The 55,633-nt window shown below is 53.1% G+C and overlaps 1 protein-coding gene across 1 annotated transcript; it reads right to left on the reverse strand.

Moving 5' to 3' along the window:
• Positions 1–14,715: 14,715 nt before the first annotated feature.
• DAB2IP (DAB2 interacting protein) lies at positions 14,716–44,253 on the reverse strand (the record flags this gene model as incomplete). Its single annotated transcript, XM_072132400.1, has 8 exons — positions 44,075–44,253; positions 43,567–43,665; positions 42,740–43,294; positions 32,266–32,410; positions 16,405–16,549; positions 16,100–16,336; positions 14,977–15,175; positions 14,716–14,897 (listed from the first exon to the last, which is right to left on the reverse strand). Coding segments are annotated over exons 1-8 (1,706 nt in total), but the record flags the coding sequence as incomplete, so codon positions are not given.
• Positions 44,254–55,633: the final 11,380 nt, after the last annotated feature.

Raw genomic sequence — 55,633 nt, forward strand, 5'->3', positions numbered from 1 at the left:
TCCAGCGGGGGGCGCTCTATAACCCAGTGTAATACACAGGGGGTCACATCTGTACATCACATCCAGCGGGGGGCGCTCTATACCCAGTGTAATACACAGGGGTCACATCTGTACAGCCACATCCAGCGGGGGGCGCTCTATACCCAGTGTAATACACAGAGGGTCACATCTGTACATCACATCCAGCGGGGGGCGCTCTATACCCAGTGTAATACACAGGGGTCACATCTGTACAGCACATCCAGCGGGGGGCGCTCTATACCCAGTGTAATACACAGAGGGTCACATCTGTACAGCACATCCAGCGGGGGGCGCTCTATACCCAGTGTAATACACAGGGGTCAACATCTGTACAGCACATCCAGCGGGGGGCGCTCTATACCCAGTGTAATACACAGGGGTCACATCTGTACATCACATCCAGCGGGGGGCGCTCTATACCCAGTGTAATACACAGGGGTCACATCTGTACATCACATCCAGCGGGGGGCGCTCTATACCCAGTGTAATACACAGGGGTCACATCTGTACAGCACATCCAGCGGGGGGCGCTCTATACCCAGTGTAATACACAGGGGGTCACATCTGTACAGCACATCCAGCGGGGGGCGCTCTATACCCAGTGTAATACACAGGGGTCACATCTGTACATCACATCCAGCGGGGGGCGCTCTATACCCAGTGTAATACACGGGGTCACATCTGTACAGCACATCCAGCGGGGGGCGCTCTATACCCAGTGTAATACACAGGGGTCACATCTGTACAGCCATCCAGCGGGGGCGCTCTATACCCAGTGTAATACACAGGGTCACATCTGTACATCACATCCAGCGGGGGGCGCTCTATACCCAGTGTAATACACAGGGGGTCACATCTGTACAGCACATCCAGCGGGGGGCGCTCTATACCCAGTGTAATACACAGGGGGTCACATCTGTACAGCACATCCAGCGGGGGGCGCTCTATACCCAGTGTAATACACAGGGGTCACATCTGTACAGCCCATCCAGCGGGGGGCGCTCTATACCCAGTGTAATACACAGGGGTCACATCTGTACAGCACATCCAGCGGGGGGCGCTCTATACCCAGTGTAATACACAGAGGGTCACATCTGTACAGCACATCCAGCGGGGGGCGCTCTATACCCAGTGTAATACACAGGGGGTCACATCTGTACAGCACATCCAGCGGGGGGCGCTCTATACCCAGTGTAATACACAGGGGGTCACATCTGTACATCACATCCAGCGGGGGGCGCTCTATACCCAGTGTAATACACAGAGGTCACATCTGTACAGCCCATCCAGCGGGGGGCGCTCTATACCCAGTGTAATACACAGGGGTCACATCTGTACATCACATCCAGCGGGGGGCGCTCTATACCCAGTGTAATACACAGGGGTCACATCTGTACATGCACATCCAGCGGGGGGCGCTCTATACCCAGTGTAATACACAGAGGGTCACATCTGTACAGCACATCCAGCGGGGGGCGCTCTATACCCAGTGTAATACACAGGGGTCACATCTGTACAGCACATCCAGCGGGGGGCGCTCTATACCCAGTGTAATACACAGGGGTCACATCTGTACATCACATCCAGCGGGGGGCGCTCTATACCCAGTGTAATACACAGGGGTCACATCTGTACAGCACATCCAGCGGGGGGCGCTCTATACCCAGTGTAATACACGGGGGTCACATCTGTACATCACATCCAGCGGGGGGCGCTCTATACCCAGTGTAATACACGGGGGTCACATCTGTACATCACATCCAGCGGGGGGCGCTCTATACCCAGTGTAATACACGGGGGTCACATCTGTACAGCACATCCAGCGGGGGGCGCTCTATACCCAGTGTAATACACAGGGTCACATCTGTACATCACATCCAGCGGGGGGCGCTCTATACCCAGTGTAATACACGGGGGTCACATCTGTACATCACATCCAGCGGGGGTCGCTCTATACCCAGTGTAATACACAGGGGTCACATCTGTACAGCCCATCCAGCGGGGGGCGCTCTATACCCAGTGTAATACACAGGGGTCACATCTGTACATCACATCCAGCGGGGGGCGCTCTATACCCAGTGTAATACACAGGGGTCACATCTGTACAGCCCATCCAGCGGGGGGCGCTCTATACCCAGTGTAATACACAGGGGTCACATCTGACATCCCATCCAGCGGGGGGCGCTCTATACCCAGTGTAATACACAGGGGAAATATCACACGTGATCTGTACAGCACATCCAGCGGGGGGCGCTCTATACCCAGTGTAATACACGGGGGTCACATCTGTACATCACATCCAGCGGGGGGCGCTCTATACCCAGTGTAATACACAGGGGTCACATCTGTACATCACATCCAGCGGGGGGCGCTCTATACCCAGTGTAATACACAGGGGTCACATCTGTACATCACATCCAGCGGGGGGCGCTCTATACCCAGTGTAATACACAGGGGTCACATCTGTACATCACATCCAGCGGGGGGCGCTCTATACCCAGTGTAATACACAGGGGTCACATCTGTACATCACATCCAGCGGGGGGCGCTCTATACCCAGTGTAATACACAGAGGTCACATCTGTACATCACATCCAGCGGGGGGCGCTCTATACCCAGTGTAATACACAGGGGTCACATCTGTACATCACATCCAGCGGGGGGCGCTCTATACCCAGTGTAATACACAGGGGTCACATCTGTACATCACATCCAGCGGGGGGCGCTCTATACCCAGTGTAATACACAGGGGTCACATCTGTACAGCCCATCCAGCGGGGGGCGCTCTATACCCAGTGTAATACACAGGGTCACATCTGTACAGCACATCCAGCGGGGGGCGCTCTATACCCAGTGTAATACACAGGGGTCACATCTGTACATCACATCCAGCGGGGGGCGCTCTATACCCAGTGTAATACACGGGGGTCACATCTGTACATCACATCCAGCGGGGGGCGCTCTATACCCAGTGTAATACACGGGGTCACATCTGTACAGCCCATCCAGCGGGGGGCGCTCTATACCCAGTGTAATACACGGGGGTCACATCTGTACAGCCCATCCAGCGGGGGGCGCTCTATACCCAGTGTAATACACAGGGGTCACATCTGTACATCACATCCAGCGGGGGGCGCTCTATACCCAGTGTAATACACAGGGGTCACATCTGTACAGCACATCCAGCGGGGGGCGCTCTATACCCAGTGTAATACACAGGGGTCACATCTGTACAGCCCATCCAGCGGGGGGCGCTCTATACCCAGTGTAATACACAGGGGTCACATCTGTACATCACATCCAGCGGGGGGCGCTCTATACCCAGTGTAATACACAGGGGTCACATCTGTACATCACATCCAGCGGGGGGCGCTCTATACCCAGTGTAATACACAGGGGTCACATCTGTACATCACATCCAGCGGGGGGCGCTCTATACCCAGTGTAATACACAGGGGTCACATCTGTACAGCCCATCCAGCGGGGGGCGCTCTATACCCAGTGTAATACACAGGGGTCACATCTGTACATCACATCCAGCGGGGGCGCTCTATACCCAGTGTAATACACAGAGGTCACATCTGTACAGCACATCCAGCGGGGGGCGCTCTATACCCAGTGTAATACACAGGGGTCACATCTGTACATCACATCCAGCGGGGGGCGCTCTATACCCAGTGTAATACACAGGGGTCACATCTGTACATCACATCCAGCGGGGGGCGCTCTATACCCCAGTGTAATACACAGGGGTCACATCTGTACAGCACATCCAGCGGGGGGCGCTCTATACCCAGTGTAATACACAGGGGTCACATCTGTACAGCCCATCCAGCGGGGGGCGCTCTATACCCAGTGTAATACACAGGGGTCACATCTGTACATCACATCCAGCGGGGGGCGCTCTATACCCAGTGTAATACACAGGAGGTCACATCTGTACATCACATCCAGCGGGGGGCGCTCTATACCCAGTGTAATACACAGGGGTCACATCTGTACATCACATCCAGCGGGGGGCGCTCTATACCCAGTGTAATACACAGGGGTCACATCTGTACATCACATCCAGCGGGGGGCGCTCTATACCCAGTGTAATACACAGGGGGTCACATCTGTACATCACATCCAGCGGGGGGCGCTCTATACCCAGTGTAATACACAGGGGTCACATCTGTACATCACATCCAGCGGGGGGCGCTCTATACCCAGTGTAATACACAGGGGTCACATCTGTACAGCCCATCCAGCGGGGGCTCTCTATACAGCCGTACGGGGGTCACATCTGTACATCACATCCAGCGGGGGGCGCTCTATACCCAGTGTAATACACAGGGGTCACATCTGTACAGCCATCCAGCGGGGGGCGCTCTATACCCAGTGTAATACACAGGGGTCACATCTGTACAGCACATCCAGCGGGGGGCGCTCTATACCCAGTGTAATACACAGGGGTCACATCTGTACAGCACATCCAGCGGGGGGCGCTCTATACCCAGTGTAATACACAGGGGGTCACATCTGTACAGCACATCCAGCGGGGGCGCTCTATACCCAGTGTAATACACAGGGGTCACATCTGTACAGCACATCCAGCGGGGGGCGCTCTATACCCAGTGTAATACACAGAGGTCACATCTGTACATCACATCCAGCGGGGGGCGCTCTATACCCAGTGTAATACACAGGGGTCACATCTGTACATCACATCCAGCGGGGGGCGCTCTATACCCAGTGTAATACACAGGGGTCACATCTGTACATCACATCCAGCGGGGGGCGCTCTATACCCAGTGTAATACACGGGGGTCACATCTGTACAGCCCATCCAGCGGGGGGCGCTCTATACCCAGTGTAATACACAGGGGTCACATCTGTACATCACATCCAGCGGGGGGCGCTCTATACCCAGTGTAATACACAGGGGTCACATCTGTACAGCACATCCAGCGGGGGCGCTCTATACCCAGTGTAATACACAGGAGGTCACATCTGTACATCACATCCAGCGGGGGGCGCTCTATACCCAGTGTAATACACGGGGTCACATCTGTACATCACATCCAGCGGGGGGCGCTCTATACCCAGTGTAATACACAGGGGTCACATCTGTACATCACATCCAGCGGGGGCGCTCTATACCCAGTGTAATACACAGGGGTCACATCTGTACAGCACATCCAGCGGGGGGCGCTCTATACCCAGTGTAATACACAGGGGTCACATCTGTACAGCACATCCAGCGGGGGCGCTCTATACCCAGTGTAATACACAGGGGTCACATCTGTACATCACATCCAGCGGGGGGCGCTCTATACCCAGTGTAATACACGGGGGTCACATCTGTACATCACATCCAGCGGGGGGCGCTCTATACCCAGTGTAATACACAGGGGTCACATCTGTACAGCCCATCCAGCGGGGGGCGCTCTATACCCAGTGTAATACACAGGGGTCACATCTGTACAGCCCATCCAGCGGGGGGCGCTCTATACCCAGTGTAATACACAGGGGTCACATCTGTACATCACATCCAGCGGGGGGCGCTCTATACCCAGTGTAATACACAGGGGTCACATCTGTACATCACATCCAGCGGGGGGCGCTCTATACCCAGTGTAATACACGGGGGTCACATCTGTACATCACATCCAGCGGGGGGCGCTCTATACCCAGTGTAATACACAGGGGTCACATCTGTACATCACATCCAGCGGGGGGCGCTCTATACCCAGTGTAATACACGGGGTCACATCTGTACAGCCCATCCAGCGGGGGGCGCTCTATACCCAGTGTAATACACAGGGGTCACATCTGTACAGCACATCCAGCGGGGGGCGCTCTATACCCAGTGTAATACACAGGGGTCACATCTGTACATCACATCCAGCGGGGGGCGCTCTATACCCAGTGTAATACACAGGGGTCACATCTGTACAGCACATCCAGCGGGGGGCGCTCTATACCCAGTGTAATACACAGGGGTCACATCTGTACAGCACATCCAGCGGGGGGCGCTCTATACCCAGTGTAATACACAGGGGTCACATCTGTACAGCACATCCAGCGGGGGGCGCTCTATACCCAGTGTAATACACAGGGGTCACATCTGTACATCACATCCAGCGGGGGGCGCTCTATACCCAGTGTAATACACGAGGGTCACATCTGTACAGCACATCCAGCGGGGGGCGCTCTATACCCAGTGTAATACACAGGGGTCACATCTGTACATCACATCCAGCGGGGGGCGCTCTATACCCAGTGTAATACACAGAGGTCACATCTGTACAGCACATCCAGCGGGGGGCGCTCTATACCCAGTGTAATACACAGGGGTCACATCTGTACATCACATCCAGCGGGGGGCGCTCTATACCCAGTGTAATACACGGGGGTCACATCTGTACAGCCCATCCAGCGGGGGGCGCTCTATACCCAGTGTAATACACAGGGGTCACATCTGTACAGCACATCCAGCGGGGGGCGCTCTATACCCAGTGTAATACACGGGGGTCACATCTGTACAGCCCATCCAGCGGGGGGCGCTCTATACCCAGTGTAATACACAGGGGTCACATCTGTACATCACATCCAGCGGGGGGCGCTCTATACCCAGTGTAATACACAGGGGTCACATCTGTACAGCACATCCAGCGGGGGGCGCTCTATACCCAGTGTAATACACAGGGGTCACATCTGTACATCACATCCAGCGGGGGGCGCTCTATACCCAGTGTAATACACAGGGGGTCACATCTGTACAGCCCATCCAGCGGGGGGCGCTCTATACCCAGTGTAATACACCAGGGGTCACATCTGTACAGCACATCCAGCGGGGGGCGCTCTATACCCAGTGTAATACACAGGGGTCACATCTGTACATCACATCCAGCGGGGGGCGCTCTATACCCAGTGTAATACACAGGGGTCACATCTGTACAGCACATCCAGCGGGGGGCGCTCTATACCCAGTGTAATACACAGGGGTCACATCTGTACAGCACATCCAGCGGGGGGCGCTCTATACCCAGTGTAATACACAGGGGTCACATCTGTACAGCACATCCAGCGGGGGGCGCTCTATACCCAGTGTAATACACAGGGGTCACATCTGTACAGCCCATCCAGCGGGGGGCGCTCTATACCCAGTGTAATACACAGGGGTCACATCTGTACAGCACATCCAGCGGGGGGCGCTCTATACCCAGTGTAATACACAGGGGGTCACATCTGTACATCACATCCAGCGGGGGGCGCTCTATACCCAGTGTAATACACAGGGGTCACATCTGTACATCACATCCAGCGGGGGGCGCTCTATACCCAGTGTAATACACAGGGGTCACATCTGTACAGCCCATCCAGCGGGGGGCGCTCTATACCCAGTGTAATACACGGGGGTCACATCTGTACAGCCCATCCAGCGGGGGGCGCTCTATACCCAGTGTAATACACAGGGGTCACATCTGTACAGCACATCCAGCGGGGGGCGCTCTATACCCAGTGTAATACACGGGGGTCACATCTGTACATCACATCCAGCGGGGGGCGCTCTATACCCAGTGTAATACACAGGGGTCACATCTGTACATCACATCCAGCGGGGGGCGCTCTATACCCAGTGTAATACACAGGGGTCACATCTGTACATGCACATCCAGCGGGGGGCGCTCTATACCCAGTGTAATACACAGGGGTCACATCTGTACAGCCCATCCAGCGGGGGGCGCTCTATACCCAGTGTAATACACAGGGGTCACATCTGTACATCACATCCAGCGGGGGGCGCTCTATACCCAGTGTAATACACAGAGGTCACATCTGTACAGCACATCCAGCGGGGGGCGCTCTATACCCAGTGTAATACACAGGGGTCACATCTGTACATCACATCCAGCGGGGGGCGCTCTATACCCAGTGTAATACACAGGGGGTCACATCTGTACATCACATCCAGCGGGGGGCGCTCTATACCCAGTGTAATACACAGGGGTCACATCTGTACAGCCCATCCAGCGGGGGGCGCTCTATACCCAGTGTAATACACGGGGGTCACATCTGTACATCACATCCAGCGGGGGGCGCTCTATACCCAGTGTAATACACAGGGGGTCACATCTGTACATCACATCCAGCGGGGGGCGCTCTATACCCAGTGTAATACACAGGGGTCACATCTGTACAGCACATCCAGCGGGGGGCGCTCTATACCCAGTGTAATACACAGGGGTCACATCTGTACAGCACATCCAGCGGGGGGCGCTCTATACCCAGTGTAATACACAGGGGTCACATCTGTACAGCCCATCCAGCGGGGGGCGCTCTATACCCAGTGTAATACACAGAGGTCACATCTGTACAGCACATCCAGCGGGGGGCGCTCTATACCCAGTGTAATACACAGGGGTCACATCTGTACAGCACATCCAGCGGGGGGCGCTCTATACCCAGTGTAATACACAGGGGTCACATCTGTACATCACATCCAGCGGGGGGCGCTCTATACCCAGTGTAATACACAGGGGTCACATCTGTACATCACATCCAGCGGGGGGCGCTCTATACCCAGTGTAATACACAGGGGTCACATCTGTACAGCCCATCCAGCGGGGGGCGCTCTATACCCAGTGTAATACACAGGGGTCACATCTGTACAGCCCATCCAGCGGGGGGCGCTCTATACCCAGTGTAATACACGGGGGTCACATCTGTACAGCCCATCCAGCGGGGGGCGCTCTATACCCAGTGTAATACACAGGGGTCACATCTGTACAGCCCATCCAGCGGGGGGCGCTCTATACCCAGTGTAATACACAGGGGTCACATCTGTACAGCACATCCAGCGGGGGGCGCTCTATACCCAGTGTAATACACAGGGGTCACATCTGTACAGCCCATCCAGCGGGGGGCGCTCTATACCCAGTGTAATACACAGGGGTCACATCTGTACAGCACATCCAGCGGGGGGCGCTCTATACCCAGTGTAATACACGGGGGTCACATCTGTACATCACATCCAGCGGGGGGCGCTCTATACCCAGTGTAATACACGGGGGTCACATCTGTACAGCACATCCAGCAGGGGGCGCTCTATACCCAGTGTAATACACAGGGGTCACATCTGTACAGCCCATCCAGCGGGGGGCGCTCTATACCCAGTGTAATACACAGAGGTCACATCTGTACAGCCCATCCAGCGGGGGGCGCTCTATACCCAGTGTAATACACAGGGGTCACATCTGTACAGCCCATCCAGCGGGGGGCGCTCTATACCCAGTGTAATACACAGGGGTCACATCTGTACAGCCCATCCAGCGGGGGGCGCTCTATACCCAGTGTAATACACGGGGGTCACATCTGTACATCACATCCAGCGGGGGGCGCTCTATACCCAGTGTAATACACGGGGGTCACATCTGTACAGCACATCCAGCGGGGGGCGCTCTATACCCAGTGTAATACACAGAGGTCACATCTGTACAGCCCATCCAGCGGGGGGCGCTCTATACCCAGTGTAATACACAGAGGTCACATCTGTACAGCACATCCAGCGGGGGGCGCTCTATACCCAGTGTAATACACGGGGGTCACATCTGTACAGCACATCCAGCGGGGGGCGCTCTATACCCAGTGTAATACACAGGGGTCACATCTGTACAGCACATCCAGCGGGGGGCGCTCTATACCCAGTGTAATACACAGGGGTCACATCTGTACAGCACATCCAGCGGGGGGCGCTCTATACCCAGTGTAATACACGGGGGTCACATCTGTACAGCACATCCAGCGGGGGGCGCTCTATACCCAGTGTAATACACGGGGGTCACATCTGTACATCACATCCAGCGGGGGGCGCTCTATACCCAGTGTAATACACAGGGGTCACATCTGTACAGCACATCCAGCGGGGGGCGCTCTATACCCAGTGTAATACACAGGGGTCACATCTGTACAGCCCATCCAGCGGGGGGCGCTCTATACCCAGTGTAATACACAGAGGTCACATCTGTACATCACATCCAGCGGGGGGCGCTCTATACCCAGTGTAATACACAGAGGTCACATCTGTACATCACATCCAGCGGGGGGCGCTCTATACCCAGTGTAATACACGGGGGTCACATCTGTACAGCCCATCCAGCGGGGGGCGCTCTATACCCAGTGTAATACACAGGGGTCACATCTGTACAGCCCATCCAGCGGGGGGCGCTCTATACCCAGTGTAATACACAGAGGTCACATCTGTACAGCCCATCCAGCGGGGGGCGCTCTATACCCAGTGTAATACACAGGGGTCACATCTGTACAGCACATCCAGCAGGGGGCGCTCTATACCCAGTGTAATACACAGAGGTCACATCTGTACAGCCCATCCAGCGGGGGGCGCTCTATACCCAGTGTAATACACAGGGGTCACATCTGTACAGCCCATCCAGCGGGGGGCGCTCTATACCCAGTGTAATACACAGAGGTCACATCTGTACAGCCCATCCAGCGGGGGGCGCTCTATACCCAGTGTAATACACAGGGGTCACATCTGTACAGCCCATCCAGCGGGGGGCGCTCTATACCCAGTGTAATACACGGGGGTCACATCTGTACAGCACATCCAGCAGGGGGCGCTCTATACCCAGTGTAATACACAGGGGTCACATCTGTACAGCACATCCAGCGGGGGGCGCTCTATACCCAGTGTAATACACAGAGGTCACATCTGTACATCACATCCAGCGGGGGGCGCTCTATACCCAGTGTAATACACGGGGGTCACATCTGTACAGCACATCCAGCGGGGGGCGCTCTATACCCAGTGTAATACACGGGGGTCACATCTGTACATCACATCCAGCAGGGGGCGCTCTATACCCAGTGTAATACACAGGGGTCACATCTGTACAGCACATCCAGCGGGGGGCGCTCTATACCCAGTGTAATACACGGGGGTCACATCTGTACATCACATCCAGCGGGGGGCGCTCTATACCCAGTGTAATACACAGAGGTCACATCTGTACAGCACATCCAGCGGGGGGCGCTCTATACCCAGTGTAATACACAGGGGTCACATCTGTACAGCACATCCAGCGGGGGGCGCTCTATACCCAGTGTAATACACGGGGGTCACATCTGTACAGCCCATCCAGCGGGGGGCGCTCTATACCCAGTGTAATACACAGGGGTCACATCTGTACAGCCCATCCAGCGGGGGGCGCTCTATACCCAGTGTAATACACAGAGGTCACATCTGTACATCACATCCAGCGGGGGGCGCTCTATACCCAGTGTAATACACAGAGGTCACATCTGTACAGCACATCCAGCGGGGGGCGCTCTATACCCAGTGTAATACACAGGGGTCACATCTGTACATCACATCCAGCGGGGGGCGCTCTATACCCAGTGTAATACACAGAGGTCACATCTGTACAGCCCATCCAGCGGGGGGCGCTCTATACCCAGTGTAATACACAGGGGTCACATCTGTACAGCACATCCAGCGGGGGGCGCTCTATACCCAGTGTAATACACAGGGGTCACATCTGTACAGCACATCCAGCGGGGGGCGCTCTATACCCAGTGTAATACACGGGGGTCACATCTGTACATCACATCCAGCGGGGGGCGCTCTATACCCAGTGTAATACACAGGGGTCACATCTGTACATCACATCCAGCGGGGGGCGCTCTATACCCAGTGTAATACACAGGGGTCACATCTGTACAGCACATCCAGCGGGGGGCGCTCTATACCCAGTGTAATACACAGAGGTCACATCTGTACATCACATCCAGCGGGGGGCGCTCTATACCCAGTGTAATACACAGAGGTCACATCTGTACAGCACATCCAGCGGGGGGCGCTCTATACCCAGTGTAATACACAGAGGTCACATCTGTACAGCCCATCCAGCGGGGGGCGCTCTATACCCAGTGTAATACACGGGGGTCACATCTGTACAGCCCATCCAGCGGGGGGCGCTCTATACCCAGTGTAATACACAGGGGTCACATCTGTACATCACATCCAGCGGGGGGCGCTCTATACCCAGTGTAATACACAGAGGTCACATCTGTACAGCCCATCCAGCGGGGGGCGCTCTATACCCAGTGTAATACACAGGGGTCACATCTGTACAGCCCATCCAGCGGGGGGCGCTCTATACCCAGTGTAATACACAGGGGTCACATCTGTACAGCCCATCCAGCGGGGGGCGCTCTATACCCAGTGTAATACACGGGGGTCACATCTGTACAGCACATCCAGCGGGGGGCGCTCTATACCCAGTGTAATACACGGGGGTCACATCTGTACAGCACATCCAGCGGGGGGCGCTCTATACCCAGTGTAATACACAGGGGTCACATCTGTACATCACATCCAGCGGGGGGCGCTCTATACCCAGTGTAATACACAGGGGTCACATCTGTACATCACATCCAGCGGGGGGCGCTCTATACCCAGTGTAATACACAGGGGTCACATCTGTACAGCACATCCAGCGGGGGGCGCTCTATACCCAGTGTAATACACAGGGGTCACATCTGTACAGCACATCCAGCGGGGGGCGCTCTATACCCAGTGTAATACACAGGGGTCACATCTGTACATCACATCCAGCGGGGGGCGCTCTATACCCAGTGTAATACACAGAGGTCACATCTGTACATCACATCCAGCGGGGGGCGCTCTATACCCAGTGTAATACACAGAGGTCACATCTGTACATCACATCCAGCGGGGGGCGCTCTATACCCAGTGTAATACACAGGGGTCACATCTGTACAGCCCATCCAGCGGGGGGCGCTCTATACCCAGTGTAATACACAGGGGTCACATCTGTACATCACATCCAGCGGGGGGCGCTCTATACCCAGTGTAATACACAGGGGGTCACATCTGTACAGCACATCCAGCGGGGGGCGCTCTATACCCAGTGTAATACACAGAGGTCACATCTGTACATCACATCCAGCGGGGGGCGCTCTATACCCAGTGTAATACACAGGGGTCACATCTGTACATCACATCCAGCGGGGGGCGCTCTATACCCAGTGTAATACACAGAGGTCACATCTGTACATCACATCCAGCGGGGGGCGCTCTATACCCAGTGTAATACACGGGGGTCACATCTGTACAGCACATCCAGCGGGGGGCGCTCTATACCCAGTGTAATACACAGGGGTCACATCTGTACAGCACATCCAGCGGGGGGCGCTCTATACCCAGTGTAATACACGGGGGTCACATCTGTACAGCACATCCAGCGGGGGGCGCTCTATACCCAGTGTAATACACGGGGGTCACATCTGTACATCACATCCAGCGGGGGGCGCTCTATACCCAGTGTAATACACGGGGGTCACATCTGTACAGCCCATCCAGCGGGGGGCGCTCTATACCCAGTGTAATACACAGGGGTCACATCTGTACAGCCCATCCAGCGGGGGGCGCTCTATACCCAGTGTAATACACAGAGGTCACATCTGTACATCACATCCAGCGGGGGGCGCTCTATACCCAGTGTAATACACGGGGGTCACATCTGTACAGCACATCCAGCGGGGGGCGCTCTATACCCAGTGTAATACACAGGGGTCACATCTGTACATCACATCCAGCGGGGGGCGCTCTATACCCAGTGTAATACACAGGGGTCACATCTGTACATCACATCCAGCGGGGGGCGCTCTATACCCAGTGTAATACACAGGGGTCACATCTGTACAGCCCATCCAGCGGGGGGCGCTCTATACCCAGTGTAATACACAGAGGTCACATCTGTACAGCACATCCAGCGGGGGGCGCTCTATACCCAGTGTAATACACAGAGGTCACATCTGTACAGCACATCCAGCGGGGGGCGCTCTATACCCAGTGTAATACACAGGGGTCACATCTGTACATCACATCCAGCGGGGGGCGCTCTATACCCAGTGTAATACACAGGGGTCACATCTGTACATCACATCCAGCGGGGGGCGCTCTATACCCAGTGTAATACACAGGGGTCACATCTGTACAGCCCATCCAGCGGGGGGCGCTCTATACCCAGTGTAATACACAGAGGTCACATCTGTACAGCACATCCAGCGGGGGGCGCTCTATACCCAGTGTAATACACAGAGGTCACATCTGTACAGCACATCCAGCGGGGGGCGCTCTATACCCAGTGTAATACACAGGGGTCACATCTGTACATCACATCCAGCGGGGGGCGCTCTATACCCAGTGTAATACACAGGGGTCACATCTGTACAGCACATCCAGCGGGGGGCGCTCTATACCCAGTGTAATACACAGGGGTCACATCTGTACATCACATCCAGCGGGGGGCGCTCTATACCCAGTGTAATACACAGGGGTCACATCTGTACATCACATCCAGCGGGGGGCGCTCTATACCCAGTGTAATACACAGGGGTCACATCTGTACATCACATCCAGCGGGGGGCGCTCTATACCCAGTGTAATACACAGGGGTCACATCTGTACATCACATCCAGCGGGGGGCGCTCTATACCCAGTGTAATACACGGGGGTCACATCTGTACATCACATCCAGCGGGGGGCGCTCTATACCCAGTGTAATACAGTAGTGGGGGATATTCTGTGCACATACAGTGTGATCTGGGACGTGCTGTTGTAGCGCCCGGTTCTTCCCTCCTGGTTCCCCGGGGGTCTCTTACCCTGATAAGTCATTCTCGATGACCATCTTCTGGAGGCCGGCAGAGAGGTTGTTGCAGGCGTTGGGGGAGGTGGCCGGGTGCTCGCTGGGGACGGATCCCTGCTGAGAGCTGGCCGGATTGCTGAGCGCAGCGTTCACATCCCGCAGGATACGTGGCAGAGGGCCCAGCTTGGCTACGGTGGCCTGTGAGGACAGGAGGGGCAGGTGAGGCTGCAGCTCATACACATAGCAGGAGGAGCAGGCAGTGTGCACAGCGCTCTACCTGATCCATGGAGATGACCTCCCACAGCAGGGAGTGCAGCATGGACAGCTCCCGGCCCAGGTCGATGTAGCCCTCGAACCCCGCAGCGTTGGAGATGGTCTCAGGGTTGGAGATCTCCAGCAGGAATCGCTGCATGTTGGTCCACTCGTGCTCCAAGAACTGATTCATGAAGGACATGTACTCCTCCTTACTGCCGAACCTGGGGGGCAAGAGGCAGGGGGGGTCACAATGTGTGCGGGGGTCCCACCATCCACCGGTATGACAACGGGGAGCGGAAGTAAGTGATACAGGGGGGCCCCCCGAGAGGTGTCCACTACCCTCCTGCACCCCCCCGGCCCCAATGCTCCTGGAACCCCCCCCCCCCCCCAAGGCTCCTGCACCCCCTGGCCCCAAGGCTCCTGCATCCCCCCCCCCGGCCCCAAGGCTCCTGCATCCCACCCCCCCGGCCCCAAGGCTCCTGCATCCCACCCCCCACCCCCCCGCCGGGCCCCAAGGCTCCTGCACCTGCCCCCCCCCCCGGGCCCCAAGGCTCCTGCACCTCTCCCCCCCCCCGGCCCCAAGGCTCCTGCATCCCCCCCACCCGGCCCCAAGGCTCCTGCATCCCACCCCCCCGGGCCCCAAGGCTCCTGCATCCCACCCCCCCGGGCCCCAAGGCTCCTGCACCTCCCCCCCCCCCCCCGGGCCCCGAGGCTCATGCATCTCCCCCCCCCGGCCCCAAGGCTCCTGCACCTCCCCCCCCCCGGCCCCAAGGCTCCTGCACCTCCCCCCCCCCGGCCCCAAGGCTCCTGCACCCCCATAAGCCCCAAGGCTCCTGCACCCCCATAAGCCCCAAGGCTCCTGCACCCCCATAAGCCCCAAGGCTCCTGCACCCCCATAAGCCCCAAGGCTCCTGCACCCCCATAAGCCCCAAGGCTCCTGCACCCCCATAAGCCCCAAGGCTCCTGCACCCCCATAAGCCCCAAGGCTCCTGCACCCCCATAAGCCCCAAGGCTCCTGCACCCCCATAAGCCCCAAGGCTCCTCAGCTTCTATTCACTGATACAGAGATATGGATTAGTATGGAGAGTGAATTGCAGAGCGGGGTCCGTGGCGCCCACCTCCCTCTCTCCCTCCCGGACAATTACTTTGCGAAGTTGGCGAGGTTCTGTGTGACTTTGGCAATCAGGGTTAAAGTGCGCGCTGTGCGGTCGTCCGGATACTCCTGCAGGAGGTTGAATAAGGAGGGGGACATGATGGCCGGACAGAGGAAGCGCAGGAAGAGTGAGGCGCTGATCAGACGCTCGCTGATGTCCGGACGCCCCCGGCTGTTACACTCCTGTCTCCAGGACGCAAACACCTCCTTCAGCTCCCGAGGAAAGACGCTGGAAGACACAAGGGAGGAAGGTGAGTGGCCACTCACCTCCGGCACAGCTCCCTCCAGCACACTCACCAGTACGAGTTGATGATCTTGCAGAAGGCCAGCTCACAGCACATTTTGAGGTTCCCCTGGTGCTCCGGGAGGTCGGACGATGAGCACTTGTTGGGGTCCACCTCACAGTTCTCGTCCGATTCGTACAAAGCCTTAATGAACTCACCTGCCGGAGAGAGAGGAGAGAAGCCGCATCAAGGGGCGAGCCCCGAACCAGAGTGTCCACCGTATATACACAGCACAGCACTACCACTCCCATCATGTATATACACAGCACAGTACTACTACCACTCCCATCCTGTATATACACAGCACAGTACTACTACCACTCCCATCCTGTATATACACAGCACAGTACTACCACTCCCATCCTGTATATACACAGCACAGTACTACCACTCCCATCATGTATATACACAGCACAGTACTACTACCACTCCCATCCTGTATATACACAGCACAGTACTACCACTCCCATCCTGTATATACACAGCACAGTACTACCACTCCCATCCTGTATATACACAGCACAGTACTACTACCACTCCCATCCTGTATATACACAGCCCAGTACTACCACTCCCATCCTGTATATACACAGCACAGTACTACTACCACTCCCATCCTGTATATACACAGCCCAGTACTATCACTCCCATCCTGTATATACACAGCCCAGTACTATCACTCCCATCCTGTATATACACAGCACAGTACTATCACTCCCATCCTGTATATACACAGCACAGTACTACCACTCCCATCATGTATATACACAGCACAGTACTACCACTCCCATCCTGTATATACACAGCACAGTACTACCGCTCCCATCCTGTATATACACAGCACAGTACTATCACTCCCATCCTGTATATACACAGCACAGTACTACTACCACTCCCATCCTGTATATACACAGCACAGTACTACCGCTCCCATCCTGTATATACACAGCACAGTACTACTATCACTCCCATCCTGTATATACACAGCACAGTACTACTATCACTCCCATCATGTATATACACAGCACAGTACTACCACTCCCATCCTGTATATACACAGCACAGTACTACCGCTCCCATCCTGTATATACACAGCACAGTACTATCGCTCCCATCCTGTATATACACAGCACAGTACTACTATCACTCCCATCCTGTATATACACAGCACAGTACTACTATCACTCCCATCATGTATATACACAGCACAGTACTACTATCACTCCCATCATGTATATACACAGCACAGTACTACTACCACTCCCATCCTGTATATACACAGCACAGTACTATCACTCCCATCCTGTATATACACAGCACAGTACCATCACTCCCATCCTGTATATACACAGCACAGTACTACCACTCCCATCCTGTATATACACAGCACAGTACCATCACTCCCATCCTGTATATACACAGCACAGTACCATCACTCCCATCCTGTATATACACAGCACAGTACTATCACTCCCATCCTGTATATACACAGCACAGTACTACCACTCCCATCCTGTATATACACAGCACAGTACTACCACTCCCATCCTGTATATACACAGCACAGTACTACCACTCCCATCCTGTATATACACAGCACAGTACCATCACTCCCATCCTGTATATACACAGCACAGTACCATCACTCCCATCCTGTATATACACAGCACAGTACTATCACTCCCATCCTGTATATACACAGCACAGTACTACCACTCCCATCCTGTATATACACAGCACAGTACTACCACTCCCATCCTGTATATACACAGCACAGTACTACCGCTCCCATCCTGTATATACACAGCACAGTACTACCACTCCCATCCTGTATACACACAGCACAGTACTATCACTCCCATCCTGTATATACACAGCACAGTACTATCACTCCCATCCTGTATATACACAGCACAGTACTACTACCACTCCCATCCTGTATACACACAGCATAGTACTACCGCTCCCATCCTGTATATACACAGCACAGTACTATCACTCCCATCCTGTATATACACAGCACAGTACTATCACTCCCATCCTGTATATACACAGCACAGTACTATCACTCCCATCCTGTATATACACAGCACAGTACTACTATCACTCCCATCATGTATATACACAGCACAGTACTAATACCACTCCCATCATGTATATACACAGCACAGTACTACTACCACTCCCATCATGTATATACACAGCACAGTACTATCACTCCCATCCTGTATATACACAGCACAGTACTATCACTCCCATCCTGTACATACACAGCACAGTACTACCACTCCCATCCTGTATATACACAGCACAGTACTACCACTCCCATCATGTATATACACAGCCCAGTACTACCACTCCCATCATGTATACACACAGCACAGTACTATCACTCCCATCCTGTATATACACAGCACAGTACTACTACTCCCATCCTGTATATACACAGCACAGTACTACTACCACTCCCATCCTGTATATACACAGCACAGTACTATCACTCCCATCCTGTATATACACAGCACAGTACTACCACTCCCATCCTGTATATACACAGCACAGTACTACCACTCCAATCCTGTATACACACAGCACAGTACTACCACTCCCATCATGTATACACACAGTACAATACTACCACTCCCATCCTGTATATACACAGCACAGTACTATCACTCCCATCATGTATATACACAGCACAGTACTACTACCACTCCCATCCTGTATATACACAGCACAGTACTATCACTCCCATCCTGTATATACACAGCACAGTACTACTACCACTCCCATCATGTATATACACAGCACAGTACTACCGCTCCCATCATGTATATACACAGCACAGTACTATCACTCCCATCCTGTATATACACAGCACAGTACTACCACTCCCATCCTGTATATACACAGCACAGTACTACCACTCCCATCATGTATACACACAGCACAGTACTACTACCACTCCCATCCTGTATACACACAGCACAGTACTACCGCTCCCATCCTGTATATACACAGCACTATCACTCCCATCCTGTATATACACAGCACAGTACTACCACTCCCATCCTGTATATACACAGCACAGTACTACCACTCCCATCATGTATACACACAGCACAGTACTACTACCACTCCCATCCTGTACATACACAGCACAGTACTACCACTCCCATCCTGTATATACACAGCACAGTACTACCACTCCCATCATGTATATACACAGCACAGTACTACCACTCCCATCATGTATACACACAGCACAGTACTATCACTCCCATCCTGTATATACACAGCACAGTACTACTACTCCCATCCTGTATATACACAGCACAGTACTACTACCACTCCCATCCTGTATATACACAGCACAGTACTATCACTCCCATCCTGTATATACACAGCACAGTACTATCACTCCCATCCTGTATATACACAGCACAGTACTACCACTCCCATCCTGTATATACACAGCACAGTACTACCACTCCCATCCTGTATATACACAGCACAGTACTACCACTCCCATCCTGTATACACACAGCACAGTAATACCGCTCCCATCATGTATACACACAGCACAGTACTACTACCACTCCCATCCTGTATATACACAGCACAGTACTATCGCTCCCATCCTGTATATACACAGCACAGTACTACTATCACTCCCATCCTGTATATACACAGCACAGTACTACTATCACTCCCATCATGTATATACACAGCACAGTACTACTACCACTCCCATCCTGTATATACACAGCACAGTACTATCGCTCCCATCCTGTATATACACAGCACAGTACTACTATCACTCCCATCCTGTATATACACAGCACAGTACTACTATCACTCCCATCATGTATATACACAGCACAGTACTACTATCACTCCCATCCTGTATATACACAGCACAGTACTATCACTCCCATCCTGTATATACACAGCACAGTACTATCACTCCCATCCTGTATATACACAGCACAGTACTATCACTCCCATCCTGTATATACACAGCACAGTACTATCACTCCCATCCTGTATATACACAGCACAGTACTATCACTCCCATCCTGTATATACACAGCACAGTACTACCACTCCCATCCTGTATATACACAGCACAGTACTACCACTCCCATCCTGTATATACACAGCACAGTACTACCGCTCCCATCCTGTATATACACAGCACAGTACTACCACTCCCATCCTGTATACACACAGCACAGTACTATCACTCCCATCCTGTATATACACAGCACAGTACTATCACTCCCATCCTGTATATACACAGCACAGTACTACTACCACTCCCATCCTGTATACACACAGCATAGTACTACCGCTCCCATCCTGTATATACACAGCACAGTACTATCACTCCCATCCTGTATATACACAGCACAGTACTATCACTCCCATCCTGTATATACACAGCACAGTACTATCACTCCCATCCTGTATATACACAGCACAGTACTACTATCACTCCCATCATGTATATACACAGCACAGTACTAATACCACTCCCATCATGTATATACACAGCACAGTACTACTACCACTCCCATCATGTATATACACAGCACAGTACTATCACTCCCATCCTGTATATACACAGCACAGTACTATCACTCCCATCCTGTACATACACAGCACAGTACTACCACTCCCATCCTGTATATACACAGCACAGTACTACCACTCCCATCATGTATATACACAGCACAGTACTACCACTCCCATCATGTATACACACAGCACAGTACTACCACTCCCATCCTGTATATACACAGCACAGTACTACTACTCCCATCCTGTATACACACAGCACAGTACTACCACTCCCATCATGTATACACACAGTACAATACTACCACTCCCATCCTGTATATACACAGCACAGTACTATCACTCCCATCATGTATATACACAGCACAGTACTACTACCACTCCCATCCTGTATACACACAGCACAGTACTACCACTCCCATCATGTATACACACAGTACAATACTACCACTCCCATCCTGTATATACACAGCACAGTACTATCACTCCCATCCTGTATATACACAGCACAGTACTACTACCACTCCCATCCTGTATACACACAGCACAGTACTACCGCTCCCATCATGTATATACACAGCACAGTACTATCACTCCCATCCTGTATATACACAGCACAGTACTACCACTCCCATCCTGTATATACACAGCACAGTACTACCACTCCCATCATGTATACACACAGCACAGTACTACTACCACTCCCATCCTGTATACACACAGCACAGTACTACCGCTCCCATCCTGTATATACACAGCACTATCACTCCCATCCTGTATATACACAGCACAGTACTACCACTCCCATCATGTATATACACAGCACAGTACTATCACTCCCATCCTGTATATACACAGCACAGTACTACCACTCCCATCCTGTATATACACAGCACAGTACTACCACTCCCATCCTGTATATACACAGCACAGTACTATCACTCCCATCCTGTATATACACAGCACAGTACTACCACTCCCATCCTGTATATACACAGCACAGTACTACCACTCCCATCCTGTATATACACAGCATAGTACTACCACTCCCATCCTGTATATACACAGCACAGTACTACCGCTCCCATCATGTATACACACAGCACAGTACTACCGCTCCCATCATGTATACACACAGCACAGTACTACCACTCCCATCCTGTATATACACAGCATAGTACTACTACCACTCCCATCCTGTATATACACAGCACAGTACTATCACTCCCATCCTGTATATACACAGCACAGTACTATCACTCCCATCCTGTATATACACAGCACAGTACTATCACTGCCATCCTGTATATACACAGCACAGTACTATCACTCCCATCCTGTATATACACAGCACAGTACTATCACTCCCATCCTGTATATACACAGCACAGTACTACCACTCCCATCATGTATACACACAGTACAGTACTATCACTCCCATCCTGTACATACACAGCACAGTACTACCACTCCCATCATGTATATACACAGCACAGTACTATCACTCCCATCCTGTATATACACAGCACAGTACTATCACTCCCATCCTGTACATACACAGCACAGTACTACCACTCCCATCCTGTATATACACAGCACAGTACTACCACTCCCATCATGTATATACACAGCACAGTACTACCACTCCCATCATGTATACACACAGCACAGTACTACTATCACTCCCATCCTGTATATACACAGCACAGTACTATCACTCCCATCCTGTATATACACAGCACAGTACTACCACTCCCATCCTGTATATACACAGCACAGTACTACCACTCCCATCATGTATACACACAGCACAGTACTATCACTCCCATCCTGTATATACACAGCACAGTACTACCACTCCCATCCTGTATATACACAGCACAGTACTACTATCACTCCCATCATGTATATACACAGCACAGTACTACTACCACTCCCATCATGTATATACACAGCACAGTACTATCACTCCCATCCTGTATATACACAGCACAGTACTACCACTCCCATCATGTATACACACAGCACAGTACTACTACCACTCCCATCCTGTATACACACAGCACAGTACTACTACCACTCCCATCCTGTATATACACAGCACAGTACTACCGCTCCCATCCTGTATATACACAGCACAGTACTACCGCTCCCATCCTGTATACACACAGCACAGTACTATCACTCCCATCCTGTATATACACAGCACAGTACTACCACTCCCATCCTGTATATACACAGCACAGTACTATCACTCCCATCCTGTATATACACAGCACAGTACTATCACTCCCATCCTGTATATACACAGCACAGTACTATCACTCCCATCCTGTATATACACAGCACAGTACTATCACTCCCATCCTGTATATACACAGTACAGTACTACCACTCCCATCCTGTATATACACAGCACAGTACTATCACTCCCATCCTGTATATACACAGCATAGTACTACCACTCCCATCCTGTATATACCCAGCACAGTACTACCACTCCCATCATGTATACACACAGCACAGTACTACTACCACTCCCATCCTGTATACACACAGCACAGTACTACCACTCCCATCATGTATACACACAGCACAGTACTATCACTCCCATCCTGTATATACACAGCACAGTACTACCACTCCCATCCTGTATATACACAGCACAGTACTACTATCACTCCCATCATGTATATACACAGCACAGTACTACTACCACTCCCATCATGTATATACACAGCACAGTACTATCACTCCCATCCTGTATATACACAGCACAGTACTACCACTCCCATCATGTATATACACAGCACAGTACTACTACCGCTCCCATCCTGTATATACACAGCACAGTACTATCACTCCCATCCTGTATATACACAGCACAGTACTATCACTCCCATCCTGTATATACACAGCACAGTACTATCACTCCCATCCTGTATATACACAGCACAGTACTATCACTGCCATCCTGTATATACACAGCACAGTACTATCACTCCCATCCTGTATATACACAGCACAGTACTATCACTCCCATCCTGTATATACACAGTACAGTACTACCACTCCCATCCTGTATATACACAGCACAGTACTATCACTCCCATCCTGTATATACACAGCATAGTACTACCACTCCCATCCTGTATATACCCAGCACAGTACTACCACTCCCATCATGTATACACACAGCACAGTACTACTACCACTCCCATCCTGTATACACACAGCACAGTACTACTACCACTCCCATCATGTATATACACAGCACAGTACTACCACTCCCATCATGTATATACACAGCACAGTACTACCACTCCCATCATGTATACACACAGCACAGTACTACTACCACTCCCATCCTGTATACACACAGCACAGTACTACTACCACTCCCATCATGTATATACACAGCACAGTACTATCACTCCCATCCTGTATATACACAGCATAGTACTAATACCACTCCCATCATGTATATACACAGCACAGTACTACCGCTCCCATCCTGTATATACACAGCACAGTACTACCGCTCCCATCCTGTATATACACAGCACAGTACTAATACCACTCCCATCCTGTATATACACAGCACAGTACTACCGCTCCCATCCTGTATATACACAGCACAGTACTACCACTCCCATCCTGTATATACACAGCACAGTACTATCACTCCCATCCTGTATATACACAGCATAGTACTACCACTCCCATCCTGTATATACACAGCACAGTACTACCACTCCCATCATGTATACACACAGCACAGTACTACTACCACTCCCATCCTGTATACACACAGCACAGTACTATCACTCCCATCCTGTATATACACAGCACAGTACTAATACCACTCCCATCCTGTATATACACAGCACAGTACTAATACCACTCCCATCATGTATATACACAGCACAGTACTACCGCTCCCATCCTGTATATACACAGCACAGTACTAATACCACTCCCATCCTGTATATACACAGCACAGTACTAATACCACTCCCATCCTGTATATACACAGCACAGTACTATCACTCCCATCCTGTATATACACAGCACAGTACTATCACTCCCATCCTGTATATACACAGCACAGTACTATCACTCCCATCCTGTATATACACAGCACAGTACTATCACTCCCATCCTGTATATACACAGCATAGTACTACCACTCCCATCCTGTATATACACAGCACAGTACTACCACTCCCATCATGTATACACACAGCACAGTACTACTACCACTCCCATCCTGTATATACACAGCACAGTACTATCACTCCCATCCTGTATATACACAGTACAGTACTACCACTCCCATCCTGTATATACACAGCACAGTACTATCACTCCCATCCTGTATACACACAGCATAGTACTATCACTCCCATCCTGTATATACACAGCACAGTACTACCACTCCCATCCTGTATATACACAGCACAGTACTAATACTCCCATCCTGTATATACACAGCACAGTACTATCACTCCCATCCTGTATATACACAGCACAGTACTATCACTGCCATCCTGTATATACACAGCACAGTACTATCACTCCCATCCTGTATATACACAGCATAGTACTATCACTCCCATCCTGTATATACACAGCACAGTACTACCACTCCCATCCTGTATATACACAGCACAGTACTATCACTCCCATCCTGTATATACACAGCATAGTACTACTACCACTCCCATCCTGTATATACACAGCACAGTACTACCACTCCCATCCTGTATATACACAGCACAGTACTACTACCACTCCCATCCTGTATATACACAGCACAGTACTATCACTCCCATCCTGTATATACACAGCACAGTACTATCACTCCCATCCTGTATATACACAGCACAGTACTACCACTCCCATCCTGTATATACACAGCACAGTACTACCACTCCCATCCTGTATATACACAGCACAGTACTACCACTCCCATCCTGTATATACACAGCACAGTACTACCACTCCCATCCTGTATATACACAGCACAGTACTATCACTCCCATCCTGTATATACAAAGCACAGTACTATCACTCCCATCATGTATACACACAGCACAGTACTATCACTCCCATCCTGTATATACACAGCACAGTACTATCACTCCCATCCTGTATATACACAGCACAGTACTATCACTCCCATCCTGTATATACACAGCACAGTACTATCACTCCCATCCTGTATATACACAGCACAGTACTACCACTCCCATCCTGTATATACACAGCACAGTACTACCACTCCCATCCTGTATATACACAGCACAGTACTACCACTCCCATCCTGTATATACACAGCACAGTAACTACCACTCCCATCCTGTATATACACAGCATAGTACTACCACTCCCATCCTGTATATACACAGCACAGTACTACCACTCCCATCATGTATACACACAGCACAGTACTACCGCTCCCATCCTGTATATACACAGCACAGTACTATCACTCCCATCATGTATACACACAGCACAGTACTACTACCACTCCCATCCTGTATACACACAGCACAGTACTATCACTCCCATCCTGTATATACACAGCATAGTACTACCACTCCCATCCTGTATATACACAGCACAGTACTACTATCACTCCCATCATGTATATACACAGCACAGTACTACCACTCCCATCATGTATACACACAGCACAGTACTACTACCACTCCCATCCTGTATACACACAGCACAGTACTACTACCACTCCCATCCTGTATATACACAGCACAGTACTACTACCGCTCCCATCCTGTATATACACAGCACAGTACTATCACTCCCATCATGTATATACACAGCACAGTACTACCACTCCCATCATGTATATACACAGCACAGTACTACCGCTCCCATCCTGTATATACACAGCACAGTACTACCGCTCCCATCCTGTATATACACAGCACAGTACTATCACTCCCATCCTGTATATACACAGCACAGTACTACCACTCCCCTCATGTATACACACAGCACAGTACTACCGCTCCCATCCTGTATATACACAGCACAGTACTATCACTCCCATCCTGTATATACACAGCACAGTACTACTACCACTCCCATCCTGTATACACACAGCACAGTACTATCACTCCCATCCTGTATATACACAGCATAGTACTAATACCACTCCCATCATGTATATACACAGCACAGTACTATCACTCCCATCCTGTATATACACAGCACAGTACTATCACTCCCATCCTGTATATACACAGCACAGTACTATCACTCCCATCCTGTATATACACAGCACAGTACTATCACTCCCATCCTGTATATACACAGCACAGTACTATCACTCCCATCCTGTATATACACAGCACAGTACTATCACTCCCATCCTGTATATACACAGCACAGTACTATCACTCCCATCCTGTATATACACAGCACAGTACTATCACTCCCATCCTGTATATACACAGCATAGTACTACCACTCCCATCCTGTATATACACAGCACAGTACTATCACTCCCATCCTGTATATACACAGCATAGTACTACCACTCCCATCCTGTATATACACAGCACAGTACTACCGCTCCCATCCTGTATATACACAGCACAGTACTATCACTCCCATCCTGTATATACACAGCACAGTACTACCACTCCCATCATGTATATACACAGCACAGTACTACCACTCCCATCCTGTATATACACAGCACAGTACTACCACTCCCATCCTGTATACACACAGCACAGTAATACCGCTCCCATCATGTATACACACAGCACAGTACTACCACTCCCATCCTGTATATACACAGCACAGTACTATCACTCCCATCCTGTATATACACAGCACAGTACTACCACTCCCATCATGTATATACACAGCACAGTACTACCGCTCCCATCCTGTATACACACAGCACAGTACTATCACTCCCATCATGTATATACACAGCACAGTACTACTACCGCTCCCATCATGTATATACACAGCACAGTACTACCGCTCCCATCCTGTATATACACAGCACAGTACTACCGCTCCCATCATGTATATACACAGCACAGTACTACCGCTCCCATCCTGTATATACACAGCACAGTACTACCACTCCCATCATGTATATACACAGCACAGTACTACCACTCCCATCATGTATATACACAGCACAGGACTACTCCTCCTACCCCGTGTATAAGGCTCAGGACTACCCCTCCTACCCTGTGTATAAGGCTCAGGACTACTCCTCCTACCCTGTGTATAAGGGCTCAGGACTACTCCTCCTACCCTGTGTATAAGGGCTCAGGACTACTCCTCCTACCCTGTGTATAAGGGCTCAGGACTCCTCCTCCTACCCTGTGTATAAGGGCTCAGGACTACTCCTCCTACCCTGTGTATAAGGCTCAGGACTACTCCTCCTACCCTGTGTATAAGGCTCAGGACTACTCCTCCTACCCTGTGTATAAGGGCTCAGGACTACTCCTCCTACCCTGTGTATAAGGGCTCAGGACTACTCCTCCTACCCTGTGTATAAGAGCTCAGGACTACTCCTCCTACCCTGTGTATAAGGGCTCAGGACTACTCCTCCTACCCTGTGTATAAGGGCTCAGGACTACTCCTCCTACCCTGTGTATAAGAGCTCAGGACTACTCCTCCTACCCTGTGTATAAGGCTCAGGACTACTCCTCCTACCCTGTGTATAAGAGCTCAGGACTACTCCTCCTACCCTGTGTATAAGGGCTCAGGACTACTCCTCCTACCCTGTGTATAAGGGCTCAGGACTACTCCTCCTACCCTGTGTATAAGGCTCAGGACTACTCCTCCTACCCTGTGTATAAGGGCTCAGGACTACTCCTCCTACCCTGTGTATAAGGGCTCAGGACTACTCCTCCTACCCTGTGTATAAGGGCTCAGGACTACTCCTCCTACCCTGTGTATAAGGGCTCAGGACTACTCCTCCTACCCTGTGTATAAGGGCTCAGGACTACTCCTCCTACCCTGTGTATAAGGGCTCAGGACTACTCCTCCTACCCTGTGTATAAGGGCTCAGGACTCCTCCTCCTACCCTGTGTATAAGGGCTCAGGACTCCTCCTCCTACCCTGTGTATAAGGGCTCAGGACTCCTCCTCCTACCCTGTGTATAAGGGCTCAGGACTCCTCCTCCTACCCTGTGTATAAGGGCTCAGGACTCCTCCTCCTACCCTGTGTATAAGGGCTCAGGACTCCTCCTCCTACCCTGTGTATAAGGGCTCAGGACTACTCCTCCTACCCTGTGTATAAGAGCTCAGGACTACTCCTCCTACCCTGTGTATAAGAGCTCAGGAGTACTCCTCCTACCCTGTGTATAAGGCTCAGGACTACTCCTCCTACCCTGTGTATAAGGGCTCAGGACTACTCCTCCTACCCTGTGTATAAGGGCTCAGGACTCCTCCTCCTACCCTGTGTATTAGGGCTCAGGACTCCTCCTCCTACCCTGTGTATAAGGGCTCAGGACTACTCCTCCTACCCTGTGTATAAGGGCTCAGGACTACTCCTCCTACCCTGTGTATAAGGGCTCAGGACTACTCCTCCTACCCTGTGTATAAGGGCTCAGGACTACTCCTCCTACCCTGTGTATAAGGGCTCAGGACTACTCCTCCTACCCTGTGTATAAGGGCTCAGGACTACTCCACCTACCCTGTGTATAAGGGCTCAGGACTACTCCTCCTACCCTGTGTATAAGGCTCAGGACTACTCCTCCTACCCTGTGTATAAGGCTCAGGACTACTCCTCCTACCCTGTGTATAAGGCTCAGGACTACTCCTCCTACCCCGTGTATAAGGCTCAGGACTACTCCTCCTACCCTGTGTATAAGGCTCAGGACTACTCCTCCTACCCTGTGTATAAGGGCTCAGGACTACTCCTCCTACCCCGTGTATAAGGCTCAGGACTACTCCTCCTACCCTGTGTATAAGGGCTCAGGACTACTCCTCCTACCCTGTGTATAAGGGCTCAGGACTACTCCTCCTACCCTGTGTATAAGGGCTCAGGACTACTCCTCCTACCCTGTGTATAAGGCTCAGGACTACTCCTCCTACCCTGTGTATAAGGGCTCAGGACTACTCCTCCTACCCTGTGTATAAGGGCTCAGGACTACTCCTCCTACCCTGTGTATAAGGGCTCAGGACTACTCCTCCTACCCTGTGTATAAGGGCTCAGGACTCCTCCTCCTACCCTGTGTATAAGGGCTCAGGACTCCTCCTCCTACCCTGTGTATAAGGGCTCAGGACTCCTCCTCCTACCCTGTGTATAAGGGCTCAGGACTCCTCCTCCTACCCTGTGTATAAGGGCTCAGGACTCCTCCTCCTACCCTGTGTATAAGGGCTCAGGACTCCTCCTCCTACCCTGTGTATAAGGGCTCAGGACTACTCCTCCTACCCTGTGTATAAGAGCTCAGGACTACTCCTCCTACCCTGTGTATAAGAGCTCAGGAGTACTCCTCCTACCCTGTGTATAAGGCTCAGGACTACTCCTCCTACCCTGTGTATAAGGGCTCAGGACTACTCCTCCTACCCTGTGTATAAGGGCTCAGGACTCCTCCTCCTACCCTGTGTATTAGGGCTCAGGACTCCTCCTCCTACCCTGTGTATAAGGGCTCAGGACTACTCCTCCTACCCTGTGTATAAGGGCTCAGGACTACTCCTCCTACCCTGTGTATAAGGGCTCAGGACTACTCCTCCTACCCTGTGTATAAGGGCTCAGGACTACTCCTCCTACCCTGTGTATAAGGGCTCAGGACTACTCCTCCTACCCTGTGTATAAGGGCTCAGGACTACTCCACCTACCCTGTGTATAAGGGCTCAGGACTACTCCTCCTACCCTGTGTATAAGGCTCAGGACTACTCCTCCTACCCTGTGTATAAGGCTCAGGACTACTCCTCCTACCCTGTGTATAAGGCTCAGGACTACTCCTCCTACCCCGTGTATAAGGCTCAGGACTACTCCTCCTACCCTGTGTATAAGGCTCAGGACTACTCCTCCTACCCTGTGTATAAGGGCTCAGGACTACTCCTCCTACCCCGTGTATAAGGCTCAGGACTACTCCTCCTACCCTGTGTATAAGGGCTCAGGACTACTCCTCCTACCCTGTGTATAAGGGCTCAGGACTACTCCTCCTACCCTGTGTATAAGGGCTCAGGACTACTCCTCCTACCCTGTGTATAAGGCTCAGGACTACTCCTCCTACCCTGTGTATAAGGGCTCAGGACTACTCCTCCTACCCTGTGTATAAGGGCTCAGGACTACTCCTCCTACCCTGTGTATAAGGGCTCAGGACTACTCCTCCTACCCTGTGTATAAGGGCTCAGGACTACTCCTCCTACCCTGTGTATAAGGGCTCAGGACTACTCCTCCTACCCTGTGTATAAGGGCTCAGGACTACTCCTCCTACCCTGTGTATAAGGGCTCAGGACTACTCCTCCTACCCTGTGTATAAGGCTCAGGACTACTCCTCCTACCCTGTGTATAAGGGCTCAGGACTACTCCTCCTACCCTGTGTATAAGGGCTCAGGACTACTCCTCCTACCCTGTGTATAAGGGCTCAGGACTACTCCTCCTACCCTGTGTATAAGGGCTCAGGACTACTCCTCCTACCCTGTGTATAAGGGCTCAGGACTACTCCTCCTACCCTGTGTATAAGGGCTCAGGACTACTCCTCCTACCCTGTGTATAAGGGCTCAGGACTACTCCACCTACCCTGTGTATAAGGGCTCAGGACTACTCCTCCTACCCTGTGTATAAGGCTCAGGACTACTCCTCCTACCCTGTGTATAAGGGCTCAGGACTACTCCTCCTACCCTGTGTATAAGGGCTCAGGACTACTCCTCCTACCCTGTGTATAAGGGCTCAGGACTACTCCTCCTACCCTGTGTATAAGGGCTCAGGACTACTCCTCCTACCCTGTGTATAAGGCTCCGGACTACTCCTCCTACCCTGTGTATAAGGGCTCGGGACTACTCCTCCTACCCTGTGTATAAGGGCTCAGGACTACTCCTCCCATCCTGTGTATAAGGGCTCAGGACTACTCCTCCTACCCTGTGTATAAGAGCTCAGGACTACTCCTCCTACCCTGTGTATAAGGGCTCAGGACTACTCCTCCCATCCTGTGTATAAGGGCTCAGGACTACTCCTCCTACCCTGTGTATAAGGCTCAGGAGTACTCCTCCTATGCAGTATATGTGGGCAGTACATGATGGTGAGGGGTGAGAGCAGCGCCCCCTGGTGGTGCAGACATTACCCAGCGCGTCCTGCAGATACTTCTGTCCCACCAGCTTCAGATATTCCTCGATCGCCTTAGTGGCCAAAGTGTTCTCCCGGAATATCAGGTGCTCATTGTCTCCACAGCGATCGACTTCCGACATCATCAGATCCGTGAGGAAATCCTGGAGAGAGAGAGAGAACACCGGGACATCAGCTACATGGCACAGCCCCTCCCCCAGCCACAGGCGGCACAGCCCCTCCCCCAGCCACAGGCGGCACAGCCCCTCCCCCAGCCACAGGCGGCACAGCCCCTCCCCCAGCCACAGGGCGCCACAGCCCCTCCCCCAGCCACAGGGCGCCACAGCCCCTCCCCCAGCCACAGGGCGACACAGCCCCTCCCCCAGCCACAGGGCGCCAGAGCCCCCTCCCCCAGCCACAGGGCGCCACAGCCCCTCCCCCAGCCACAGGGCGCCACAGCCCCTCCCCCAGCCACAGGGCGCCACAGCCCCTCGATCACTAGAGAGCGGCGGCGCCATCCCTGAGAATACAGCCTATCCCTCACTAGAGAGCAGCGGTGTCATCACTGAGAATACAGCCTATCCATCACTAGAGAGCAGCAGTGTCATCACTGAGAATACTGCCTATCCCTCACTAGAGAGCAGCGGTGTCATCACTGAGAATACAGCCTATCCATCACTAGAGAGCGGCGGCGCCATCCCTGAGAATACAGCCTATCCCTCACTAGAGAGCAGCGGTGTCATCACTGAGAATACAGCCTATCCATCACTAGAGAGCAGCAGTGTCATCACTGAGAATACTGCCTATCCCTCACTAGAGAGCAGCGGTGTCATCACTGAGAATACAGCCTATCCATCACTAGAGAGCAGCGGTGCCATCACTGAGAATACAGCCTATCCCTCACTAGAGAGCAGCGGTGTCATCACTGAGAATACAGCCTATCCATCACTAGAGAGCGGCGGCGCCATCCCTGAGAATACAGCCTATCCCTCACTAGAGAGCAGCGGTGTCATCACTGAGAATACAGCCTATCCATCACTAGAGAGCAGCAGTGTCATCACTGAGAATACTGCCTATCCCTCACTAGAGAGCAGCGGTGTCATCACTGAGAATACAGCCTATCCATCACTAGAGAGCAGCGGTGTCATCACTGAGAATACAGCCTATCCATCACTAGAGAGCAGCGGTGACATCACTGAGAATACAGCCTATCCATCACTAGAGAGCAGCGGCGCCATCACTGAGAATACAGCCTATCCATCACTAGAGAGCAGCGGTGCCAGCACTGAGAATACAGCCTATCCATCACTAGAGAGCAACTGAGTCATCACTGAGAATACAGCCTATCCATCACTAGAGAGCAGCGGTGCCATCACTGAGAATACAGCCTATCCATCACTAGAGAGCAGCGGTGTCATCACTGAGAATACAGCCAATCCATCACTAGAGAGCAGCGGTGCCATCACTGAGAATACAGCCTATCCATCACTAGAGAGCAGCGGTGCCATCACTGAGAATACAGCCTATCCATCACTAGAGAGCAGCGGTGTCATCACTGAGAATACAGCCTATCCATCACTAGAGAGCAGCGGTGCCATCACTGAGAATACAGCCTATCCCTCACTAGAGAGCAGCGGTGCCATCACTGAGAATACAGCCTATCCATCACTAGAGAGCAGCGGTGCCATCACTGAGAATACAGCCTATCCATCACTAGAGAGCGGCGGTGTCATCGGTCTGGAAATAAGAGAAGCCGTACAATGCTGCCATCATAGACACAGTGGTAGTGCTGTGCCCATATATACAGGATATGAGTAGTAGTACAGTGCCCATATATACAGGATATGAGTAGTAGTACTGTGCTGTGTCCATATATACAGGATAGGAGTAATAGTACTGTGCTGTGCCCATATATACAGGATAGGAGTAGTAGTGCTGTGCCGTGCCCATATGTACAGGATAGGAGTAGTAGTACTGTGTCCATATATACCGGATAGGAGTAGTAGTGCTGTGCTGTGTCCATATATACTGGATAGGAGTAGTAGTGCTGTGCTGTGCCCATATATACAGGATAGGAGTAGTAGTACTGTGCTGTCACCATATATACAGGATAGGAGTAGTAGTACTGTGCTGTGCCCATATATACAGGATAGGAGTAGTAGTACTGTGCTGTGCCCATATATACAGGATAGGAGTAGTAGTACTGTGCTGTGCCCATATATACAGGATAGGAGTAGTAGTACTGTGCTGTGCCCATATATACAGGATAGGAGTAGTAGTGCTGTGCCGTGCCCATATGTACAGGATAGGAGTAGTAGTACTGTGCTGTGTCCATATATACCGGATAGGAGTAGTAGTGCTGTGCTGTGTCCATATATACCGGATAGGAGTAGTAGTGCTGTGCTGTGTCCTTATATACAGGATAGGAGTAGTAGTGCTGTGCCGTGCCCATATATACAGGATAGGAGTAGTAGTGCTGTGCCCATATATACAGGATAGGAGTAGTAGTGCTGTGCTGTGCCCATATATACAGGATAGGAGTAGTAGTACTGTGCTGTCACCATATACACAGGATAGGAGTAGTAGTACTGTGCTATGCCCATATATACAGGATAGGAGTAGTAGTACTGTGCCAATATATACAGGATAGGAGTAGTAGTACTGTACTGTGCCCATATATACCGGATAGGAGCAGTAGTGCTGTGCTGTGTCCATATATACAGGATAGGAGTAGTAGTGCTGTGCCGTGCCCATATGTACAGGATAGGAGTAGTAGTGCTGTGCTGTGTCCTTATATACAGGATAGGAGTAGTAGTACTGTGCTGTGTCCATATATACCGGATAGGAGTAGTAGTGCTGTGCTGTGTCCATATATACCGGATAGGAGTAGTAGTGCTGTGCTGTGTCCTTATATACAGGATAGGAGTAGTAGTGCTGTGCTGTGCCCATATATACAGGATAGGAGTAGTAGTACTGTGCTGTGCCCATATATACAGGATAGGAGTAGTAGTGCTGTGCTGTGTCCATATATACAGGATAGGAGTAGTAGTGCTGTGCCGTGCCCATATGTACAGGATAGGAGTAGTAGTGCTGTGCTGTGTCCTTATATACAGGATAGGAGTAGTAGTACTGTGCTGTGCCCATATATACAGGATAGGAGTAGTAGTACTGTGCTGTGCTCATGTATACAGGATAGGGGTAGTAGTACTGTGCTGTGCCCATATATACAGGATAGGAGTAGTAGTACTGTGCTGATGTATACAGGATAGGGGTAGTAGTACTGTGCTGTGCCCATATATACAGGATAGGAGTAGCAGTACTGTGCTGTGCCCATATATACAGGATAGGAGTAGTAGTACTGTGCCCATAAATACAGGATAGGAGTAGTAGTACTGTGCTGTGCCCATATAAACAGGATAGGAGTAGTAGTACTGTGCTGTGCCTATATATACAGGATAGGAGTAGTAGTACTGTGCCCATATATACAGGGTAGTAGTAGTACTGTGCTGTGCCCATATATACAGGATAGGAGTAGTAGTACTGTGCTGTGTCTGTATATACAGGATAGGAGTAGTAGTGCTGTGCAGTGCCCATATATACCGGATAGGAGTAGTAGTACTGTGCTGTGCCCATATATACCGGATAGGAGTAGTAGTACTGTGCCCATATATACAGGATAGGAGTAGTAGTGCTATGCTGTGTCCATATATACAGGATAGGAGTAGTAGTGCTGTGCCCATATATACAGAATAGGAGTAGTAGTACAGTGCCCATATATACAGGATAGGAGTAGTAGTGCTGAATGGATAGACTCCTGTATACAGGCAGGGTATGAGGGGGTGTAGCAGTTCCTCTCATATACAGCAGGGGCGAGGACTGGATATTTTTATAAAGCCCAATAAGTCACAGGTAAGTTGTCAGATGCTGGGGCGGGGGAGGGAGGAGGCTCCATGATGGGATTACAAGCAGCGTCAGGTGACGGGGGAGGGGAGGGGGCTATAGCATTACCACAGCTTTATCATAATGGCAGAAGTGGGCGAGGACACAGATAATTATGCGCACATTTTCAGGATATTCACGGGAGCCTCTGCACATCCCCCGGTGCCATAGGAGAGGTCCCGGGAGCCTCTGCACATCCCCCGGTGCCATAGGAGAGGTCCCGGGAGCCTCTGCACATCCCCCGGTGCCATAGGAGAGGTCCCGGGAGCCTCTGCACATCCCCCGGTGCCATAGGAGAGGTCCCGGGAGCCTCTGCACATCCCCCGGTGCCATAGGAGAGGTCCCGGGAGCCTCTGCACATCCCCCGGTGCCATAGGAGAGGTCCCGGGAGCCTCTGCACATCCCCCGGTGCCATAGGAGAGGTCCCGGGAGCCTCTGCACATCCCCCGGTGCCATAGGAGAGGTCCCGGGAGCCTCTGCACATCCCCCGGTGCCATAGGAGAGGTCACGGGAGCCTCTGCACATCCCCCGGTACCATAGGAGAGGTCACGGGAGCCTCTGCACATCCCCCGGTACCATAGGAGAGGTCACGGGAGCCTCTGCACATCCCCCGGTACCATAGGAGAGGTCACGGGAGCCTCTGCCCATCCCCCGGTACCATAGGAGAGGTCCCGGGAGCCTCTGCCCATCCCCCGGTACCATAGGAGAGGTCCCGGGAGCCTCTGCCCATCTCCCGGTGCCATAGGAGAGGTCACGGGAGCCTCTGCACATCCCCCGGTACCATAGGAGAGGTCACGGGAGCCTCTGCACATCCCCCGGTACCATAGAAGAGGTCACGGGAGCCTCTGCACATCCCCCGGTGCCATAGGAGAGGTCACGGGAGCCTCTGCACATCCCCCGGTGCCATAGGAGAGGTCCCGGGAGCCTCTGCCCATCCCCCGGTACCATAGGAGAGGTCACGGGAGCGCCTGCAGCGTGTGCAATGTGTGCACTAGTGTCTGCAGTGCCGCTGTACATGGGGGGGGGGGGGGGGGGGGAGTAGTCACAGAGGGGTCAGAGCGCCCATGCTGACCCCTGACCACTGCTGGCTATGATAGAAAGGTGTCAGGACACACAGCACATGGCAGCTCGCTGTGTATGGGGGGTGTAGTCACAGAGGGGTCAGAGCTCCCATGCTGACCGCTGACCACTGCTGGCTATGATAGAAAGGTGTCAGGACACACAGGACATGGCAGCCCGCTGTGTATGGGGGGTGTAGTCACAGAGAGGTCAGAGCGCCCATGCTGACCCCTGACCACTGCTGGCTATGATAGAAAGGTGTCAGGACACAGGACATGGCAGCTCGCTGTGTATGGGGGGTGTAGTCACAGAGAGGTCAGAGCGCCCATGCTGACCCCTGACCACTGCTGGCTATGATAGAAAGGTGTCAGGACACACAGGACATGGCAGCTCGCTGTGTATGGGGGTGTAGTCACAGAGGGGTCAGAGCGCCCATGCTGACCCCTGACCACTGCTGGTTATGATAGAAAGGTGTCAGGACACACAGGACATGGCAGCTCGCTGTGCATGGGGGTGTAGTCACAGAGAGGTCAGAGCCCCCATGCTGACCCCTGACCACTGCTGGCTATGATAGAAAGGTGTCAGGACACAGGACATGGCAGCTCGCTATCTATGGGGGGTGTAGTCACAGAGGGGTCAGAGCACCCATGTTGACCCCTGACCACTGCTGGCTATGATAGAAAGGTGTCAGGACACAGGACATGGCAGCTCGCTGTGTATTGGGGGTGTAGTCACAGAGAGGTCAGAGCGCCCATGCTGACCCCTGACCACTGCTGGCTATGATAGAAAGGTGTCAGGACACACAGGACATGGCAGCTCGCTGTGTATGGGGGTGTAGTCACAGAGGGGTCAGAGCACCCATGCTGACCCCTGACCACTGCTGGCTATGATAGAAAGGTGTCAGGACACAGGACATGGCAGCTCGCTGTGCATGGGGGGTGTAGTCACAGAGGGGTCAGAGCACCCATGCTGACCCCTGACCACTGCTGGCTATGATAGAAAGGTGTCAGGACACACAGGACATGGCAGCTCGCTGTGTATGGGGGGGTGTAGTCACAGAGGGGTCAGAGCGCCCATGCTGACCCCTGACCACTGCTGGCTATGATAGAAAGGTGTCAGGACACAGGACATGGCAGCTCCCTGTGTATGGGGGGTGTAGTCACAGAGAGGTCAGAGCACCCATGCTGACCCCTGACCACTGCTGGCTATGATAGAAAGGTGTCAGGACACACAGGACATGGCAGCTCGCTGTGTATAGGGGTGTAGTCACAGAGGGGTCAGAGCGCCCATGCTGACCCCTGACCACTGCTGGCTATGATAGAAAGGTGTCAGGACACACAGGACATGGCAGCTCGCTGTGTATGGGGGTGTAGTCACAGAGGGGTCAGAGCACCCATGCTGACCCCTGACCACTGCTGGCTATGATAGAAAGGTGTCAGGACACAGGACATGGCAGCTCGCTGTGCATGGGGGGTGTAGTCACAGAGGGGTCAGAGCACCCATGCTGACCCCTGACCACTGCTGGCTATGATAGAAAGGTGTCAGGACACACAGGACATGGCAGCTCGCTGTGTATGGGGGGGTGTAGTCACAGAGGGGTCAGAGCGCCCATGCTGACCCCTGACCACTGCTGGCTATGATAGAAAGGTGTCAGGACACAGGACATGGCAGCTCACTGTGTATGGGGGTGTAGTCACAGAGGGGTCAGAGCGCCCATGCTGACCCCTGACCACTGCTGGCTATGATAGAAAGGTGTCAGGACACACAGGACATGGCAGCTTGCTGTGTATGGGGGGTGTAGTCACAGAGGGGTCAGAGCGCCCATGCTGACCCCTGACCACTGCTGGCTATGATAGAAAGGTGTCAGGACACACAGGACATGGCAGCTCCCTGTGTATGGGGGGTGTAGTCACAGAGAGGTCAGAGCACCCATGCTGACCCCTGACCACTGCTGGCTATGATAGAAAGGTGTCAGGACACACAGGACATGGCAGCTCGCTGTGTATAGGGGTGTAGTCACAGAGGGGTCAGAGCGCCCATACTAACCCCTGACCACTGCTGGCTATGATAGAAAGGTGTCAGGACACACAGGACATGGCAGCTTGCTGTGTATGGGGGGTGTAGTCACAGAGAGGTCAGAGCGCCCATGCTGACCCCTGACCACTGCTGGCTATGATAGAAAGGTGCCAGGACACACAGGACATGGCAGCTCGCTGTGTATGGGGGGGTGTAGTCACAGAGGGGTCAGAGCGCCCATGCTGACCCCTGCTGGCTATGATAGAAAGGTGTCAGGACACACAGGACATGGCAGCTCGCTGTGTATGGGGGGTGTAGTCACAGAGGGGTCAGAGCACCCATGCTGACCCCTGACCACTGCTGGCTATGATAGAAAGGTGTCAGGACACACAGGACATGGCAGCTCGCTGTGTATGGGGGGCGTAGTCACAGAGGGGTCAGAGCACCCATGCTGACCCCTGACCCCTGCTGGCTATGATAGAAAGGTGTCAGGACACACAGGACATGGCAGCTCGCTGTGTATGGGGGGTGTAGTCACAGAGGGGTCAGAGCACCCATGCTGACCCCTGACCACTGCTGGCTATGATAGAAAGGTGTCAGGACACACAGGACATGGCAGCTCGCTGTGTATGGGGGGTGTAGTCACAGAGAGGTCAGAGCGCCCATGCTGACCCCTGACCACTGCTGGCTATGATAGAAAGGTGTCAGGACACAGGACATGGCAGCTCGCTGTGTATGGGGGGTGTAGTCACAGAGAGGTCAGAGCACCCATGCTGACCCCTGACCACTGCTGGCTATGATAGAAAGGTGTCAGGACACAGGACATGGCAGCTCCCTGTGTATGGGGGGTGTAGTCACAGAGAGGTCAGAGCACCCATGCTGACCCCTGACCACTGCTGGCTATGATAGAAAGGTGTCAGGACACAGGACATGGCAGCTCGCTGTGTATGGGGGTGTAGTCACAGAGGGGTCAGAGCCCCCATGCTGACCCCTGACCACTGCTGGCTATGATAGAAAGGTGTCAGGACACACAGCACATGGCAGCTCGCTGTGTATGGGGGGTGTAGTCACAGAGGGGTCAGAGCACCCATGCTGACCCCTGAGCACTGCTGGTTATGATAGAAAGGTGTCAGGACACACAGGACATGGCAGCTCGCTGTGTATGGAGGGTGTAGTCACAGAGGGGTCAGAGCGCCCATGCTGACCCCTGACCACTGCTGGCTATGATAGAAAGGTGTCAGGACACAGGACATGGCAGCTCGCTGTGTATGGGGGGTGTAGTCACAGAGGGGTCAGAGCTCCCATGCTGACCGCTGACCACTGCTGGCTATGATAGAAAGGTGTCAGGACACAGGACATGGCAGCTCGCTGTGTATGGGGGTGTAGTCACAGAGGGGTCAGAGCACCCATGCTGACCCCTGACCACTGCTGGCTATGATAGAAAGGTGTCAGGACACACAGGACATGGCAGCTCGCTGTGTATGGGGGTGTAGTCACAGAGGGGTCAGAGCACCCATGCTGACCCCTGACCACTGCTGGCTATGATAGAAAGGTGTCAGGACACAGGACATGGCAGCTCGCTGTGCATGGGGGGTGTAGTCACAGAGGGGTCAGAGCACCCATGCTGACCCCTGACCACTGCTGGCTATGATAGAAAGGTGTCAGGACACAGGACATGGCAGCTCGCTGTGTATGGGGGGTGTAGTCACAGAGAGGTCAGAGCACCCATGCTGACCCCTGACCACTGCTGGCTATGATAGAAAGGTGTCAGGACACACAGGACATGGCAGCTCGCTGTGTATTGGGGTGTAGTCACAGAGGGGTCAGAGCACCCATGCTGACCCCTGACCACTGCTGGCTATGATAGAAAGGTGTCAGGACACACAGGACATGGCAGCTCGCTGTGTATGGGGGTGTAGTCACAGAGGGGTCAGAGCCCCCATGCTGACCCCTGCTGGCTATGATAGAAAGGTGTCAGGACACACAGGACATGGCAGCTCGCTGTGTATGGGGGGTGTAGTCACAGAGAGGTCAGAGCGCCCATGCTGACCCCGGACCACTGCTGGCTATGATAGAAAGGTGTCAGGACACACAGGACATGGCAGCTCGCTGTGTATGGGGGGTGTAGTCACAGAGGGGTCAGAGCGCCCATGCTGACCCCTGACCACTGCTGGCTATGATAGAAAGGTGTCAGGACATGGCAGCTCACTGTGTATGGGGGGTGTAGTCACAGAGAGGTCAGAGCGCCCATGCTGACCCCGGACCACTGCTGGCTATGATAGAAAGGTGTCAGGACACAGCACATGGCAGCATGCTGTGTATAGGGGGTGTAGTCACAGAGGGGTCAGAGCGCCCATGCTGACCCCTGACCACTGCTGGCTATGATAGAAAGGTGTCAGGACACACAGGACATGGCAGCTCGCTGTGTATGGGGGGTGTAGTCACAGAGGGGTCAGAGCCCCCATGCTGACCCCTGACCACTGCTGGCTATGATAGAAAGGTGTCAGGACACACAGGACATGGCAGCTCGCTGTGTATGGGGGTTGTAGTCACAGAGGGGTCTGAGCGCCCATGCTGACCCCAGACCACTGCTGGCTATGATAGAAAGGTGTCAGGACACACAGGACATGGCAGCTCGCTGTGTATGGGGGGTGTAGTCACAGAGGGGTCTGAGCGCCCATGCTGACCCCAGACCACTGCTGGCTATGATAGAAAGGTGTCAGGACACACAGGACATGGCAGCTCGCTGTGTATGGGGGGTGTAGTCACAGAGGGGTCTGAGCGCCCATGCTGACTCCTGACCACTGCTGGCTATGATAGAAAGGTGTCAGGACACACAGAATATGCAGGTCTAAGATTTAGGGCCCGGACACGCATGGCGACAGCACCCAGGGCCCGGACACGCATGGCGACAGCACCCAGGGCCCGGACACGCATGGCGACAGCACCCAGGGCCCGGACACGCATGGCGACAGCACCCAGGGCCCGGACACGCATGGCGACAGCACCCAGGGCCCGGACACGCATGGCGACAGCACCCAGGGCCCGGACACGCATGGCGACAGCACCCAGGGCCCGGACACGCATGGCGACAGCACCCAGGGCCCGGACACGCATGGCGACAGCACCCAGGGCCCGGACACGCATGGCGACAGCACCCAGGGCCCGGACACGCATGGCGACAGCACCCAGGGCCCGGACACGCATGGCGACAGCACCCAGGGCCCGGACACGCATGGCGACAGCACCCAGGGCCCGGACACGCATGGCGACAGCACCCAGGGCCCGGACACGCATGGCGACAGCACCCAGGGCCCGGACACGCATGGCGACAGCACCCAGGGCCCGGACACGCATGGCGACAGCACCCAGGGCCCGGACACGCATGGCGACAGCACCCAGGGCCCGGACACGCATGGCGACAGCACCCATAAGACTAAGATCATGACATCACGGCTCTGAGATATTGTCGTCCTTACCTTGGCCTTCCCAGTGCTCTGTAAGATGTGGACCAGGGCGGACGCCATCTCCTCCTTGTTCTTGACGCTCAGGACGCCCTCCAGGCTGGAGCACAGCACCATGTAGTTGTTGGTGATATACTCGGCAAACTCCTTGTACAGTTCCATGGGGAGGATGTTGATGCTCTGGTAGCGGCTCTTCATGCGGATCATGGGGCCCGCAGACTTGCCTTTGCTGGTGTTGGTGGACACGACCGGGTACCACTTCTCCACAAACTGGCGGCCGGTGACGGCAGCGATGGGGATGTTTACCAGGCCCATGTAGTTGTTCTTGTCCTTCTTCTTCTTCTTCTCCGTCTCCTTGTATAGGTGCACGGTGATGCTCTTCAGGGGGGGCAGATTGTGGAACTCAAAGTGCTCTCCCCAGAAGACGTTATCCGTCTTCAGCTTGCAGGTAGTCCGTGCGTAGAGGACGTCGTCCAGAAACAACTCACACAGATACTTCTTCTTGGCCGGCAGGTCCTTGGCTTCGATAATCCACAACTTCAGCATGTTCTCCGTCCTGCGACTGTTATCCTGGAAGGAAGAGGAAGACGCAGATTCCTTCAGTATCAGAGATCTCCAGGACCCTGGGGGGACTAGGAGGGAGCAGTAATGCTAGCGCAGGATTAGACCTAGACTTGGTGTGCCACCCAGTATAGTAACAGAAGAAGATGGCGGCACTCACCGCTTCCAAAGGTAGAAAGAACCTCCTTTATTGGTGGACAAGCATGCAGGGGGGTATACAAGCTGATCAAATGCCGCCCAGTGCCCACCAGCCCCCTCTCCCCTGGCAGCCAATGCTGTACCTTGTTAGGGTGAACGGCGCGCCTCAAGTTCTCCATCCATTTATCCCGTTCAGCTGCCGAGCGACAAGAAAAACACTTACTACCGGATGATGCCGTAACCTGCAAGGAAAACAGACGACATCAGCAGCATCAGCAGCCCCGTAATCTGGGGTCATGGGGGGGGGGGGGGTAAGCCCCGTAACCTGGGGTCATGGGGGGGGGGGGGGGGAGGAATCAGCCCCGTAATCTGGGGTCATGGGGGGGAGGAATCAGCCCCGTAACCTAGGGTCATGGGGGGGGGGATAAGCCCCGTAACCTGGGGTCATGGGGGGGGGGGAATCAGCCCCGTAACCTGGGGTCATGGGGGGGGGGGGGGAATCAGCCCCGTAACCTGGGGTCATGGGGGGGGGGGGGGGGAAACCAGCCCCGTAACCTGGGGTCATAGGGGGGGGGGGTGAAATCAGCCCCGTAACCTGCCCCGCAGTGGGGAGGATCGGCCCCATGACCCCAGCACAGAGTGGCCACTCACCTCGAAGCAGTAGTCCTGGCCCAGGATGCTGCTGTGGACAGGTTTGATCACAACCTCCTCATCCATGCTGAGATCAAGAGCTTCAACTGCGCTGCTGGGACTGAGCAAAGATTCGTGGGAGCGCGATCCCTTCAGCCTCGGCATTAGATGAGACCTGGGGAGAGACGGCAGGAGGTGAGAGGTCAGAGCGTGCCGAGGCGCTGCCCGACTCTCCTCACTATGTCAACAGTGCAGTCATGTGACCGCCGAGATACAGTGTATCCACGCCAGCGTGCCCCAGTCACGTGACCGCCGAGATACAGTGTATCCACGCCAGCGCGCCCCAGTCACGTGACCGCCGAGATACAGTGTATCCACGCCAGCGTCCCCCAGTCACGTGACCGCCGAGATACAGTGTATGCACGCCAGCGTCCCCCAGTCACGTGACCGCCGAGATACAGTGTATGCACGCCAGCGTCCCCCAGTCACGTGACCGCAGAGATACAGTGTATGCACGCCAGCGTCCCCCAGTCACGTGACCGCAGAGATACAGTGTATGCACGCCAGCGTCCCCCAGTCACGTGACCGCAGAGATACAGTGTATCCACGCCAGCGTCCCCCAGTCACGTGACCGCAGAGATACAGTGTATCCACGCCAGCGTCCCCCAGTCACGTGACCGCAGAGATACAGTGTATCCACGCCAGCGTCCCCCAGTCACGTGACCGCAGAGATACAGTGTATCCACGCCAGCGTCCCCCAGTCACGTGACCGCAGAGATACAGTGTATGCACGCCAGCGTCCCCCAGTCACGTGACCGCAGAGATACAGTGTATCCACGCCAGCGTCCCCCAGTCACGTGACCGCAGAGATACAGTGTATCCACGCCAGCGTCCCCCAGTCACGTGACCGCAGAGATACAGTGTATCCACGCCAGCGTCCCCCAGTCACGTGACCGCAGAGATACAGTGTATCCACGCCAGCGTCCCCCAGTCACGTGACCGCAGAGATACAGTGTATCCACGCCAGCGTCCCCCAGTCACGTGACCGCAGAGATACAGTGTATCCACGCCAGCGTCCCCCAGTCACGTGACCGCAGAGATAGTGTATGCACGCCAGCGTCCCCCAGTCACGTGACCGCAGAGATACAGTGTATCCACGCCAGCGTCCCCCAGTCACGTGACCGCCGAGATACAGTGTATGCACGCCAGCGTCCCCCAGTCACGTGACCGCAGAGATACAGTGTATGCACGCCAGCGTCCCCCAGTCACGTGACCGCAGAGATACAGTGTATCCACGCCAGCGTCCCCCAGTCACGTGACCGCAGAGATACAGTGTATCCACGCCAGCGTCCCCCAGTCACGTGACCGCAGAGATACAGTGTATGCACGCCAGCGTCCCCCAGTCACGTGACCGCAGAGATACAGTGTATGCACGCCAGCGTCCCCCAGTCACGTGACCGCAGAGATACAGTGTATCCACGCCAGCGTCCCCCAGTCACGTGACCGCAGAGATACAGTGTATCCACGCCAGCGTCCCCCAGTCACGTGACCGCAGAGATACAGTGTATCCACGCCAGCGTCCCCCAGTCACGTGACCGCAGAGATACAGTGTATCCACGCCAGCGTCCCCCAGTCACGTGACCGCAGAGATACAGTGTATCCACGCCAGCGTCCCCCAGTCACGTGACCGCAGAGATACAGTGTATCCACGCCAGCGTCCCCCAGTCACGTGACCGCAGAGATACAGTGTATCCACGCCAGCGTCCCCCAGTCACGTGACCGCAGAGATACAGTGTATCCACGCCAGCGTCCCCCAGTCACGTGACCGCAGAGATACAGTGTATCCACGCCAGCGTCCCCCAGTCACGTGACCGCAGAGATACAGTGTATCCACGCCAGCGTCCCCCAGTCACGTGACCGCAGAGATACAGTGTATCCACGCCAGCGTCCCCCAGTCACGTGACCGCCGAGATACAGTGTATCCACGCCAGCGTCCCCCAGTCACGTGACCGCAGAGATACAGCGTATCCACGCCAGCGTCCCCCAGTCACGTGACCGCCGAGATACAGCGTATCCACGCCAGCGTCCCCCAGTCACGTGACCGCAGAGATACAGTGTATGCACGCCAGCGTCCCCCAGTCACGTGACCGCAGAGATACAGTGTATCCACGCCAGCGTCCCCCAGTCACGTGACCGCAGAGATACAGTGTATCCACGCCAGCGTCCCCCAGTCACGTGACCGCCGAGATACAGCGTATCCACGCCAGCGTCCCCCAGTCACGTGACCGCAGAGATACAGCGTATCCACGCCAGCGTCCCCCAGTCACGTGACCGCCGAGATACAGCGTATCCACGCCAGCGTCCCCCAGTCACGTGACCGCAGAGATACAGTGTATGCACGCCAGCGTCCCCCAGTCACGTGACCGCAGAGATACAGTGTATCCACGCCAGCGTCCCCCAGTCACGTGACCGCAGAGATACAGTGTATCCACGCCAGCGTCCCCCAGTCACGTGACCGCAGAGATACAGTGTATCCACGCCAGCGTCCCCCAGTCACGTGACCGCCGAGATACAGTGTATCCACGCCAGCGTCCCCCAGTCACGTGACCGCAGAGATACAGTGTATCCACGCCAGCGTCCCCCAGTCACGTGACCGCAGAGATACAGTGTATCCACGCCAGCGTCCCCCAGTCACGTGACCGCAGAGATACAGTGTATCCACGCCAGCGTCCCCCAGTCACGTGACCGCAGAGATACAGTGTATCCACGCCAGCGTCCCCCAGTCACGTGACCGCAGAGATACAGTGTATCCACGCCAGCGTCCCCCAGTCACGTGACCGCAGAGATACAGTGTATCCACGCCAGCGTCCCCCAGTCATGTGACCGCAGAGATACAGTGTATCCACGCCAGCGTCCCCCAGTCACGTGACCGCCGAGATAGTGTATCCACGCCAGCGTCCCCCAGTCACGTGACCGCAGAGATACAGTGTATGCACGCCAGCGTCCCCCAGTCACGTGACCGCCGAGATACAGTGTATCCACGCCAGCGTCCCCCAGTCACGTGACCGCAGAGATACAGCGTATCCACGCCAGCGTCCCCCAGTCACGTGACCGCCGAGATACAGTGTATCCACGCCAGCGCGCCCCAGTCACGTGACCGCCGAGATACAGTGTATCCACGCCAGCGTCCCCCAGTCACGTGACCGCCGAGATACAGTGTATCCACTCCAGCGTCCCCCAGTCACGTGACCGCCGAGATACAGTGTATCCACGCCAGCGCGCCCCAGTCACGTGACCGCCGAGATACAGTGTATCCACGCCAGCGTCCCCCAGTCACGTGACCGCAGAGATACAGTGTATGCACGCCAGCGTCCCCCAGTCACGTGACCGCCGAGATACAGTGTATCCACGCCAGCGTCCCCCAGTCACGTGACCGCCGAGATACAAACAGATTAGGAGCAGCTGCAGCTAATGGGGCCTATAGATCGCCCTCAGCGCCCGCATCCTCCACCTGTCTCTAGTTACATCATATACAACCCCCGAGCCCCAAACACAAGACCACCCCCAAATCCCATCATGTGACCCCCGACCACCCCCCACTCTCACAGATGAGCCCCCCATATCCCCAGTGTAAGGGTTGGGGCGCCCCCCCCCTCCCCCCGGGAGCCTCCGCCTAATCTATTACTCTCTGTTATCAGCCATTACACCCCGGGGAGAGGAGACTGTACAGGGGGATACAATCTATTACTCTCTGTTATCAGCCATTACATCCCAGGGAGAGGAGACTGTACAGGGGGGATACAATCTATTACTCTCTGTTATCAGCCATTACATCCCGGGGAGAGGAGACTGTACAGGGGGGGATACAAGCTATTACTCTCTGTTATCAGCCATTACACCCCGGGGAGAGGAGACTGTACAGGGGGGGATACAATCTATTAGTCTCTGTTATCAGCCATTACATCCCGGGGAGAGGAGACTGTACAGGGGGGATACAATCTATTACTCTCTGTTATCAGCCATTACACCCCGGGGAGAGGAGACTGTACAGGGGGGGATACAATCTATTACTCTCTGTTATCAGCCATTACATCCCGGGGAGAGGAGACTGTACAGGGGGGGATACAATCTATTACTCTCTGTTATCAGCCATTACACCCCGGGGAGAGGAGACTGTACAGGGGGGGATACAATCTATTACTCTCTGTTATCAGCCATTACACCCCGGGGAGAGGAGACTGTACAGGGGGGGATACAATCTATTAGTCTCTGTTATCAGCCATTACATCCCGGGGAGAGGAGACTGTACAGGGGGGATACAATCTATTACTCTCTGTTATCAGCCATTACATCCCGGGGAGAGGAGACTGTACAGGGGGGATACAATCTATTAGTCTCTGTTATCAGCCATTACATCCCGGGGAGAGGAGACTGTACAGGGGGGGATACAATCTATTAGTCTCTGTTATCAGCCATTACACCCCGGGGAGAGGAGACTGTACAGGGGGGATACAATCTATTACTCTCTGTTATCAGCCATTACACCCCGGGGAGAGGAGACTGTACAGGGGGGGATACAATCTATTACTCTCTGTTATCAGCCATTACACCCCGGGGAGAGGAGACTGTACAGGGGGGATACAATCTATTACTCTCTGTTATCAGCCACTACATCCCGGGGAGAGGAGACTGTACAGAGGGGATACAATCTATTACTCTCTGTTATCAGCCACTACATCCCGGGGAGAGGAGACTGTACAGAGGGGATACAATCTATTACTCTCTGTTATCAGCTATTACACCCCGGGGAGAGGAGACTGTACAGGGGGGATACAATCTATTACTCTCTGTTATCAGCCATTACATCCCGGGGAGAGGAGACTGTACAGGGGGGATACAATCTATTACTCTCTGTTATCAGCCATTACATCCCGGGGAGAGGAGACTGTACAGGGGGGATACAATCTATTACTCTCTGTTATCAGCCATTACATCCCGGGGAGAGGAGACTGTACAGGGGGGGATACAATCTATTACTCTCTGTTATCAGCCATTACACCCCGGGGAGAGGAGACTGTACAGGGGGGATACAATCTATTACTCTCTGTTATCAGCCATTACATCCCGGGGAGAGGAGACTGTACAGGGGGGGATACAATCTATTACTCTCTGTTATCAGCCATTACACCCCGGGGAGAGGAGACTGTACAGGGGGGGGGGGATACAATCTATTACTCTCTGTTATCAGCCATTACATCCCGGGAGAGGAGACTGTAGAGGGGGATACAATCTATTACTCTCTGTTATCAGCCATTACATCCCGGGAGAGGAGACTGTACAGGGGGATACAATCTATTACTCTCTGTTATCAGCCATTACACCCCGGGGAGAGGAGACTGTACAGGGGATACAATCTAATTACTCTCTGTTATCAGCCATTACATCCCGGGGAGAGGAGACTGTACAGGGGGGGATACAATCTATTACTCTCTGTTATCAGCCATTACACCCCGGGGAGAGGAGACTGTACAGGGGGGGATACAATCTATTACTCTCTGTTATCAGCCATTACACCCCGGGGAGAGGAGACTGTACAGGGGGGATACAATCTATTACTCTCTGTTATCAGCCATTACATCCCGGGGAGAGGAGACTGTACAGGGGCGATACAATCTATTACTCTCTGTTATCAGCCATTACACCCCGGGGAGAGGAGACTGTACAGGGGGATACAATCTATTACTCCTGTTATCAGCCATTACACCCCGGGGAGAGGAGACTGTACAGGGGGGGATACAATCTATTACTCTCTGTTATCAGCCATTACACCCCGGGGAGAGGAGACTGTACAGGGGGGATACAATCTATTACTCTCTGTTATCAGCCATTACATCCCGGGGAGAGGAGACTTTACAGGGGGGATACACTCTATTACTCTCTGTTATCAGCCATTACATCCCGGGGAGAGGAGACTGTACAGGGGGGATACAATCTATTACTCTCTGTTATCAGCCATTACACCCCGGGGAGAGGAGACTGTACAGGGGGGGATACAATCTATTACTCTCTGTTATCAGCCATTACACCCCGGGGGGAGGAGACTGTACAGGGGGGATACAATCTATTACTCTCTGTTATCAGCCATTACACCCCGGGGAGAGGAGACTGTACAGGGGGGATACAATCTATTACTCTCTGTTATCAGCCATTACATCCCGGGGAGAGGAGACTGTACAGGGGGGGATACAATCTATTACTCTCTGTTATCAGCCATTACATCCCGGGGAGAGGAGACTGTACAGGGGGGATACAATCTATTACTCTCTGTTATCAGCCATTACACCCGGGGAGAGGAGACTGTACAGGGGGGGATACAATCTATTACTCTCTGTTATCAGCCATTACACCCCGGGGGGAGGAGACTGTACAGGGGGGATACAATCTATTACTCTCTGTTATCAGCCATTACACCCCGGGGAGAGGAGACTGTACAGGGGGGATACAATCTATTACTCTCTGTTATCAGCCATTACACCCCGGGGAGAGGAGACTGTACAGGGGGGATACAATCTATTACTCTCTGTTGTCAGCCATTACATCCCGGGGAGAGGAGACTGTACAGGGGGATACAATCTATTACTCTCTGTTATCAGCCATTACATCCGGGGAGAGGAGACTGTACAGGGGGGGGGGGGATACAATCTATTACTCTCTGTTATCAGCCATTACACCCCGGGGAGAGGAGACTGTACAGGGGGGGATACAATCTATTACTCTCTGTTATCAGCCATTACATCCCGGGGAGAGGAGACTGTACAGGGGGGGGGGGGGGGGGACACTATTACTCTCTGTTATCAGCCATTACATCCCGGGGAGAGGAGACTGTACAGGGGGGGGGGATACAATCTATTACTCTCTGTTATCAGCCATTACACCCCGGGGAGAGGAGACTGTACAGGGGGGGATACAATCTATTACTCTCTGTTATCAGCCATTACATCCCGGGGAGAGGAGACTGTACAGGGGGGGGGGGGGGGGGGGACACTATTACTCTCTGTTATCAGCCATTACATCCCGGGGAGAGGAGACTGTACAGGGGGGGGGATACAATCTATTACTCTCTGTTATCAGCCATTACATCCCGGGGAGAGGAGACTGTACAGAGGGGATACAATCTATTACTCTCTGTTATCAGCCATTACATCCCGGGGAGAGGAGACTGTACAGGGGGATACAATCTATTACTCTCTGTTATCAGCCATTACATCCCGGGGAGAGGAGACTGTACAGGGGGGGATACAATCTATTACTCTCTGTTATCAGCCATTACACCCCGGGGAGAGGAGACTGTACAGGGGGGATACAATCTATTACTCTCTGGTATCAGCCATTATATCCCGGGGAGAGGAGACTGTACAGGGGGGATACAATCTATTACTCTCTGTTATCAGCCATTACACCCCGGGGAGAGGAGACTGTACAGGGGGGATACAATCTATTACTCTCTGTTATCAGCCATTACACCCCGGGGAGAGGAGACTGTACAGGGGGGGATACAATCTATTACTCTCTGTTATCAGCCATTACACCCCGGGGAGAGGAGACTGTACAGGGAGGATACACTCTATTACTCTCTGTTATCAGCCATTACACCCCGGGGAGAGGAGACTGTACAGGGGGGATACAATCTATTACTCTCTGTTATCCGCCATTACATCCCGGGGAGAGGAGACTGTACAGGGGGGGGGGATACAATCTATTACTCTCTGTTATCAGCCATTACACCCCGGGGAGAGGAGACTGTACAGGGGGGGATACAATCTATTACTCTCTGTTATCAGCCATTACACCCGGGGAGAGGAGACTGTACAGGGGGATACAATCTATTACTCTCTGTTATCAGCCATTACATCCCGGGGAGAGGAGACTGTACAGGGGGGATACAATCTATTACTCTCTGTTATCAGCCATTACACCCCGGGGAGAGGAGACTGTACAGGGGGATACAATCTATTACTCTCTGTTATCAGCCATTACACCCCGGGGAGAGGAGACTGTACAGGGGGATACAATCTATTACTCTCTGTTATCAGCCATTACATCCCGGGGAGAGGAGACTGTACAGGGGGGATACAATCTATTACTCTCTGTTATCAGCCATTACATCCCGGGGAGAGGAGACTGTACAGGGGGGATACAATCTATTACTCTCTGTTATCAGCCATTACACCCCGGGGAGAGGAGACTGTACAGGGGGATACAATCTATTACTCTCTGTTATCAGCCATTACATCCCGGGGAGAGGAGACTGTACAGGGGGATACAATCTATTACTCTCTGTTATCAGCCATTACATCCCGGGGAGAGGAGACTGTACAGGGGGGTACAATCTATTACTCTCTGTTATCAGCTATTACACCCCGGGGAGAGGAGACTGTACAGGGGGGATACAATCTATTACTCTCTGTTATCAGCCATTACATCCCGGGGAGAGGAGACTGTACAGGGGGGGATACAATCTATTACTCTCTGTTATCAGCCATTACACCCCGGGGAGAGGAGACTGTACAGGGGGGATACAATCTATTACTCTCTGTTATCAGCCATTACACCCCGGGGAGAGGAGACTGTACAGGGGATACAATCTATTACTCTCTGTTATCAGCCATTACATCCCGGGGAGAGGAGACTGTACAGGGGGGGGGGGGATACAATCTATTACTCTCTGTTATCAGCCATTACATCCCGGGGAGAGGAGACTGTACAGGGGGATACAATCTATTACTCTCTGTTATCAGCCATTACACCCCGGGGAGAGGAGACTGTACAGGGGGGATACAATCTATTACTCTCTGTTATCAGCCATTACATCCCGGGGAGAGGAGACTGTACAGGGGGGATACAATCTATTACTCTCTGTTATCAGCCATTACATCCCGGGGAGAGGAGACTGTACAGGGGGGGATACAATCTATTAGTCTCTGTTATCAGCCATTACATCCCGGGGAGAGGAGACTGTACAGGGGGGATACAATCTATTACTCTCTGTTATCAGCCATTACACCCCGGGGAGAGGAGACTGTACAGGGGGATACAATCTATTACTCTCTGTTATCAGCCATTACATCCCGGGGAGAGGAGACTGTACAGGGGGGGATACAATCTATTAGTCTCTGTTATCAGCCATTACATCCGGGGAGAGGAGACTGTACAGGGGGGATACAATCTATTACTCTCTGTTATCAGCCATTACACCCGGGGAGAGGAGACTGTACAGGGGGGGGGGTACAATCTATTACTCTCTGTTATCAGCCATTACACCCCGGGGAGAGGAGACTGTACAGGGGGGGATACAATCTATTACTCTCTGTTATCAGCCATTACACCCCGGGGGGAGGAGACTGCACAGGGGGGATACAATCTATTACTCTCTGTTATCAGCCATTACATCCCGGGGAGAGGAGACTGTACAGGGGGGATACAATCTATTACTCTCTGTTATCAGCCATTACATCCCGGGGAGAGGAGACTGTACAGGGGGGGATACAATCTATTACTCTCTGTTATCAGCCATTACATCCCGGGGAGAGGAGACTGTACAGGGGGGATACAATCTATTACTCTCTGTTATCAGCCATTACACCCCGGGGAGAGGAGACTGTACAGGGGGGGATACAATCTATTACTCTCTGTTATCAGCCATTACACCCCGGGGGAGGAGACTGTACAGGGGGATACAATCTATTACTCTCTGTTATCAGCCATTACATCCCAGGGAGAGGAGACTGTACAGGGGGATACAATCTATTACTCTCTGTTATCAGCCATTACACCCCGGGGAGAGGAGACTGTACAGGGGGGGATACAATCTATTACTCTCTGTTATCAGCCATTACATCCCAGGGAGAGGAGACTGTACAGGGGGGGGGTACAATCTATTACTCTCTGTTATCAGCCATAACACCCCGGGGAGAGGAGACTGTACAGGGGGATACAATCTATTACTCTCTGTTATCAGCCATTACACCCCGGGGAGAGGAGACTGTACAGGGGGGATACAATCTATTACTCTCTGTTATCAGCCATTACATCCCGGGGAGAGGAGACTGTACAGGGGGGATACAATCTATTACTCTCTGTTATCAGCCATTACATCCCGGGGAGAGGAGACTGTACAGGGGGGGGATACAATCTATTACTCTCTGTTATCAGCCATTACACCCCGGGGAGAGGAGACTGTACAGGGGATACAATCTATTACTCTCTGTTATCAGCCATTACACCCCGGGGAGAGGAGACTGTACAGGGGGATACAATCTATTACTCTCTGTTATCAGCCATTACATCCCGGGGAGAGGAGACTGTACAGGGGGGGGGATACAGGATACAATCTATTACTCTCTGTTATCAGCCATTACATCCCGGGGAGAGGAGACTGTACAGGGGGATACAATCTATTACTCTCTGTTATCAGCCATTACACCCGGGAGAGGAGACTGTACAGGGGGATACAATCTATTACTCTCTGTTATCAGCCATTACATCCCGGGGAGAGGAGACTGTACAGGGGGGGGGATACAATCTATTACTCTCTGTTATCAGCCATTACATCCCGGGGAGAGGAGACTGTACAGGGGGATACAATCTATTACTCTCTGTTATCAGCCATTACATCCCGGGGAGAGGAGACTGTACAGGGGGGGATACAATCTATTACTCTCTGTTATCAGCCATTACATCCCGGGGAGAGGAGACTGTACAGGGGGGGATACAATCTATTACTCTCTGTTATCAGCCATTACACCCCGGGGAGAGGAGACTGTACAGGGGGATACAATCTATTACTCTCTGTTATCAGCCATTACATCCCGGGGAGAGGAGACTGTACAGGGGGATACAATCTATTACTCTCTGTTATCAGCCATTACACCCCGGGGAGAGGAGACTGTACAGGGGGGGGGGGATACAATCTATTACTCTCTGTTATCAGCCATTACACCCCGGGGAGAGGAGACTGTACAGGGGGGATACAATCTATTATCTCTGTTATCAGCCATTACATCCCGGGGAGAGGAGACTGTACAGGGGGAGATACAATCTATTACTCTCTGGTATCGGCCATCTCATACGGGGTAAAAGGTCTTTGTATTAATTGCCCCTGTAATGAGAAGCAGAGAATAGCCGGTATCTGAAGGGTTAAGCTGTGACCCCCCCCCCCCCCCCCCCCCCTCCCAGCAATAACTTCTCCATATGAAATCCATGTCCCGGGGCGAGGAGCGAGCACAGGAAGAGGCAAGTACAGACCAATGTGCACAACTATGCAAACAATGTCATGACACAGCGGCAGGAGGGCGAAGCAGGCCACAAGCAGCCAGAGACCCCCCCTGCACCCCCAAACAGCTACATACAGGCGATTACACCCCCACACAGCTACATACAGGTGATTACACCCCTACACCCCCCACACAGCTACAGACAGGCGAATACCCCTACACAGCTACATACAGGCGATTACACCCCCTACACAGCTACAGACAGGCGATTACACCCCCTACACAGCTACATACAGGCGATTACACC

This window comes from Engystomops pustulosus, unplaced genomic scaffold, assembly GCF_040894005.1.
Source record: "Engystomops pustulosus unplaced genomic scaffold, aEngPut4.maternal MAT_SCAFFOLD_517, whole genome shotgun sequence".
In the NCBI taxonomy this organism is placed as follows: domain Eukaryota; kingdom Metazoa; phylum Chordata; class Amphibia; order Anura; family Leptodactylidae; genus Engystomops; species Engystomops pustulosus.